General features: G+C 39.8%; 2 protein-coding genes and 1 non-coding gene across 3 annotated transcripts; 1 reads left to right on the forward strand and 2 right to left on the reverse strand.

Moving 5' to 3' along the window:
- Positions 1 to 5,361: 5,361 nt before the first annotated feature.
- LOC131247563 (small nucleolar RNA R71) lies at positions 5,362 to 5,468 on the forward strand. The gene has a single exon (XR_009171843.1). It is a non-coding gene; the product is annotated as a small nucleolar RNA R71 (small nucleolar RNA).
- A 19,992-nt stretch (positions 5,469 to 25,460) lies between these two features.
- On the reverse strand, positions 25,461 to 28,640 carry LOC131245892 (cocosin 1-like). The gene is made up of 4 exons (XM_058245642.1): positions 28,257 to 28,640; positions 27,149 to 27,414; positions 26,584 to 27,021; positions 25,461 to 26,050 (listed from the first exon to the last, which is right to left on the reverse strand). Exons 1-4 carry the CDS (start codon positions 28,597 to 28,599, stop codon positions 25,652 to 25,654), a joined length of 1,446 nt encoding a protein of 481 aa, XP_058101625.1. The 5' UTR covers positions 28,600 to 28,640; the 3' UTR covers positions 25,461 to 25,651.
- An 8,536-nt stretch (positions 28,641 to 37,176) lies between these two features.
- Positions 37,177 to 40,505, reverse strand: LOC131245893 (cocosin 1-like). The gene is made up of 4 exons (XM_058245643.1): positions 40,160 to 40,505; positions 39,093 to 39,358; positions 38,531 to 38,968; positions 37,177 to 37,702 (listed from the first exon to the last, which is right to left on the reverse strand). Exons 1-4 carry the CDS (start codon positions 40,497 to 40,499, stop codon positions 37,310 to 37,312), a joined length of 1,437 nt encoding a protein of 478 aa, XP_058101626.1. The 5' UTR covers positions 40,500 to 40,505; the 3' UTR covers positions 37,177 to 37,309.
- Between the last annotated feature and the right edge of the window lie 30,020 nt (positions 40,506 to 70,525).

Below are 70,525 nucleotides of genomic sequence, written 5' to 3' on the forward strand. Positions count from 1 at the left end.
TTTTTCATTGAACGTGATGGACAAATTTCCCAGGTTGGTTCCCTCCATGCTTAATAATCATCAAGTTATCAATTCAATATCAAACTAAAACCTTAATGTGTAAGCTAGATGTGACATGTGAAATTATGACTCAATCAATATTTAAAACTTCTAATCATGGATTAATAATTTGAACTTAACTGTGAAATCTAACAAGAAATTGAATCCAAGAGTCATAAATCATCAACATTAAGTATCTTTATACTTCTAAATCATGGAGGACTTTCAAAATCACTCAAATTCACAAGAATTTCCAGAAAAAATTTAAAAATTTTCACACTTTTTGCTTAAGACTAAGAAAATACTGATTAGGTAACCTAATCTCCCATCCCCAACCTAAAATCTACATTATCCTCAATGTAAAAGATATAAGCATGCAATGCATATGAGACAACAAAATTGAAGTGATGGAAAGATAGTACCTGAGGAAGGAGTTGTATGACTTTTCTAAAGAGATCTCAACGTGAAAGTGGGTCAGCGCAAGAGTTAAACCAACAAAAGCAAACTATCCTAACAGCATAAAGCCGACCATCCTAGAACAACAAAAAGTAAACTACCCTAGTCTTATGAAAGCAGTAAACCTACTTATACCTTTGTCAGACTAGGAGAACAATCCTTGTACACAAGATCCGTCGGAGGTATGGACATGTCCTCTTAATTAAATTTCTTGACAAATGGTTTTAATCGATGTCCATTCACTTTAAACTCATTGCCATTGTATGGATTTCAAATCTTGACAACCTCATGAGAATAAACAATGATAATAGTGAAAGGGCTGGTCCAACGAGATCAGAGCTTACCCGGGAATAAATGTAATCGAGAATTATACAAAAAGAGTTTCTGACCTGGCGTGAATGATTTTCGAAGAATGTGTTGGTCATGGAATGCCTTCATCCCATCCTTGTAAATTCTCGAGTTCTCGTACACATCATTTTGGATTTCTTCAAGTTCATTTAACTAAAGTTTGTGTAGCGAGCCAACGTTGTCCAGATTGAAGTTCAAATTTTTGATTGCACAGTAGGCTCTATGTTCCAATTTGACAGGCAAGTGGCAAGCCTACCCATAGACAAGTCTAAAGGGAGACATTCCAATAGGAGTTTTAAATGCAGTATGGTAAGCCCATAAAGCATCGGTCAATCGGATTGACCAATCCTTATAGTCAAGGTTAACCGTCTTTTTCAAGATGTGTTTGATCTCCCTATCAGAAATCTCAGCTTGCCCACTTGTTTGTGGGTGGTATGGAGTGCTCACCTTATGAGAGATATCACATTTCTTCATTAAATTCTCGAATGGTCTATTACAAAAATGTGAGCACCTATCACTAATGATGACTCGAGGCGTTTCGAACCAGGAAAGGATGTTCTCTTTTAAGAATTTAATGACCATTCAATGGTTATTGTTTCGGCATGAAATCGCTTCAACCCATTTAGTAACATAGTCTACGGCGAGCAAAATATACAGATTTTCAAAGGATTGGGGGAATCGTCTCATGAAATCGATGCCCGAGCAATCAAATGTTTATATGATAAGAATGGGGTTTAAGGGCATCATATTTCGACGGGACAATGCTCCCAACTTCTGACAATGCTCACAAGCCTTACAAAACTCATGAGTATCCTTGAACATAGTGGGGCAATAAAAGCTACACTGCAGAATCTTGGTCGTGGTCTTTTTAGCAGAAAAGTGACCACCATAGGCCTGTAAGTGACAGAAGGAGATGACACTTTGATGCTCATCGTCTAGCACACATCTTCTTAAGATTTGGTTTGGGTAATATTTAAATAAATGTGAATCATCCTAGAAGAATTTGCGCACCTCGGTGAAAATTTTATTCTTATCTTGCACAGTCCAATATGTCGATGTGAAACCCATGGCAAGATAATTAGCAATATCAGCGAACCAAGGTGAATGGGAGACTTTGAATAATTGTTCTCAGGAAACATGTCATTTTTATGTGTCGTCTCAAGGGAATCAAAGAGATTAAGGCGAGAAAGATGGTCAGCCATTACGTTCTCTACTCTCTTTTTATCTTTTATTTCTAAATCAAATTCTTGGAGTAGGAGGATCCATCTTACCAGGCAAGGCTTAGCATCATTCTTAAAAAGAAGATACTTGAGCACTGCATGATCTTTGTAAACAATGATCTTGGATCCAATCAAGTAAGACCTAAATTTGTCCAAAGTGAACATTATGGCTAAGAGTTCCTTTTCCATAGTCAAGTAATTCACTTGGGTAGGATTTAGAGTTCTACTTGCGTAATGAATAACGTAGGGCTTCTTTTCTTTTCTCTAGCCTAAAACCACCCCAAGTGCATAATCAGATACGTCGCACATAAGTTCAAAAGGAAGGCTCCAGTCAGTTGGCTGTATGATAGGTGTAGTGGTTAACATGCCCTTAAGCTTAGTGAAAGCTTTTTAGCATTGCTTAGTCCACTCGTATGGTGCATCCTTTTGAAGTAGATTACATAAAAGACGAGAGAGACGACTAAAGTCGTTTATGAATCTTCTGTAAAATCGGTGTGTCCTAAGAAGGATCGCACGTCTTGTCTATTCTTGGGTGGAGGTAGGTTAAAGATAAGATCAATTTTTTCTTTATCTACCTCGATTCCTTTGGACGAGATGATATGTCCAAGGACAATTCTCTTACGAACCATGAAATGACACTTCTCCCAATTAATTTTCAAATTCTTTTCTTCACATCTTTTCAGCACACATTTAAGATACTTTAAGCAAACGCTGAAAGATAGACCGAAGACAGAGAAATCATCCATGATGACTTCTAGATATTGCCCCACCATGTCAAAAAAAATGCTCATCATACATCGCTAAAAGGTGGCGGGGGCATTACATAATCCGAATGGCATCCTTTGGTAAGCGAAGGTGCCATAGGGACATGTAAATGTGGTCTTTTCCTGATCTCCAAGGGCTATCTCTATCTAGTTGTGGCCTGAATACTCGTCAAGGAAATAGTAATATGAGTTACCAGCTAGCCTTTCCAAAATTTGATCGATGAATGGCAGAGGAAAGTGATCCTTCCTCGTGACGGTATTCAACTTCTTGTAGTCAATGCACATTCTTCAACTAGTAGTAACTGTAGTTGGAACGAGTTCATTATTGGCATTGGCTACAATGGTGATTCTGGACTTCTTAGGAACCACCTGAGTTGGACTCACCCATTGACTATCAGATATAGGGTATATGATACCCACATCCAATAGTTTAAGAACCTTGGCTTTAACCACTTCCTTCATGTTTAGATTTAGTCTACATTGTGATTGCCAAGAAGTCTTCACATTATCCTCAAGATAAATACGGTGAGTAAAAATCGAAGGTTCAATTCCCTTGAGGTCTGTAATTATCCATCCAAGGGCTCCCTTATGCTCAATGAGAGTCGATATGAGCATACTCTCCTGTTCTTGTTTAAGGTGGGAAGAAATAACCACCAGGTATGTCTCATCTTGACCTAAGTAGACATATTTCAAGTCACAGTGCAAAGGTTTTAGGTCAAGCTTCGGTGCCTTGAGGCTAGACGGTAGAGGCACTACATCGGTTTAGGACAACTCTTCAAATTGTGGCCTCCACCAGTTAACTTCAAGTACCGGCACAGTATCAAGCATGACACCCATCTCCCTAATCATGTCATTATCAAAATCATGGGATTGGGCCAGACACGTCTCTAGAGGATCAGAGGATAAGGTCAAAGGTGTTCTATCTTCCACGAAAGAGTCATTCATGTTAATGTTGTGGAATTCGTCATCATCCTCTAACCGTCTGCCTATATTAAAAAGATGTTTAACTCCAATGTCATATTTTTGAAAAACATACTCATGACTTCATTCCTACAATTAATGATTGCATTTAACGTGGCAAGGAATGGGCGATAGGATGACAGGAATCTGAGTGCTCATGTTACTGATAGGTTCAGTATCTAGGACAATAAAATCTATATGGTATTAGAATCTATCAGCCTGGACCAACACATCCTCAATTATCCCTCTCGGTACACGAATTGAGCGATCAACAAGTTGTAATGTGGCTAAGGTGGGTTTTAATTCACCCAAACCTAACTGTTTGTACACCGAATAGGGAATCAGCTTTACCCTCGCTCCTAAGTTAAGAAGTGCGTGTTCAATTCGGTAGCTCCCGATTACACACAGTATAGTTGAGCTACCAGGATCTTTGAATTTCTATGGCATATCTTATTTTAGGATGGTACTCACTTTCTCAGTTAAGAAGATTTTCTTTTAAATATTTTGTCATCTTTTGGTCGTGCACAAGTCTTTCAAGAATTTAGCATATGAAGGCATTTGTTTTACTGCATCCAGTAGAGGAATATTGACCTTCACTTATTTCAACACCTCTAAAATATCCTGAGAGTTAGAGAGAGATTTTGGTCCAACCAACCATTAGAAAATTGGAGCAACTGGCTTCCCTTGAGGTTCTGATTCTAATTCCTGTGGGGCATGGCTAGAACTATCATTGTTGTCCTCTTCCGGTTCCTTAAGCTTTTCAGCCCTAACCGGAATAGTTTTGTCGATGGTTTTTCCACTCCTAAGAGTGGTGATAGATTTAACTTGCTCCATCTGATTTAAAGAGGATCACTTATCTCATATTACAGTTTAGGATTGGAGAGAGGTTGAGCAGGAAGCATCCCCTTTTCTATAACTGTAACAGGTGAATACATCTTTTGCATAAATTTTGTAAGTTCTCGTATTGCTTGAGTAAGCTCTTGAATTTATATGGAATTTTGAACCGGTTCTTCTTGAGGTTTCCCTTGATTTAGAATTTGATTGAAGAAACCTTAAGGGGTAGCCATTTGTCCATTCTTCCAACTGAAATTTGGATGATTTCTCCAATTGAGATTGTATGTATTAGAGGTGGGCCCACTGAAAGGTCTTTGGTAATTACTTACAGCATTAGATTGCTCATTCAGTACCTCTTGAAAGGCGAATATATAGTTGGGCAATTTTTAGTAGTGTGAATTTACAACCACAAATACCGCAAACAATTTCCTTACCCTTATCCTTCTTTAATTCCATGGCCTCGAGTTTTCTGGTGAGATAAGCCATTTTAGCATTGATATCATCGTCCTCTTTCAGGAGGTACATTCCACCCCTTTCCTTGGATTGAGTTGGCTTAGACATGGTGCTTGATTTTGGGTATGTGTCCCATGATTATGCATTTTCAGTAAGTTTATCCAAGTAGTCCTACACATTATTAACATTTTTATTCATGAATTCCCCATTGCATATTGTCTTAACTAATTGGCGCATGGAAGATGTCAGACCATCATAAATAAAAGTGTGTAATGCGCCACGTTTCAAAACCGTGTTGTGGGCATGAATTGACAAGATCCTTGAACTGCTCCCAACATTAGAAGAATGTTTCATCCTTCTTTTGGGCGAAGTTCATGATTGACTTTCTAAGGGTGTTCGTTTTATGATGTGGAAAAATTTTCTTTATGAACTCCCTTATCATGTCATTCCATGTGCCAATAGATTGAGGACGTAGTGAATGCAACCACGTCTTAGCTTTTTCTTTCAAAGAAAATGGATAGAGTTTCAGCCTGACCGTGTCATCAGACACGTTAGGAAAATATAGAGTGACTATGATATCATCAAACTTTTTCAAGTGTAAATATGGATTTTCTTACTCATGCCTATGAAATTTAAGAAGGAGTTGGATCACCTCTGGATTGATATCCATGTGTCCCATATTCTCTAGAAAAACTATGTATGAGGGCGTGCTCACCCCCACCGGTTGTAAATAATCTTGTAAGGTACGAGGCAGGGGTGTTTGATGCACCTCATTCTCATCCTGGACTTCCCCAACTCTAGGTTGAGGTTGTCTGTCTGGTTGATTGGCTAGTTGATTTGCAGTCATATCCTCAATTAACTTTGGGGATCTCGAGTGGTGTCTAATCCTGTGATGGATAGTTAACCCCTCAACCAATCCTCCTTCAGTCAAGAGACATCGAGTGTTGTCATGGACCCACTTGAGCATGAAACACTTGCAGCCCTCAATCTCAAATTCTAACCTAAACCTAAAAGGGGAAGAAAGGAAATAGAAATCTAGAAATAGAAAGAAAAAGAGTTGGAGAGAGGTTACCAAGTTAGAATTTCCTAAATTAAAAACCTGCAAAACAAAACAAAACAAGTTAGTTTCTAAAAATAGAAAGTTCCTAAAAATAAAAATAGAAAGTAAACTAGTTCTTAAAAAGGAAAATTTCTAAAAATAGAAAATAGAAAGTTTCTAAAGGAAGGTTCTAAACCTAGAATTAGAAAGTAAGTTAGAATTTAAAAATAAAAGAAATCCTAGAATTAGAAAGTTTCTAAAAATAAAAAATAAAACCCTAATCCTAAAAATAGAAAAAAAAAAGTAGAAAAATTAGAAAGAGATTACTAATTTAGAAAATCTAGATCTGGGTCCTACAAAACAAGAAAGTTAGGTTAGTTTCTAAAAATCAAACAAAAACCCTAGACCTAAAATTAGAAAACCCTAATCTTAACCTAATTCTAAAACTAGCTAATCTCAGAAAAATGCAACCGTCAATCCCTGGTAACGGCGCTAAAAACTTGTTCACAACCCCAAGTGTAAGGTTACGATGTAGTAATAATCTCGGTAAGACCGAGGTCAAATTCATAGGGACTGAACCTTGTACGTATTCTGAAAGTAACAAGAACTAGAACTAGAAGAAGATGTAATCTAAATCACGTGAATTTAAGAGAATAATGATGAATTATTAAACTAAAGCTTGTAAAATTCAAAGGTAGGAAATTAGGGTTTCTAAGGATGCACTTGTAGAGATCAGGGAGATCTATGCTTGATTCATAAACATAGATGGAATCATAGTCCCATCTTCATCCAGTTGGAAGATAATTCATTAAAAATCAAATATGAACTTCCTTTGATCTAGTTTTCAATAGATGAGAGGTATGAGAACTAGCATTGATTCCATCACATAACCATGCCCATGAGACAAAGTAAACAACAAATTTTAACCAATCCGTAACCAATCTAAGAGAGTTATGAACGTTAGGAAGGGTTCCATCATCTAACCATACCCATGGGATGATGGTGAACAACAGGGTTCCCAAGTTCACAATCCCTATAATGAACAAAACATACTCAAAGCTATCGCAGATCTATTGTAATTTAAGTCACAACAAACCATTAAAAACTATGAATATTCCTTTTAATCAACAAAAATCAAAGAGAGTTCAACTTAACATAAATCCAAGCATAGAAAATACCCCATCATGCTACAAGCTTCACCTCTTAGCCCTAGCTAAGAGGTTTAGCCTATCATAATCATGATGACTAAAATCTCTTAAAGGAAAGACATAAACAAAACAATGAAAGGAAAAGGAGAGAAGAAAATATTAGCCAAAGGCCGTCCGTCCCACGCTTCTCTCTCTCTCTCTCTCTCTCTCTCTCTCTCTCTCTCTCTCTCTCTCTCTCTCTCTCTCTCTCTCTCTCTCTCTCACTCCTTGCTTCTTCACATCTAAGGATGATCTCTCTTACTCGTTCTCCTCTCTTTTTATAGCTTACATGAGGCGGAGGTGTGGTGCGTAGAGAACTTTCGCAGCAAAAAGGACTGCGCAGCGAAACCGCACTCGACCCGCGTTCGGCATAAATAGCCAATTTGTTTTCAAGATCTGATCCGTTCAGCGTCCTTGGTGATGGTCGGTTGCCCCCTGGAAGTGATTTGGACGGTCCGGATCACAGATCCGGTCGTGTTCATGATCGTAGAATGGCCCACTGAGGCCGAATGTCGCACGTGCTTAACTAACGCAAGGGACCTGCGTTAGGATGCTCGGTGGGTCCCACAGTGATGTTTTTAGAGGAATCCACCCCGTTCATTGAATTCTTCTCGAAAAACCAGTCGAGAATGGGTACTTTTTCTCGAGTTTGGTGTGGCCCATTGTATCAAAGCATGCTGTCGTTCATCCTGCATTTGAATGCGATCTATCTGTGTGTGCGTGCATGGTAGCCTTTGGGCTCCATGGGTATGGTTGGCGCCCCCTAGATCGAATGGATGGTTCAGATCATCCATTGGGATGATAGTGGTGGCCCACTACAAATCATAGCGAACGGATGTCCGTTTCTTACGTAAAAGGAACGCTGGGAGTCGGGTCAGCACACGCTGACCAACTCCCATGATCCGGTGCACCTCCAATGCACATGTGTTGTGCACACGCACACCATGCAAAGTGGGTCCCACCTTGATGTTTCGAGAAATCCGTTCTATCCATCTGTTTTGCCATCTAATTTGAGGGGTTGAGACCAAAATTAAAGCATATCTAGATATCAGGTGGGCCCCAAATCAGTGATTTATGGTTGATCTTGTCTATTGGACTACTTTCAACGGTTGAAATTTTATATGTATGGTTACTTTATGATCCTCAGGCCTAATATAAAGTTTCGAGCCAAACGGATGGTGGGAACCCTATGATTTTGCATTCAAGACGCTTTTCAGGCTTCTTTATCTTCAATCACTTGATTTTCTCAGATCTTTGCCATGTGAATTCTTCAATCTCGGTCTCCTAAGATCCGTCCCTTGCCTTGGTGATTTTTAAGTATTAAATTTATGCTTTTAGCACTCTTTTTAGTCCAAGCTTCTAAATTCACCTTGCAACACAAACATGAATAAAATAGCACGTTAAACATTATCATGTGTTTAAAACCAACTAATAATTGGGGTCTAGTATGCAATATTTGACCGTCAACATTATTCTTGCATTTACACTTCATTATACTTGGGCCATCATTTTTCGTATAAGTCAACATGTGTGTATGCGTAAACAATTACAGGTTCTAATGTTTTTGTATCATATTTGAAGATCTAGGCCATTCATTATTTGTGTCCCACTTAGATGAGGGGTCAAACCAAGTTTCAACCGCATCTAAAACTCATGGGGCCCCACCAAGTGCTTTTATATATTTTAGGGATGTCTTCACATAGTTTTAGATGCTATGGCCCACCTGAGCTTCGTATACAGGTGATTTTTTGGATATCCCATGACCTAAAGGGGAGACATTAAATGCAATGTGTTGATGTTCTACACACATCAAGGTGGGGCCCACACAGCTCGACCTTACGGGAAGTTCCCATGAGGGCAACCTTATAGTACCATTTCCCTATTTAGGTAACTCCTTCATGGGTGTTACCCTAACCGTGTAGGGCCCACCTTGATATATTTTCTATATATTGACACCATCCATATGTTTTTCAATGATATTTTAGGATGTGATTCCGAATCATAAGAAGATCCAAATCTCAGGTGGGCCATACCAATCAAAACAGTGATGAATAACCATTAAAAACCTTTTGAAGGCCACAAATTTTTAGATCAATTTGATCTTTGTAATTTCCCTTCATCCAGATCTTCTTTACATTATCAACAAGTTGGATTGCAAATAAACACTACTAAAACCTTACGATGGGCTCTTTATAATTTTTAATGGCGAGGCACTATATTACCACTCTTTCGAGTGGTGTGGTCCACCTAAGATTTAAATCTGCACAATTTTGATGCGGGCAGTCCCAGTCAAGGTTGAGATCCAATCAAAAGGAATTCAGATGGCCCCCAGATGCGTGTGTTGTAACGGCAATTCGACATCAGACAGGCCGGACAGACACAGAGAATCCATCGCCCACTTGTTCCTGGACAGTGAGTTGGCAAGCACGGCATGGAATTGCATCGGGTCTTCCTCGGTATCTCCATCTAGGTAGCCTCATCAGTTGAGCAACGTCTGGCCCAATGGTGGGCAGTCTTGGCATCTGCCAGGACCTCCTCGGTCGCTCACATGCTGGCATTGTGCGTACTTCTCTGGGAGGTTTGCAAAATAAGGAATGTCGCAATGTTCGCTGACACGAAGACCTCCAACCGCAGTCTGATGGCTCGCATTAACTGGTGGATTAGTTTTATAGGCGATAAGTCCACGGTGCAATCAGGTCGTCCCCTTCATCAGCGGTTTGCGCGTCAGCCAGAGCAAAATCCGCTACTGTTCTCGACCCCTTCCAGTCCCAGAAGCGTGGTTGTAAAATGGAATCGTCCTCCTACAGGTTCGGTGAAGATCAACGTTGATGGATCATCTCTCTTGGGAACCCATGCAGGGCACGTGGTGGGGGTATCTGCAGAGGTAGCGCTGGAGAATTTCTTTTTGCTTTTGCAGAGGGATGCAGGATTGGTTCTAATACCCATGCAGAGCTCATGGCCATCAATGATGGTTTGCATTTAGGCCTTAGCAGGGGGTTTAAACAGATCGTTATCGAATCTGACTCGGAATTGGTCATGAGCCTCCTCACGGGCTCTGCACCTCCAGGTTGGAAATGGTTTTCTTGGTTCGCCAGAATTCTTGGGATGGTTTCCTCTGCCTAAGTGGAATTTTCCCACACCTTGAGGGAAGGCAACGCCCCGGCAGATGCCTTCGCTAGGATGAGCAGCGTTTCCCAATCCCCTTTCTTCTTGTGCAGAGTAGTGAACATCTCTCCACGCATCAGAGGTCTTATCTTTTTGGACAAAGTGGGCCTGGGGTCTATCAGAAGCATGTAGATTTTGTTTAGTGTTTTGGTTTTGTTCAATTTTCTTGTCCCTTACGATAGGCTGACCAGTTTTTTTCATTCTGGTCTTCTCGAAGCATTGTAAAGCTGATCTTTTGATCATTTGAAATGGAAAAAAGAAAAAGTTTCCTTCAAAAAAAAAATCTGCATAATTTTTGATACCCCACCCAAAAATGGGCTAGAGAAACAGATAGACCGCGTGGATATACAACACATCATCAAGGTGGGTGCCACGGTCAGGACCACACTTTGTTGGGTGAGGTCGAGGTCGCACCTAATCCACCCTCCCTCAGTAGGTGTTACGTAACAATGTAGGGCCCACCTTGATGTATTTTTTTGTAAATCCACATCGTCCATATGTTTTTATCATCTTATTTTAGGAAGTGATCCCAAAATTTGCGAAGCTCCAAATCACAAGAGGGCTATACTAATAGAAATAACGATAAATAACCATGTGAGCCAAATTGATGTATTTTACGTATATCAATCCCATTCATTTGTTCCTAAAATCTGTTTATATCTAGACAAACTAATCAAACCCATTTAAAAAGTGTTTTGGATGGATCATATTGGTTTCATGTTAGATTGGGCTCATTTTTGTTCTCTATCGTAATTAGCACATTCCAAACATATATGGCCGTTCAAATCAACTTTAGGATGTCCTAATCATAAAATTTTATCAATCTCATCATTATAATTTATTCTTGTAATTACACTTCTATTATAATTGGGCTATAATATCTGTTTTTCAACATCTTAGTTTTTTTTATAATCTCAATTCTTTTCAAAATCTCAATTTTCTCAAACATCGTTAATTTTTTTTTCAAACTTTATAACTTTGATTTTCAAAATCACATTTTAAAAAAAGAATTTCAATTTCTTTTCAGAATCTCATTTTTTTATCCCGAAATTTTTTAAAATCTATAAATTTCTCAAACAGTCATTTTTTTCCAAACTTTTGAACCTTTTTTTTTTTTTTCAAAATCACATTTTTTTAAAAAAAAAAAAAAAACATAAAATCTCATTTTCAAAATGTTAATTTTTTTTTTTTCAAAATCTTAGTTTTTTAAAATCTCTTTTTTAATCATTATCAATTTTTTTTTACTTAATTTTCTTTTTCAAATTGTCCATTTTATGTCAAAATGTCCATTTTTTTAATCTTCAATTTTTTTTTTCAAAAATTTTAACAAAATCTCATTTTTGTTATCAAACTTTTCATTTTTTTTTTCGAAATACAAATTCTGATTTTTTTTTTTTTTCAAAATCTCTTCTTTTTTTTTTTCCCAAAATCGTTTTTTTTTCCCTTCAAACTTAACAATTTATTCAAACTTCTCAAAAATTTCAAGATGCAAATTTATTTATTTTTCAAATGAACCATTTTTTTTCTACTTGTCAAAATCTGGGTGTTTTTTAAAAAAAAAAAAAAAAATTTAATTTTAATTTTTTTATTCTCAATTTTTCTCAAACATTTTTTTTTCAAAATCACAATTTTGTTTTAACTTCTCAATTTTCCTTTTCAAAATGTTAGTTTTTTGTCAAAATCTCGACTTTTTGTCTCTTTTTTTCTTTTTTCAAAATTTCTTCTTTCGGACTTCTCCATTTGCTTTTTCAAAATGTTTTTTTTTTTCAAACTTGTCAATTATTTATTCAAATTCTTTTGTCTTTTTTTTTTTTTTTTTTCAAAATCTCACTTTTGTTATCGTACTTTTCAATTTTTATTTTTTTTAAATACCAATTCTCAATTTCTTTTTCAAAATTTTTTTTTTCAAAGTTGTAAAATTTTTCACAATTTTTTTAATCTTTTCAATTTTGTTTTTCAAATTATAATTTTTTTCCAAAATATAATTTTATTCAAAGTTCTTAATTTATTTTTTCAAAATCTATATTTTTATTAAATCACAGTTTATTTTTTAAATATCAATTTTTCCCAAACATTGTTAATTGTTTTTCTATACTTATCAATTATTTTTTTCAAAATCATAATTTTATTTTTAATTCTCAATTTTCTTTTTCAAAACATCAATTATATATCAAAATCTCAATTTTTTTCAAACTTCATTTCCAAAAATCTTGATTTTTAATAAAATACGAAGGATGTACTGGGATTTTTAATGTGATATTGCTAACATTAAAATATCAGTTTTAAAGCAAAATAAAAAATAAAAAATTTCCACTTAATTGATATAAAAACAAAATAATAAAATAATAATAATAAATCGATGCATTCAATCAATTGATGCAAAAATAGTATTAGATACAAATAAATACTATTAAACCACTGAAATTATACTAAAAAACACTTCTTAGACTACAATAAAACACAAAATTCCACCATATTTTACAAAAAAAAAAAAAACAACCGTGCAGTGATGGCAAAAGTCAATTTATGACGGACCAAGCCAATAAAATCCGTCTCTAAATGTTCTGAGTTGGGTTTTTTGGCAGTACTTAGCAACGGACCAAAATCTGTCATAAATCTCATTTTAGCAATGGATTTTGGTCCATCGCTAAATCCCCCCACTTTAACTGCCATGATTTCGATAAAAGCTACGCCCGATGGACAATTTCCACTAGCGACGAAGTAAGACGGTAGTTAAACCAAGCCTTAGCGTGGTGACTGAATTTCCCCTTGCTTTTAAAGCTAAAGCGCAAGTGGTACAGCACGAGGTTGGGGGGGAACTATGTTCGACCCATTTAAGATTATTGACCTAGACCCAACTCTATTTAGGTCAGGTTCTGGTCGAATACAAATAATAATAATAATAACTGACACATCAATTTAATGGGTTAAGTATAGGTAAAGAGGTTCCAAACCCAATCCATTTATATCATGGCCTGCATTTATATCAAGGCCTGGGTATGGGGTTATGGGTCGGGCGTAAAAGTTATAGCTGGGTTTTCAAAAAAATATATTACAAATATGTTAGTTGTATCAAGATTTAAAAGATAATGAGAGTCGAGGGAGAATGGTTAATTCTAAATCCCATGGATATGAGATAAAATTGAGAGAATTTAACAATAAACCCATGTATAAAATAATTATCTCCGATAAACTAGTCTTATTGTCACGCCCCGAAATTCGAGACTCGAGTTGGCCAGACCCAAGTCCGAATCCCAGGTCATGATTTAATATTAAACATTCACAACTACACTTAATTAATCTCATTACAATAACAATGTTCATCAAATACAACCTTTAACTATTACAGCCTAAACTCACTTCTAAATTCTTATTATACATCTTTTTTTTTCCATCGGTACAAATAAAAGATAAGTAAATTGATGATTGAATCTTCACTCCACTTTGCCCTTGACTAAACTCTGATGCCCTGAAACACTGTTATTTTGGGTATGAGCACAACCGCTCGTGGGATCTTATCCAACCAAATCTGAAATTTCTCGATTTATATTAAACAAATAAATAATAAAATTATTTTCTTGAAATTCAAAACATAAATCAAAATATTAAATATTAAATATGACATGAATGCGATGTTGGAATCATAAAGATGTACTGAATGCTACACTATCATGAATTCAATAATAAAATTAAATAATCATCACATCTTACAACACCGTACTTAGGTGTATGGTTACATTACATTAACGCCCACACACTGGTACCTCGTGGTGAGGAACCCAATTATATGTTAGCTGGTCAGACTACTGCTCCAATTGTACCTCTGACGTATGTCCACGCACACAATTATACTCATACGCCGTACACAAAGGAGACTCCGAAGGATCCAACGGGTTCTAGGGTCTTTCACCCAAGGGACATGATTGCCCTACTTGCTAGCTTTAGGGTCTCTCACCCAAGGGACACGATTGCCCTACTTGCTGGCTTTAGGGTCTTTTACTCAAGGGACACGATTGCCCTACTTGCTAATACTACAATCATTTCCTCATTTTTTTTTCCATAATTCCGTAATCAGTATAGATGAATGCATGTCATGAATTATTCCAAAATCAGTAGCGAAATAATTTAATTATTTAAATCCCGATACAACAATGCAAGTTCTATACAAATGTGCAGAAATTCGATGCCGTAAAAATTCAATTCCTGAAATTTACTGAAACATCAAGCTATTTTCTTTGCCCTTTTTTTTAAAAAAAGAAAACCAAAATTTAGAATCAAATTAATTAATATTATTTTAAACCAATTAATTTAAATCAATTACTTTAACACAGATTTAAGGTCTAAATCTTAACACCAAATTTCAGAAATAAAAGTTAGATTAAAATCTAACTCTACAAGTTAATCAGATTCAGTAAATGCTAAAATTTAGAAAAGTGGATATTAGGTATAAAGGAATTTGACAATATTAATTTAAAGTCATTATGTCAAATAAATAAATTTTCTAAAATACATAAAATCAGAAAGTTCATAAATGGAGGAGAATCACCCACCTGATATTTGGACCGTCGATTTCTGGACTAAACCATACGCCCACGACCTACTTAGCGTCGCATGCTAGACCTGACCCACGCTTACGCTCTTAACGAGTGTCTCCCACTGACGCAACATATAGCATTAACTTGCTGTTTACACTCGCTGGATGCATGAGAAGTTGAGTTTCAGGACACCATCTACCAAAAGAAAATAACACCTAAGTGGTCTATTTAATGAATGGTTTGAATTTCAGGTTAGTCTATTTAACCATGGCTGTTTCCAATCAAGATTTTCTACTGTATGGTATGTAAAATGAATCACTGTTTTAAAATCAAAAATATCAATAATATAAATTTTTATTTCAAATTAATAATTCTAGATATCATTTTGTTAAAATTTTAATAATTCAAATACTTAAATAAAATATTATTTTTACTATTATTTAATTTAGGAATTACAATGAAATAATGTACAAGAAATTTTATTTAAATTCTAACTTTAATTAAATTAATTTTTTTCACTTAAATAATGTTAAATATTAGCATAAAAATATTTATTATTTTTATTCACTAAATTCTCAAAGTAAAATTTTTATTTTATTTATCACATCAACTTAAAATACACACACACACACACACACACACACACACACACACACACACACACACACACACATTGAAATAACTTGATTATTTTATAACAAATTTTAATTTCTTTTTGATAATTCATTGAGAATGTATATTTAGGTTTAATCGATAAATTATTTAAATTTTAATTTAAACAAAAATTTTGAACTATAAGGAAAACAATTTTTTTTTGAAGTTTAAAAATCTAATATTATATTTTATTAAAATTTTAATTTAATAAAGTTTTAAATACACATTAATCACTAGAATTCCGAAATATAGAAATCTAATCAATTTAGTTTCAATTCCAAAATTTTAAAAAATTTCTTAAACTTAAGTTCATTTAAATTTAATTTAATTAACTCTTCAAATTTTAGAATTAAAATTTGGATTTTAATCTTTACAAAACAAAAATTATCACACTGATTTATATAATATAATATTAATAATGTAATTAAATTATTATTAATAATTTAAATTTTATTGTTATTATTATTATTTTTATCTAACTATTTAAATCTAAATTCAGAATTTTATTATTATTTATTTTTAAATCTAAATTGAATAAGGTTAAGAAAGATATTAATTTGGACTTTGAATACTATTATTATTATATAAATTATTTATTACAATATTATGTCAGTATGATTAACCTTGTTTTATAATTGACTATCTAAATTAATAAATTTACTTTTGTTTGATACATTTAATATAATTATTATATTACTTTTATGTTAAATTGTTAATGTCATCATTTATATAATTTTTTTTGAAATAATAAATTATATTTATTATAACTTTTATATATTATCAGATAAAACTTTTTTTACTTATAACATAATCATATAAATAATATTAAATACTTATGTATTAATTATGTAATATAATATTATCTTACACATGTTTATTTTAATTATGTTATATATTTTGTCATTTTTTTTTTATAACCTACAATTATATTGTATTACTACTATATTATTATGAAACATAATATTTATATTTTACTATACCTTAATGATTTTATAAACCTTTTTATTTTATTTTATTTTATTATATTTCTTATTATATATCATATTAATACTGATTACATATTACAATTATATAATTTATAATTTGTTATTATTATTATATATTTTTATTTTATTTTTATAATCATATTTGCTTATATATACTTATCAATCTTACATCACTTATATTCACAATTCTACATAATGAATCATTAATACTTTAAATAATTAATTATATATTCTATTTGTACTGTAAAATATTGTAGGATATTATAATTTATTTGAAAATTAATTTAATTTTTTTAACAAAACATTTAAGAATTAATAAATTAATCTTAAATAAACTATTTATTTTATTCTGTAAATTTATTTTATTTTATTTATTTATAAATTATTTCAGTATTAAATATTTAAAAAAAGAATAAAATAGAAATTCCTAAATGAGTAGATTCCCTACATAAAAAAAAATAACTAACAATAATAATTCTACGAAAATTTGGATTAAATAAATATAATAATAACTGAAAATGATAAATTTCATGTTAATATCACCTACTTAAAGTCTGATAATCCGGCCCCGCTTTAATCTCTCTCTCTTGATTTACAGAGCTCTTTCTCTCCTTCACTCAATTTTTTTTTAATTTGATTGATTCATTCGATTCTTTCTCTCTTTTTTTTTTTATAAATGGATGCGTAATGGAATGGAGGAATGTGAATTATGGGACGGTTTTATTTAGTGAGAGGTTCGGCCATTACCGTACAAAAAGGAAAGAAAGTGGAGAAAGTGGTTTAGTCGTGCGGAAGATATAACTTTTATTTTATTTTATTTTATTTTTAAGATATGATGGGTCCCACTAACAACAATTTAAATCTACTCCGTCCATCATCTCAGCCTGGACAAGAGAACATATAAGGCAAAAAAATGAGGCTGATCCGAAACTCATGTGGGCCACACACAAGCGGACGGTGGAGTTGGTTCCCACAAAAAAATGGGTTGTTTTTTTAAATTTAAATTTTATTTTTTAACAACAATCTAATGGTTAAGATCAGATTAATCTCAGTGCACAATCAATAGTTGATGTTGTCTAGATTTGGATTAGTTAATAATTAAACACGTGATCTTAAGTATATGAGTTGAGAGAGTGCATTATAAATAAACTTATATATATTCTACCAAAATCATGTAATCATTAATGACATTAATTAATAGTTTGCACTAAGCAAAACGATCACGCATATCAACGGTCACAATTTACATGAGCCGATAGATGCATGTGTGCATGGGTACGTGGATGTATGCATGGGTCTCTGTGTGTATACTCCAATGAAGGCAATTGTACATATATGTATGTGTACGCACGTGTACCAAAATTCTGGGTTATTACACTTATACTACAGGTTGGGTTCATTTTGGTAATGCTGATATTAGACCCCCTTAAAAAACCAGGTCCAGATCCCGACCCATTGATAATTTCAGCCAAATCCACTTATTGGACTAGAAACATAAGTGGACCGAAAAGATGTATAGGTGTACCATACCACCCAAGTTTTCAGTTTATATAACTCGCGGGCTCAGTGGTCAATGATCTAAACGGTTGATATGATGGGAATAGCCATGGATGGCCCATGGAGAAAAGTTTCCCTAGATTGATTGATTCTAGCAGTTTAATGTCTTTCATTTTTCTTAGTTAGATGGAAACTGTATAGGGAAACCTGTTCAGGATTCTCATATGGTGGGCCAGAATCAAAGACCGTGGGATCTGTAGGGTGGTCAACCCTCCGTGCCCACCCGAGCTGGACGATAGTCTCTCCAACCCGGCCCAAAAAGTAAATCCTAAGCCTGAGCCCAGTGAGCCAGTAACTGGCAAAAACAAACATGTCCCAGCCCATCAAAGATGATACAAGCCTGAACACTGACGCAGGGATGAACGTGATGAGGATAACTACTCCGAATCCACGGAGCTTCTCTGGACTCCTCACAGAGACTTCTCGAATCCACGAGGAAAGAAAGCAGAAAATAGAAATAAATTCTAATAAATTCAAAATTGATTAATTGATGAATAAAAACGAGTTCACAACCCTTTAAATAGGGCTACCAAGCAATGGGAAAGAAATTAGAAGCAAACTACAACTCAAACTCTTAGAATCCGCGACTTACTATAAATAGTAAACTTACTATTTATAGACGGTCGTGATGTCTACTAGTGCGCAAGGTTTTCGGCCAAAAATAGTAAGTGTCCTATTTGGCTTCACCAAACCGTTCTCCTAATTATTCTAAGCTCTTTTCACGTTGGGCGCAACTCCTAAAGCCCGACGGATGAAGAGTTATAATCGAACTAAAACTTACTATTTATAGTAAAAACGAAATTAAAACAGGGAAACGACCGTCAATCCAGGGGTTTTTCGCAATTCCGGGCTGCGCAACCCGGCGTAGCGGGTTGGTTGGCTAAAGTAGCTCGTTCTACCCCAAAATCATATATTTTACGTCAGCTAACTCATTCCGGATTGCGAGATACGCCTGATTTAAGGTCCGATGGTCCGGATCACTTCTGTCGTCGACCGGGCCTTTTCTGATCCATCTTGGCCATGTAATTTTCTGCGACCCACTCTACATCAGTCTCCTCCACTTCAAAAGAACTCGTCCTCGAGTTCTCGTCATGCTCTGGCTCATGATACTCGGTCAGGTCCGCGACATTGAAAGTCTGTGAGATTGCCATGTCATCTGGAAGATCAACAATATAAGCGTTATCATTAATCTTTCGGATGATTGGGACAGGTCCAATTTTCTTATTTTTCAACTTGTTGTACGTCCCGGTCGGAAATCTCTCTTTGCGCAGATGGACCATAACGCGGTCGCCCACCTCGAACACTTTTTGTCGCCGATGCTTGTCCGCTTGTTCCTTGTACTTCTCATTCGAGGCATGTAGCTTGGTCTGCACTTCTGCATGGATGCCCATGATTTTGTCTGCCATATGTTCTGCTGCAATGCTCGTGCCTGGATGCTTGGGCAGAGGGACCAAGTCAAGTGTTTGGCGAGGCACTCGTCCGTATATAATCTGGAATGGTGATCTCCCTGTTGAGCGGTTCACCATGTTGTTGAATGCAAACTCTGCTTGAGACAAGGCCAAATCCCACTGCTTCGGTTTTTCTCCTGAAATACAGCGAAGGATGTTTCCCAATGTGCGATTCACAACTTCGGTCTGCATCAGTCTGTGGGTGGTAAGCACTGCTGAATTGAAGTCGTGTATCGAATCGATTCCATAAAGTCCGCCAAAAGTGGCTAATGAACTTCGTGTCACGATCGGAAGTAATGGTCTTGGGGACCCCGTGTAGCCGTACGACCTCCCTGAAAAATAAATTCGCCACGTGTGTTGCATCGAGGGTCTTCTTGCATGGGATAAAGTGCGCCATCTTAGAGAAACGATCTACCACCACGAACACCGAATCCATGCCACGTTGTGTTCGTGGGAGACCAAGTACGAAGTCCATTGATAAATCCTCCCAAGGGCCGTTAGGCACTGGTAGCGGGGTGTAGAGGCCCGTATTCTGAGATTGCCCCTTGGAGGTCTGACAAACATGACAACGTTGTACGGCTTTTCCCACATCGCGTACTAACTGCGGCCAGTAATACCGCTCTTCCACAAGAGCTCGCGTCTTGTCTCGCCCCAGGTGTCCACCGAGGCCACCTCCATGTAGCTCCTGAATAATCTGCTCCCTCAGAGAACTTTGGGGGATGCACAATCGATTCCCTTTGAAGAGAAAATCGTCCTGTATATGAAGGTCACTGGAGTGACCTTCTTGACACTTCATCCAAGAATCTTTGAAGTCCTCATCCTCGGCATACAGCTCCTTGAGACAGTCGAAGCCGACTACCTCGTTGCTCATTGTTACTAGTAGTGATGCACGACGGCTAAGTGCATCAGCCACCTTGTTCTGCTGCCCTGACTTGTGCTTCAGAACGAACGTGAATTCCTGTAAAAACGCAACCCATCTAGCATGCACACGATTCACGTTAGTCTGACTATTAATAAACTTTAATGCTTGATGGTCAGTGTACAAAACAAACTCTCTTTGAATCAGATAATGCCGCCAATGTCGCAGCGCCTGAACAACTGCGTACAACTCAAGCTCATAAGTCGACCACTTCTTTCGGGCTTCGCTGAGCTTCTCGCTGTAGAAGGCTACCGGCCTGCCTTCCTGTGATAATACTCCTCCAATTCCGACGTATGAAGCGTCACACTCAACCGCAAACAATTTGTCGAAATTAGGAAGCACCAAGACCGGTGTTGTAGACAAACGATGCTTGATCTCATGAAAACTCTTATCAGCTTTATCGGTCCACTGGAACGGTCCTTTTTTCATGCAATCTGTTATAGGCGCGACTATGGTGCTAAAATCTCGCACAAATCGACGATAGAAAGTCGCCAACCCGTGAAAACTCCTCACCTCATGAATGTTTGTCGGGATCGGCCATTCCCTAATAGCTCGCACCTTTTCATCGTCCACACGAATGCCTATGGACGTTACAACAAATCCTAGAAACAATAGGTTGTCAGTTAAAAAACTACACTTCTTCAAGTTGAGGTACAGCTTGTTAAGTTGTAGGACCTGTAGCACCTGCCTGAGATGTTTCTTGTGCTCCGCCTCATCCTGGCTATATATCAATATGTCATCAAAATATACTACCACAAATCGGCCAGTGAACGGTTTTAGAACTTGATTCATCAAACGCATAAAAGTACTTGGTATGTTCGAAAGACCGAAGGGCATGAGCAACCACTCATATAACCATTCCTTGGTCTTAAACGTCGTTTTCCACTCATCACCGGGTCGAATACGAATCTGATGGTACCCGCTCCTTAGATCTAGTTTAGAGAATACTTTGACACCTTCTAACATATCGAGCATGTCGTCCAACCGTGGTATTGGAAACCGATATTTGATGGTAATTTTGTTGATTGCTCGGCTGTCGACACACATGCGCCAGCTTCCATCTTTTTTTGATGTTAATAATGCTGGTACGACACATGGGCTCATGCTCTCTCTCAAGAGACCCTTACAAATCAATTCCTTCACTTGCCCTTGAAGTATCTCACACTCCTTCGGACTCATCCGATAATGAGGGCGATTGGGCAGGCTAGCCCAAGGGACGAAGTCTATGTGATGTTGGATGTCCCTTATGGGGGACAATCCATCAGGTAAATCTTCAGGCTAGACTTCTTTGAATTCGTTTAGCAACAGTGTTAAACTTGGAGGGATGTTTGAGGGTTCCTCTTTCTCGCCCTTCACCACTACGGCGTATCGCTCGCTGGTTTCCTTAGATTCCTCCATGAAATCCCGAATGGTTAAGAGGGAACTCCCCTCCACTTTAGAGGCTTCAGGGTGGTTCGCTGGTGCCATAGGGACAAGGATTATTTTTCGACTATCCTTGATGAATACGTAGACATTATCTTGTCCCCGATGGGTCGCATCACGATCCGACTGACAGGGTCAACTGAGTAACATATGACAAGCTTCCATATCGACCACGTCACAAAGTATTTGATCCTTATAATTTTTGCCAATTGAAAACGAGATAGTGCATTGTTCAGTTACCTTGGTCTCATTCACCTTTTTTATCCAGCCAATTGAGTACAGGAAAGGATGTTTCGTCATTGGTAGCTGTAACTTGTCAATCATCACTCTTGAGACGATGTTCTTGCTACTACCACTGTCTATGATCACATCACAGACCTTTCCGTTGACGGTGCACCGAGTACGAAATATATTGTGTCGTTGTGGATGTAATTCCTTTCGTGGGGCATACAGTAATCGCCTCACAACTAGAAATTCGCCACGATCCTCACCCGTCACTTCATCACCACCTGCTATTTCTTCAGTGGTTTGTTCATGTTCATCAAAGCTATGGTCTTCTTCTACAGCCTCATCTTCAGTGCCCCTTTCGTTTATAGTCAAATGTGCTGCGGGATGTTGAGGACAAGTATTTGATAAGTGGCTTGACTGGCCACAGTGGTAACAATTATTCGACCTTAGCCGAACATAATGATTTGGAATCCTACTCGGGCCCGCTGTTGTGGGTGCTGCACGTTGAGGCCTGGATGAGCCGCTCCCCGTATCACGGTTTGCGGTTGTAGGAAGTTGAGGTACTGGGTCTTTTCCTCGTGGCAGCACTGGATCCTGCGTGGGACCCGTCATGGGGGGTCGAGTTGAAGGATATGGACGAGCAGGAGCTCTTGCAAGTTGTGTTTCTGCCCTACCCGCCAATTGAACTGTTTCATCTACGGTCCCGACTGGGTACATCTGAATTGGTCTTGAATTGTTGGCCGCAACCCACCTATAAATCGCGCCACCTTCTCGTGACTCGATTCGAGATCGTTTCGTGTAGCCACGTTGAAATTCTTGATATAATCGTGGATTCGATTTCCTTCTGCAATTTTGATATTCTTGGAATAATATCTGCTCATAATCACTGGGGAGAAATCGAGATCGAAGAAGACGTCTCATCCGTGGCCATGATGAGATAGGCGCCTTGTTCTGGCGAGCTCGTGAGAGTTGTAATTGTTCCCACCATGCAGAAGCACCAGATTTTAATTTAAACGCTACCAATTTTACCCTTTTATGATCTAACACGTCCATGTAATCAAAATATCTCTCTACTTCAGCTAGCTAATCAAGAAAATCTTTCATACGTAATAAACTGTTAAAACTAGAAAGTTCAGCCTTACCTCGATAGTCTCTTTCAGCACGATCTAGATGATCACCTTCATGGATTGGTCGTCGGGCAAAACCCTCATTAAGGTCCTCGTTGCTAGAACTTGAATAATCTGGTGTAGCCCTACAGTTTGCCACTGGTAGTGATTTACGAAAATCGGGGTTGTGTCATACAGCAACCATGGATGGGAAAGCAACCAAAGGTGCTAGAGCACCGCCTAGGGCTCGAGGCGGAAATATCACATCCACAAGACGGTCGAGAGTTTCCTGCAGCCCTTGCATGGTCAACTGACTCTCCCGGTGGAAAGCTTCCATTCTTTCCGAAAGATAACGAATCCCTGGATCACCGTCCACAGGATTTTGATTCATACCTTCGTTGTTTGCCATCGGCCCGAGGGGAATCCTCGCTTTGATACCAATTGACGCAGGAATGAACGTGATGAGGATAACTACTCCGAATCCACGGAGCTTCTCTGGACTCCTCACAGAGACTTCTCGAATCCACGAGGAAAGAAAGCAGAAAATAGAAATAAATTCTAATAAATTCAAAATTGATTAATTGATGAATAAAAATGAGTTCACAACCCTTTAAATAGGGCTACCAAGCAATGGGAAAGAAATTAGAAGCAAACTACAACTCAAACTCTTAGAATCCGCGACTTACTATAAATAGTAAACTTACTATTTATAGACGGTCGTGATGTCTACTAGTGCGCAAGGTTTTCGGCCAAAAATAGTAAGTGTCCTATTTGGCTTCACCAAACCGTTCTCCTAATTATTCTAAGCTCTTTTCACGTTGGGCGCAACTCCTAAAGCCCGACGGATGAAGAGTTATAATCGAACTAAAACTTACTATTTATAGTAAAAACGAAATTAAAACAGGGAAACGACCGTCAATCCAGGGGTTTTTCGCAATTCCGGGCTGCGCAACCCGGCGTAGCGGGGTTGGTTGGCTTCAGTAGCTCGTTCTATCTAAGAATGCTCTTTACTGCTATCAAGTGGTCTTCAATTGGTTGATACATCAATTGATCTTGGTTGACGTACACCTCATAATAATCATCCAGTCATCAAAGATATTAGTATTCCCGACCGTTCATGACGCCGGGATGAACGTGATGAGGATAACTACTCCGAATCCACGGAGCTTCTCTGGACTCCTCACGAGGAAAGAAAGCACGAGGAAAGAAAGCAGAAAATAGAAATAAATTCTAATAAATTCAAAATTGATTAATTGATGAATAAAAATGAGTTCACAACCCTTTAAATAGGGCTACCAAGCAATGGGAAAGAAATTAGAAGCAAACTACAACTCAAACTCTTAGAATCCGCGACTTACTATAAATAGTAAACTTACTATTTATAGACGGTCGTGATGTCTACTAGTGCGCAAGGTTTTCGGCCAAAAATAGTAAGTGTCCTATTTGGCTTCACCAAACCGTTCTCCTAATTATTCTAAGCTCTTTTCACGTTGGGCGCAACTCCTAAAGCCCGACGGATGAAGACTTGTAATCGAACTAAAACTTACTATTTATAGTAAAAACGAAATTAAAACAGGGAAACGACCGTCAATCCAGGGGTTTTTCGCAATTCCGGGCTGCGCAACCCGGCGTAGCGGGGTTGGTTGGCTTCAGTAGCTCGTTCTACCCCAAAATCATATATTTTACGTCAGATAACTCATTCCGGATTGCAAGATACGCCCGATTTAAGGTTCGATGGTCTGGATTACTTCTGTCGTCGACCGGGCCTTTTCTGATCCATCTTGGCCATGTAATTTTCTGCGACCCACTCTACATCAAACACTGCCACCTATTTTTCTGCAACATCCGAGCTTCCCATTAGGTGGAGCCCATCATTCATGATATATGACAAAAATGCCCCTAAAACCCTAAAAGGGCTTGGCAGGGCTGACAGGCCTAAACGGGCTAAAATTTTAAGCAGTCTCTGACAGAACCCACCATGGCCCATTGACATCCCTAAATTGATGGTCAGAATGTCCAATCACTTGAATGTTTTGGCCCATCACCCATTCATGTTGTGGCCCACCGGACATATTTGCTACTTTATACTGGGCCACGTGACAACACAATATCTCAATTTTGAAACAGAGAAATATTCCACTTGTATAAGGAGAGACATTTTATATATGTAAGTGTTAACAGATCATCCCATACATGTTTTATTATATATCCTACTATATATTTTATTTATATTTATATATATAAGCTAGTTAGCCAACTTCCAAGCTCATAAGGCTTTTTTTATTCCTAATCTACCCTCACTAACAAAAACCTGCTTCTGGTTTTTATCTACTAAAATAACGCAGCCGCCCTTTCTTGGGACTGAAACCTTGGAGCGAAGACGGCAATCTCCTCCCTGTTGTACTTCAGTCTCCTTGCTTCCTCCCTGGAGATTCTATATGAATTCATGAGGACATCTTCGGGCATGGCACGAATCACTGACGTCTTCCCGACGAGCGGGCTGTTCATTGCATTGTCGTTGGTCTTGAAGGCAACGTACTCGAACCCCTCGTTCCCAGCCTTCTTCACTACCGCGAAGCTCTGTGGGACAACCACAAGCTGACCCTCCCGAAGCTCACCGTCAAAGACAGGCCGCCCTTGCTCACCAACAATCTGGACCCGTCCATTGCCGCGGGTTGCATACACCACGCTGTGGGCGTTCACGTTCCAGTGAGGTGCTAGGAGTGCATTCTGCATGCAATGAGGGTATTTTCGTCATTAAAAAATTGGTAATTACCATATGTTCCAGCTGGGTGTGGCCTACCTTGATGTATGGGTGTCATCTAACCCGTCCATTAGATGCACCAAACCTCATGATGGGGCCAGGGCACAAAATCCAACCTCATCTGTAACTCATGTCGTCCACACCAAAGGGAATGGTGAGGAACGCCAGGGGAGGGTGACACCCACCTAGGAAATTTTAAGATGTAATGTGGGGTCCACCGAGTTGTCTATATATACCATTCAACTCATTCATCATGTGCGCCCCACTTGGATGAAGGGATATACCGAAAATTATGTAGGCCACCAGTCTGAGGCATGATTGTATATTTCTTTATGTGGTATGTTCATCTTAGTATTTTACGGTGGTAATTAGAAATTCCCATTTATGGATTTTATGGACCATACATGGGCCTCTTTCTAGCCTCCTAGCGCCTGGATGTTGGGCTGAATAAAAGAATAGGCCATCATAGACGGTCCAAAAGTGGTTAAGAGAATCTTACCCTATAGAGGATCCCTCTTTCAGCACTCAGTTGGAGGACATTGAGGATGGGGAATTTCTGGCTGTTGAGGCTAGTGATGCGGCCAGCTTGAGGATTGTACACGTCAGCACGGGTGGGGTCCGCAATGTTATATGTGAGTTTTGCTGAGCATTGGGTCTCTTCCAATCCATTAAGGCGAAACTGTTCTTGCTCCTCATCCTCCTCTCTCCTTGGGGGCCTTACCACCTGAAGACCATTTTCGACTCGGACAATACTGCCCCTGTTGTCGTCTTGACTCTGCAGCTTCCTCGCCGTCTCCCTGCTCACACCAAAAGCCTCTGCGAGGGTCTCTACATTGAAGCCATTGAAAATGTTGTCGCTTGGGCCTTGTTCGCGGGCCTGCTGCTGTTGGTAGGACCGACTGGATTGTTGTTGTTGGCCCCCAGCAAGGCGGAATCTCTACATTAACCAGGGTCAATATTAGAAACGTGTGTAAAAAATTAAATAAATAAATAAATAAAACCGTCATGAACATCATCTACAGACGATCGTGGCTGTTCATTAGGTCCGCAATGATTGAGCTTACCCTGTGGTTTTGATCGAGCTGGTTAGCATAGTTACTAGTATCTAGGACACTGACCAAGACGACCGGGGTCTCCCCATCGTTGTAGGTCCAGTGGGCCACACCAGCTGGGATAGCAATGACGTCGCCCTGTCGGAAGTGCTGGATCTTCTGATGCTGATCTCTCTGTCTCTGGCGCTGGCCCTGCCCTCCTTCACGTTGCTCTGATTGTTGGAAGGATTGGAAGGACTCAGGGCAGCCAGGGATGATTGCTCCAGTGATGCCCCTACCTGCATGGCCCACCACATCATACGTACTCTTGAATTTTCTAAAATATGAGATTTATCACTTATGATCTCGTGCATGTGGCAAAGGCGTATGAGACTTGCACTGAACATCAGTATGCCTTACGCTGGATGGGCCACATTTTGAATTTCAAACTGATTTAAGTATCATGACCCTTGGATTGGATACTTTTTCAAGGGAAAATACTGGAGAATCGAGGAACTTTGGTGGGCTTCTTTCTATAACTGTCCATTTTCTTTTCTTTGCAACTCCTCCGATAGAATGGTTAGGATTGCCAGAAAAGTGAGATATTCCATTGATGGACCATCAAATTTATATATAATCCACAAGATGAACGGGTCGGATCACGTACGTGTGACGTTGGCTTGAACATTTATGGAGATCACTATCAATGAGAGGCCGGATACACTGCAAAGCTTTGCAAGTCAAGCTTAACCTACAACGGGTGTGGGGCCCACCTCATTTTATCTATTTCATCCAACTCATTCAGAAGATGCACCCAAATAAGATGGACATCCCAAAATAAGGCCACACCAAAACTCAGGTGGACCACACCACGTAATCTTAGAGGCTTTATGAATGATTTTACATGGTGTGGCCCACCCAAAATTTGGACCGGCATGATTTCCAGGCCCGTAGGAGTACATCAGGGCACGCACCGGATGAACGGATTGTGTGTAATGTAAAATCATAGAGGGCCCCACACATGGCGTGGCAGTTGCCCTTGACTTGGCCCCACTTTGGCTCAAGACTAAACGAGTCGTTCTGATTCGCCGAGTCTTCAATCCATGAGTGGATCCGGCCAAGGTCAGGGTCAGGGTCGAACCTTGGACGACGTAGATAAGCCGTGGCGCATTATCAAAGGAAGGCAAGAGAAGGCCCCTAGGTGCAATCGTGTGGCGAGTGGCGGCCACACCGGCACACTCCAACTGCTCATTGTTCTGGTCCCACTGCTCCGTTACCCCAGCTTCAGACTCGTACCGCCTGTTGGGCTCGAGCGCGCTCAGGCTCTCGACCCGGCATTCGCTCTGCCTGCGGAATCGCTGTTGTTGCTGTTGCTGCTGCTGCTGCTGCGGCTGCAGTGGGCCACGGTCGAATTGGGCTACAGACCCATCACACAAGACCAGGAAGAAAAGTGCAAGAGAGATCAAAGCAGCCATTGGGTGCATCAAATATAGGGTTTGACTACGAGTGGTTGTGGTCTGGGTTTGAGGGTTGGGAGCGTTTGGCTATTTATAAGATGAAAAGCTGAGCCTCGGTTCGCCACGTAAGGGTGTTTGGTGGGAGATTCTCTAGCCATTTTGCGCATCGCATGGCCCTTTGCACTAACGTGCACACGGCTGTTATACTGTGATGATGTCTTCCAGGATAACTCCAAACCAAGCTGCCGACGGCATCAGCAAAACCATTTCCTGAATGAGAAAGCATATGGTAGAACTGGGAGTACTGGAATATGGTAGAGCGGCCTCTCAATTATGCATTTGGCAGGTTGAGGAATGTGAATCCGTACGGTCCATTTTGTAGGACGTGTTTTGGATTGCCTGTAATTGGAAAACAATTCAATTTGGCCAGTGCTACCCTTCTGATCAGTGTGGCCTTCCAACCAACGGTAAAGAAAGAAGATATAGATTTGTTGCTATTTGGAGAGGATCCTGTTCAATGTGGCAGGGGCCATTGATCCCTGTACGAATTCACACATCCCACTGCCACGTGTAAACATGTAGGACAGCAATCCCAGGTGGATGTGCCATTTTTTTTTTTACCCGTGAGATTTTCATATACGAGACGGGCTATACACCAGGACTGTCTTCGGGCCTCCTCTCAGAAAAAAGGACCAACAGGCGGCTTATCATATGGAAAGACACCAAAAAAAAAAAAAAAAAGCACGGAAAACACAACAGGATCCCTTACTCGAAGCCTGCAATGTAACGCCTAGGCGGCCCCTACAGGCCCACATAATGCTGCCTAAGAGACCCCAGCCCGACTCCGTCTACCAGGGCTAGGCCCCTAATATAAGGGGAAAGATCTGCTGCATGCGAAAACTTGGAATGCGATTGCCGGTCGCCCCCAATTGATCTTAGCCAGACTCTCCTCTGATCAACACCCTCTGCTGGTTGAATCCATGTCTTGCATTGCTTCCAGGGGCTATGGTGTTGTTCATCCAATTTCTATTTGTTGATGGTCTCGGTCTAGAGCTGTACACAAGTTGAGCTAGCAGCTCCTTCAATTCAACTCGGTTTAGCTCAGATCGCCTCCGTTTGAAAGGGGGATTTGGGAAGAGCTGAGTCCTGTTTAACTAAGCTCATTAAAAAAGAAGCCGAGGTCACGCAACAGGTAGCTTGGTTTGACTCAGTTCACACCTTGACTTGGCTCGCTCTACACTACAAGAAAAGGAGGCTTTAGTCTCGGTTAAACCGTGGCTAAAAAGGTTAAAAACTTAGGTTAAAGCCATTAGCCTCAGTTTAGCCTCAGTTATCCAAACCAAGGTTGAAAATCCCAGGAATAAAGGCTTTAGCCTCAGTTTCAGCAACCGAGGCTAAAATAACTTTTATAACCTCAGTTCTTCAAGTGAAGCTAAAAAAACCTTTTTAACTTCAGTTTTCTTGAAATGAGGCTAAACCAAAATTTTAGCCTCCATTGTTTCCAACTGAGACTAAATCCAAATTTTAGTCTCAATTGCCTCCAATTAAAGCTAAATTTATTTTTAACCTCGGTTCTCAACAACCGAGGCTCAAGCCTTTAATCATGGGAATTATAGTCTCGGTTTAGGTAATTGAGGCAACACTGAGACTAAAGATGAGTTTAGCTTTTGTTGGTATCAACTGAAGCTAAATTCACTTTTAACCTCATTTCTCTATCAACAAATGATTGAACCTATGCATATTTCACCCATTTAACATTCATCAAGATAATAATCAGCACAATATCAACAAAACAATTAATTTACCAAAACCCATAAAGAGTCTTCAATTCTCAATCAAATAGACTTGGAATCACAATCCATAAAACATGAAAAAACAGAAAGAAAAGAAAAGGAAAGAAGAGAATATAGATTGGTTTTCTCCCTCAGTCCAAAAGACTTGAAATCTCAATACAAACAGAGAAACCATGGAAATAAGATGGAAATCTCTATCTTTGAGTTTGGCAAATAACTCAAAAAAGTCATGTATTAAGTTTAAACTGCAAAATAAAATCACACCGTAATCCATTCTTCCAATGATGGATTCCCAGCAATAAGCCCGCCTGCATATTCTGCCATTTCAGATGCCTCCATTGTATAAACATGTCTCTGAGCAGTTTATAGGTCTTAGAGAAGGTGACATGCAGCTATTTGGATTGAGTTCTCCGATTAGGCGCATTGGTTTTTAGCTTGAGCGACCACTCATCAAATCCATGCCATGGGTTGTTCTTAAGATTGTTATCTGCAATGTACTACAAATAGAAAGATTTAAGATTTTGAATTAACAGACTACATGCTATGATATATTACAGTAAAGCAGTATCTACAGAGACCTACATCACAGAAATTAGAGGTATGGGAGGATGGTCAATTTAGGCATTAGGATAGATCTAATGGAGAAATCTCCCAAATGATCTACACCATATATATATATATATATATATATATATATATATATAGAGAGAGAGAGAGAGAGAGAGAGAGAGAGAGAGAGAGGCATGCTCACCTACGCACGTGCGCACCTTTGCACACGTGTCATGGGTGTTGAATCCGAACGGTCCATAAGATGCGGAATCCCATGAAACCTTAGGGGGTGAATTTTCACCCTGCTCTAAGATTCTGGTGGGCCATAGCAAAGAGAAATTCAAATCAAGGGAAGAAACTGTTTGCATTTTTCACGGCCCACCAAAGTTTCGGATCAAAGTAAAATTTGTACTAGGAGGTTTCATGAGGTTCTACTTCATGTGGACCGTTCAGATTTGTGAGACTCATCAGATATGATGAGTTCTCAAAAAAGTTTATATGTAGTATGTAGGAACTGGTTCGCAGGTGAAGGTTTCCGTGTGTGTGTATATATATATGGTGAAAATTTTGATAGATCATTTGGTGCAATCATTTTATATATATATATATATATATATATATATATATATATATATATAATAAAAGGAGAAGCAATAAGCATATTCAATGGTATCTAATGATTGCATAGGCCTTACTTTTTGGGCATTACATCATCATAGTAGAGTTCGTTAGATTGGGATTTGGATGGCATATATACAATATGGTGGACCCACATACTAAGTTGAATAAAGTTTATACCTTGGTGAATAAGCTCTAGGCATGTTAATAATTTTTTACTAACTTTAATAACCTTAACACGCATGTGAACAGAGAGAGAGAGAGAGTAGTAGAGAGAGCTCTGTCGACAACGTTATTTTGCACGAGGATCTGACCTGTTTATCACCATCTCAGTTGAAATGTTTACAATTCAAAATTTCTTTGTGGCTAGTATTTATGCCCTCCTGGTTGATAGCTACACCCCTTTCTCAGCTTTTAGTAATACAATAGTACACATTGGTGCTGCTTTGCTACCAAAAAGAAGGATGCACTGCAAAAAATAAAGAAAAAGAAAGGGTGTAGCTGAAAACTGCAATTTCATCCTCTTGAATGAGCTCGACAGTGAAAGAAGACAGACAAATCTGAAAATTTAACTAAAATATTCCATAATTCACCAGATTCAGCAATCATATATGGCAACGGAAGCTAAGAAAACAACAAATTGAAATAGGTAGATCTAGAGAGAAACAGTTACTAGCATCCGATCCAAATCCCAAATGTGAATGTGAATACCTTAAAAGAAGAGGAGAAATGAAGATCGGAAATGATCTGAAAATTTTGAATTTTGTAAGCCACAGGTCTCCCTTCAAATTGAAAAATAGTAAAAATCATGAATTTTGAACTATCTTAGAATTGAAAATTAGTAAAAATCATGAATTCATGACTCCATGCCCATCCCTACACGGAGAGAGAGAGAGAGAGAGAGAGAGAGAGAGAGAGAGAGAGAGAGAGATCATCCAAATCTGAAGCTTGCCAAATCCATGGCCATCCCTCCAAAGTGGATGGGTCTCTCAAGTGGCCCTCAAGATTTGATCCTTTGAACCTGATTGGAATGTGAAATTGACCGGTGATGTAATAACGAGAGCACGATAGGTTCATGACTGGAACTAGATTCCAAACCACTGGCAGTTATTAAATATGGGCTAATTTTTAGAGAATCCATGCCTTTATATGACATGTAAGAGAGAGAGGTCTCTCATATTGCATTCACTTGTCACTCACATTTCTCATTTCTTCCGGCAGAAAGAGATGCTTCGAGTTTTTTTTTTGTTTGGAGGCAAAAAGAGATATTTCGAGACTTTTGGGATGAAAATTTTTAACTTAAATTTTGAATTGGGTTTAAAGATTTTCAGATGAAAAATTTTTAATATAAAATTTGAATTTCTTTTAAAACATTGAGCCAAGCCGGGCTCCTGAGATTTTGGACTGATAAGTCCAAGCCGGCCCTGATTAAGAAATAGGATTGAGTCTTAAGCTCGAGCCTGGCCCATGGTGGCCTCGCTCGGAAGCCCATCAGGCCAGCCTAGCCCATTGACAGCCCTAGTGGACAGGTAGATTTCATAGCAATATCACCATGTTCTCCAAGCATCTATACGGTGGCAGTTCGTGGTCCACTATTTCCTACCGTGTGCCCTGCATGAGTTTTGGATCCTCATTTATTTACACTCAAACCTTAAAATGATCTGGCAAACATAATGGACATGGTGGATTTTCTTACAAACATAACAGTGGGCCCTTGATAGTTTCAACCGTAAGCATTCAATACCCACTATTTCCCGGCGTGTTTCCCACTTGAGTTTCGCATCTACCTAATTTTGAGGCTTATCCCCTAAAATAAGTTCATGAAACTAGTGGAGGAGGTGGATTTGTCACAAACGGCGCAGTGTACCCCACCTATGCAATCTATGTCCATCTTTGATGGGTTCCACCTGCCAAGCGAGAGGTCATTAAGCCATCTCTCCCACCATCAGTATCCTCTCTGCTCTCTCCTTCTATACTCCTCCCCGACTTTCTCTTCTTCACCTTATCATCTCTCCCTTCTCACGCTCTCGCAAGTAGATCGTGGTGCGGTAGAGAGATCTAAGTTCATCAGCTTGCTCTCCCTCTCTACACCATAAAAATCAGGTTGTCCACCCATTTAGTGGGCCACACCAATACACTTGGTCATTCCATCAGTCTCTATGGGTGTTTGCTTTTTGGCCCATCTGATGGTTGGACCAACCTAATTTTCACACCAGGTGATCACCATGCTTTGTCCCCCTTCTACACCAGTTCGATGGAGCTATTTGTCGTGAGAAGCGGGGCCCATCCCCTAAGCATTCCAAAATGTTGGTATGAAGGGGCACACTAGATGACCTATGTACTTTGGATGCCCTGTGTTAAAAGATCCTTGCCATTGAAGGGTTTGAAATTAATCCACCTGTGACAATTTCTTTTAGATTGAGCATTCGATCGGGTTGGTTTGGCTTGTAGAATGATGGCCCACTTGTATAAACAAGATTCCTATTTTGAAAGTCCCTGTGGAAGAAGGTGTTATACAAGTGTTGTGGGTCGGACCCACTAGGTGTATAGTGCATTCATGTTAGTTTGGGTCACTAACCCACTTGCATAAGCATGATGCCCTATTTTAGAATTCCCTACTCATGCCCTGGTGGTAGACTCACAAGAGTTTCAACACAAGGTCGGGGGTTCGAGTATCTACTGTGGTTAAATTCCACTGTGTGGTGTGAGTGCATGAGAAGAGGTGGGCATCAAGTCGAGTCGAGTCAGACTGGATTGGCTCCAACTTGACTCGGTTCAAAATTTTTAATGCATGACTTGAACTCGATTCCATCCGAGGCCGAGTCCGAGTCCTCTAACTCAATCTGATCCATTACATTGCTGGCTTAACTCGAACTGATTCTGACTCAGTTAGAAAACCGAGTCAGACCAAGTTAGTTAGAGTTCGGATCTAATCTTTTATTTTATTTTTTATTTTATTTTTGGAAATTTTAAAAAAATAAAATATATATATATATATATATGATATTCATCATAAAAAAAAAAATCATAAGGCCCACCATAACGTTTATTTTCCATCAAATCTGTTAATAAGGTCACAACTACATGGATAAAGAGGAAAAACAAAATTCATATTTATCCGAAACTTTTGTAACCCTAAAAGAGTTTTAATGATATACGTTCAACCCTCTACTACTTTTTGCAGTGTGGTCCACTTGATCTTAAATATGTCTTATTTTTTAGCTCAAGCCTTAAGAGGAGCCTTGCAAATGGATGGACGGTTTGGATATAACACATACCTTATGATGGGACCCACAGAACTTGTTGACGCCGGTACACTAAGCACCAGCTCTCCTAATGTATGGTACATCTGACCTGCCCATCCCTTTACGTCAATACACCAGTGTGGTGTCAGGGATGCCGATTGCGTGCGAAAGCCCGCAGGAAGTTCCTACGCAAGTGCTAGGTGTGGCCTACCGAGATGTTTTTGAGAAATCCACACCGTCCATACGTTTTTGAGACCTCATTTTAAGATGTGTGACCAAAAATTAAGTATATCAAAAAGTAAAATGGGCCAATCGATAGAAAACCGTGGAAATTTAGTGAGCACCGTTGAAGCATTCTTATGGCCTTAAAAGTTTTGTATCATGAAATATTTTTGGTTTTTTCACTTAATCCCATTGGGAATGACCTTATAAACGGTTTGGATAGCATATAAACATCAAGTTGGAGCCCAGGAAGGTTTCAACGGTAGATATCTCTTTCCTCAGTTTTCCCTCTAGTGTGACCTACTTAAATTTTTTATTCAACTTATTTTTTTTATGGAATGATAAAATGATCTCCCAAAATGGATGGACAGAATGGATTTCTAATGTACATTTCAGTGGGCCCCATCCAGCATCATTGCGCAGGAACTTCATGCGAAAGGCTTATGCAGGAAATCCCCGTTCGGGTGTCAGAGTCCGGTGCTCCATGCGCCAGCTGAGAGGAGACTTATTGGCTACTCCCCCTAGTACGAGCCAATTGCTGGTGGTCGGTGCTCTGTGGACCCCACCATGATGTATTTATTTCATCTATGATGTTCATCTATTTTTCTAGATCATTTTATGGCATTAAACAAAAAATGAGGTATATCCCAATCTCAACTGGACAACATTACAGGAAACAGTGTTGAATGAACATTATGCGGATCTGATCGGATCCAATCGGATTGGTTCGGATTGGCCACTGATCCGAACTTGACTCGATGTATGGTCGGATTTAACTGGGCCTACTCGATCCAATCCGATCCTAACCTTCGGTTCGGATTGAATCAGGTCCGATTCTGCCAAGCTCTATGCACGGGTGTGTGTGGGTATGAGTGAGTGTGTAAAAGCTAAAAGTAAATAAAATAAAACCTATTTCAGAATTCCCTGTGGATTGAGGTGGTTATACAGATGTTATGGGTGGAACCACACCACCGAAAATAACAGAGATGATGACGCCCACCCTTGAATTCTTCCAAGGGCCAACCAAGATGTTTGTTTGCCATTTAACCTGTTCATAAGGCCACACAAACCTAGATAAACGGAAGACATAAATATCAGTTTCATAGAAACATTTTTGCCCCCCAAAAAGCTTCCGACGATAGGCATTCAATCCCCACTATTTCACATGGGGTGGTCCACTAATAATGCTTTTTTTTTCAAAATCTACTCCATCCATCGGATTCACAAGGTAGCAAATTAAGGAGCAAGAGCCAAATAAATTTAGGAAAATCTTAGACCCGAGTGGGCCACCATGGGCGCAACAGTGGGCAATGGTATTTAATTTCAATGTTTTGTATTCAATCCTACTATTTCCTACGGTATAATCCACCTAAGCTTTGGATCTAGCTAAGTTTTTGTCCTCACATCCTTTCATGAGCTCGCAAAAACTCGCCGTATGAAAGTTTTTTATTATCTTACAAGTATAATCAATGTCATCACTCATTAATATACTTTACAAGAAGGGTCCCACTGGTCCTGTGGGATAAAAGGGTGAAAATACTAGTTTGTTAGGATCTTTTTCCCGTATAATTTCATCTGTTACCAATGGTCCGTGGGTCAAAGTCAGTACAAGTGTTGAAAGTTCCAGTTATATAAAAATATCACAAATTTCTTTGTATGTGTTTTTATCTCTCCAATTATCAGCATGGTATTAACACCCGAGAACACTCTAAAATAACAGGGCCCATATAAACAATTGAATCCAAAAATAATACTCCTTTTGAATTAATTCATCCAAATGTTTGGGAGACTACTTTAATATATTGCTATTTTATTTCTGTTATAGATGATTGTTATCATTTCAATTTGGTGTTTTCTAGGAAGAGTATGTGTGATGTTCTTGCAAGTATTGTTCTTGCAAGTATTCCCATATTTATTTAAGTAGAAAATCATTTCAATGCTAGGATAAATAAAAGCCTTGATCAGATAATGCTTGGGAGTGCATGGGTCTTGACTTAAGCAGTTATCCGAGGAAAATTCATTGCTTGTTGAAGGTAACTCGGTCTTTCATTCCAAAGGGATAACTTTCCAAATATTATACCTATATAAGCCAAAACAAAATGAGGTTAACAAAAGGAAAATTCATTGCTTGATGAAAGTAACTCGTCTTTCATTCCTCACATGTTTTATTATATATCATATTATATATTATATTTGTATTTATATTTATATATAAAAGCTAGCTAGCCAACCCATAAGGCTTTTTTATTCCTAATCTAACCTCACAGACAAAAACGTGCCTCTGTTTGTAGACCTCACGATCCACTAAAATTAAGCAGCTGCCCTTTGTTGGGATGGAAACCTTGGAGAAAAGACGGCAATCTCCTCCCTGTTGTACTTCAGTCTCCTTGCTTCCTCCCTGGAGATTCTGTATGAATTCATGAGGACATCTTCGGGCATGGCACGAATCACTGACGTCTTACCGACGAGCGGGCTGTTCATTGCATTGTCGTTTGTCTTGAACGCGACGTACTCGAACCCCTCGTTCCCAGCCTTCTTCACTACCGCGAAGCTCTGTGGGACAACCACAAGCTGACCCTCCCGAAGCTCACCGTCAAAGACAGGCCGCCCTTGCTCACCAACAATCTGGACCCGTCCATTGCCACGGGTTGCATACACCACGCTGTGGGCGTTCACGTTCCAATGAGGTGCCAGGAGTGCATTCTGCATGCAATGAGGGTATTTTCGTCATTAAAAAAATTAGTAATTACCATATGCTCCAGCCCGATGTGGCCTACCTTGATGTATGAGTGCCATCTAACCCGTCCATCAGATGCACCAAACCTCATGATGGGAACAGGAACAAAATCCAAATCATCCATAACTCATGTGGTCCACACCAAAGGGAATGGTGAGGAACGCCAGGGGAGGGTGACACGCACTTTTGAAATCATCTTAGATGTAAGCGGATTGCGTACTGATTAACTCAGTACGCTACGGGAACTGAGTAAACTCTGTGGGGTCCACAGTGATTTATGTACTATATCTACTCTGTCCATCCATTTTATAAGATAATTTGAAGCTTTATCCCTGAAATTAAGCATATAAAAATCTTAAGTGGGCCACACAACAGAAAACTTTGTGAATTGAACGTCTACCGTTGAAAACTTCTTGGAGGCCACATAAATTCACAGTGGGCCATCAGAGTTTACTCAGTACGATACAAGCCCACTGAGTTACTTTATCGTACTGAGTTACTCAGTACGCAATTCGATTTCGTGTGTATATGCCACTCAACTCATTCATCATGCGCGCCTCACTTGGATGAAGGGATATACCGAAACTCAGGTAGGCCACCGGTCTTAGGCATGATTGTCTATTTCTTTGTGTGGTATGTCCATCTCGTTATTTTACCGTGGTAATTAGCAATTCTCACTTATGGATTTTATGGGCCATACAGGGGCCTCTTTCTAGGCTCCGAGCGCCTGGATGTGAGGCCGAATAAATGAATGGGCCATCATGGACGGCTCAAAAGTGCCTAGAGAATCTTACCCTATAGAGGACCCCTCTTTCAGCACTCAGTTGGAGGACGTTGAGAATGGGGAACTTCTGGCTGTTGAGGCTAGTGATGCGGCCAGCTTGAGGATTGTACACATCAGCACGGGTGGGTTCCGCAATGTTATGCCTGAGTCTTGCGGAGCATTGGATCTCTTCCAATCCATTAAGGCGAAACTGTTCCTGCTCCTCATCCTCCTCTCTTCTTGGGGGCCTTACCACCTGAAGACCATTTTCGACTTGGACGATACTACCTCTGTTGTCGTCCTGGCTCTGCAGCTTCCTCGCCGTCTCCCTGCTAACACCAAAAGCCTCTGCGAGGGTCTCTACATTGAAGCCATTGAAAATGTTGTCGCTCGGGCCCTGTTCGCGGGTCTGCTCTCGTTGGTAGGACTGCGTGGATGGCTGTTGTTCGCTCCCAGCAAGGCGGAATCTCTACAATGAACCAGGATCAAAATTGGAAACGTGTGTTAATCGCAAATATTAATAATAATACTGTCATGAACATCATCTACAGACGCTTGTGGCCGTTCATTAGGTCCGCAATGATTGAGCTTACCCTGTGGTTTTGATCAAGCTGGTTAGCATAGTTACTGGTGTCCAGGACACTGACCAAGACGACCGGGGTCTCCCCATCGTTGTAGGTCCAGTGGGCCACACCAGCCGGGATTGCAATGATGTCGCCCTGTCGGAAATGCTGGATCTTCTGATGCTGATCTCTTTGTCTCTGGCGCTGGCCCTGTCCTCCTTCACGTTGCTCCGATTGTTGGAAGGATTGGAAGGACTCAGGGCAGCCAGGGATGATTGCTCCAGTGATGCCCCTACCTGCATGGCCCACCACATCACACGCACTCTTGAATTTTCTAAGATAAAAGATTTACCACTTATGATCTTGTGCTTGTGGCAAACGCGTACTGGATCTGCAGTGAACATCAGTAGGCCCTACACTGGATGGACAACATTTTGAATTTCAAACCGATTTAAGAATCCTGACCCTTGGATTGGATATTTTTATAAGAGGAAAAAAATAGACAGTCAAAACACTTTGGCGGACTTCTCCATTTTCTTTCCTTTGGACTCCAATGTAATGGTTAGGATTACCAGAAAGGTGTGATTTTCCTTCGATGGCCCATCAAAGTTATTTATAACCCACACGATAAACGGACCGGATCTCGTACATGTGACGTTCGCTTGAACATTTAGGGCGATGACTGTCAATGAGAGGCTGGGTACTCTGCAAAGCTTTGCAAGTCAAGTTTAAACTACAACGGATGCGGGGCCCACCTCATTTTAAGTCATTCGATCCATTAAGAAGATGAACTCAAAAACGATGGACCCCCCAAAATTTAAGGCCATACCAAAACTCAGGTGGACCACATCACGTAGTCTTAGAGGCTTTAGGCATGATTTTACATGGTGTGGCCCACCCGAATTTTGGACCGGCGTGATTTCTTGGCCCCCAGGAGACCGGATGAACAAATTGTGTGTAATGTAAAATCATAGAGGGCCCCACACATGGCTTGGCAGGTGCCCCGACTTGACCCCACTCGGCTCAAGACTCGTCGAGTCATCGAGTCTTCCATCCATGAGTGGTGGATCCAGCCACGGTCTTGGTCAGAGTCGAACCTTGGACGACATAGATAAGCCGTGGCGCATTATCAAAGGAAGGCAAGAGAAGGCCCCTGGGTGCAATCGTGTGGCGAGTCGCGGCCACACCGGCACACTCCAACTGCTCGTTGTTCTGGTCCCAGTGCTCCGTTACCCCAGCTTCAGACTCGTACCGCCTGTTGGGCTCGAGCGCGCTCAGGCTCTGGACCCGGCATTCGCTCTGACTGCGGAATCGCTGTTGCTGCTGTTGTTGCTGCTGCTGCGGCTGCAGTGGGCCAGGGCCGAATTGGGCTACAGACCCATGAAACAAGACCAGGAAGCAAAGTGCAAGAGAGATCAAAGCAGCCATTGGGTGCATCAAAGATAAGGTTTGGCTACGAATGGTTGTGGTCTGGGCTTGAGGGTTGAGAGCGTTTGGCTATTTATAGGATGAAAAGCTGGGCTTCGGTTCGCCACATTAGGGCGTTTGGTGGGAGATTCTCTAGCCATTTTGCGCATTGCATGTCCCCCTTTGCGCTAACGTGCACACGGCTGTTATATTGTGATGATTTCCTCTAAGAAAACTCCAAACCAAGCTGCCGACGGCATTAGCAAAACCATTTCCTGAATGAGAAATGATATGGTAGAACTGGGAGTACTGGAATATGGTAGAGCTGCCTCTCAAGTTTGCATTTGGCAGGTTGAGGAATATGAATCCGTACGGTCCATTTTGTAGGACGTGTTTTGGATTGCCTGTGAGTTGAAAACAATTCCGTTTGGACAGTGTTAACCTTCTGATCTGTTTGGCCTTCCAACCAACGGTAAAGAAAGAAGATGTAGAATGGTTGGTATTCGGAGAGTACCCTGATCAATGTGGCAGGGTCCATTGATCCCTGTACGAGTTCACACATCCCACTGCCATGTGTACATCCACATGCGGGACAGAGAGCAGTCCCAGGTGGAAACGGATTGGCTACTCCCCCTGCCACCAGCCCCGGGGCTGGTGGTCGGTGCTCTGTGGGCCCCACAAATGAGAGGGACATAAATCTCAGGTGGACCACATCAAAGGAAAACAATAGTGTTTGGATATCCACCATTAAAATCTTCCTAAGGCCCACTGTACTGTTTATCTGACATCCAATATGTTGATTAGGTCATAAAGTCCGAGATGTAGGGAAAAAATAAATTTCAGCATGATCCAAAACTTTTATGGCCCCCAAAAGGTTTTTAATGGTTGACACTCATTAAACACTATTTCCTGTAATGTGGTATACGTGAGATTGGGATATGCCTCATTTTTTGTATCAGATCATAAAATGATCTGGAAAAATAGGTGGACGGAATGGATGAAACAGATACATCATGGTGGGGCCCACAGAGCACCGACCATCAGCCATTGGCTGGTGGCAGGGGGAGTAGCCAATCCGTTTCCGTCCCGGGGTGGATGTGGCCTATCTCTTGCTCTCCTCCGATCAGCACTCTCTACCGGTTGAATCCATATCTTGCATTGCTTCTAGTGGGCCATGGTGCTGTTCATATGCAATTTCCATTTCTTGTCGAGTCAGGACTGTGCTGCTGGGTCAACTCAGGGTTCACCCAGACTTTGTTCTTACTATATTTCGAAAACTCGACTTAACTCGATATCCAGACGAGTTGGTTGACTCAAAGACTAGAGCGTACATTTACCTGACTATAGTTAGTATTTAATAATTAAAATGATTATAGTTATAAATGTTTAATACACTATTTATAGGTGATTCATAAGGTTCAAGTCACACAAATTGAATCGAGCCAACAGAGTCATCTGGTCGACTCATGAGTTACACTGAGTCTTGATTTAGACCATGCCAAGCTCAGAACTGAATGTTCCAATGACTCGTTTTGGAGTCTCATCAAGTGAGTTGACTCGGTGGAGTTTTCAGTTCAGACACCGAGTTTAGCAATTATGGTCCTTCTACTTTCATGTGTTTTCACATCTCAACAGGTAGGACGCACCTGGGTTAGATTCTGGCCCAGATTTTTAACCCATTAAGTAGGCCTATTAAAAACATTTATTTTGCTCGAACTGACCCACTTTAGCATGTGGCGTCACTTAGCAATTTTTATATGAAAAGTCAAACACATGTGGGGGCATGTGGCCCACATGTCATGTCGTTGTTTTTGTTTTTTTTTTTCTCCAGCACAAGGGTGAGTGTTGAACCATGGTTTTATTTATGGCATGGACCTCATTGTTAAGCGGTTATAATTTCCTTTACAAGCTTGCTTTAATTGCAGTTTCTTTGTTTTTTTAATTTTCTATAAGAGGTGTTTCGAGAAATATCTCTACACATTTTTTCCCCCTTATCAATTATATTATCGGACTAAAAATAGAAACTTATAAGTACTTAAAATTCTGAAAATCACAATTATTTGCTCCCAAATACTATCTATAATTACATTAGGATAGTAATTCCTAGCTATTACAACGCTCTAGTGTTGTATCATCTAGTAATTAAAATACCTTGATCATCTAAATAGCCTTGTGATGTTGACCAAATGGAATTTAACCCTTTATAATAAGAAACACAGCTGACTTTAAATTCACAAAATTTATATAAAGAGTAGGAAATTTACTCCACAACAACCAATAAACCTTAGCTCTATAATTCTTACAAGTGAGGCCATTGGTTCAATGAGCAATATGAAGAAAAAATTCCCAAATATTTGGCCTCTTTTTAGTTGTATGGAAATCATTGTTATAATTTTTTTACTTAACTTTTAAAGGTTGCAAAATTGTCCACATTTAGGGGGCATTTGGATCATAAGTTACTTTAGATAAGCTACTTATGCCACGGGTAATTTATGTTAGTTTTTATTTATTCAGTAAATAAATATGTTTAGTAAACAACATACTTATCAAGCAACAAGTAGAAAAGCATATTTAGTTTCCAACACATTAATATTTATCTCTTGAGTCTGTTTGATCTCCCTCGCATCCACCATCCATCATGTGGGTCCAAACTTTGATGTGAATTGTTTATTGTGTGGGCCTTACCTTTGACGTGGATTATCCAACATGTGAGGCCCACCTTGGATGTGGGTCATTCATCATTAAGAGTCGACCTTTAATGTGCACCATTCATTATATAGGGCCCACCTTTAATGTTGGTCATCTATCATATGGGCCCCACCTTCAATATCCACCACCTATCATGTGGAGACCACCTTTAATGTGGATTGTCCATCATGTGGCCCCACCTTCAATGTGGGTTATTCAACATGCAGGGCTTACCTTGAATGTGAGTCATTTATCGTTATGGGTTGACCTTTTATGTAAATCATCCATGGTATGAGCCTATGTTAATATGGCTTCATTCATCATGTAGGGCCCACCTTTGATGTGGACTATCCATCTACAAGCCCCACCTTCAATGTGAGCAGCCCATAATGTATGGGCCTCCTTTAACCTGGATCATGAAAGAGAAGTAGAAAGTAATAAGTTCAAAAACTAAAAAATAAAACTTAATAAGTACCTTTTAGCACATAAGTCACTTTTACAATGATGTCATTGTACTTTATTTTTGGAAATTCTAAGAAAGCCAATAGAGGATTGACATGTGGAATTGCATGAGGAATAGGATTGTTTTTTGCGGGTTTATAACTAGCGTAAGTCTAATTCTACATGTCAGTGGATGGTCGATAAAATGTTACAGTCGATATACAAGAAGTGTAGTTGATTTATTTGAGATGTAAAAAACAGCCGAGAAGCGAGCGGAAGAGGAATAGTCGTAAAGAGCAACGTACTAAAAGAATGATTTAGAAAAGAGAATGATCTAAAAAGGGACTTTTCAACTACTGTAACCGTTGCAAATGGAATAATGATCTGGATGAACAAGCTATAACAGAAATCTATATATAACAGAGGAATTCAACAGAGAAAACCCCAATCAATCAACAAAACCAATCCAATACAATTACAATCAGTTAAATTTATCAATTTATCTTTCATCTCAGATTATCTTAAGAGTAGCAATAATTCTTAGCTATAATCTTTAGTTGTAATCCAAGTCTATGCTCATACGCTAGATTTGTTTTTTATCTAATATCAAACATTCTTTCAAGAGATGCATTCTTACAGTTGCTCTTAGTGACCAATCGTGAGTTTTTTTATTTTGTTTGATTTACACTAGTATTCTGAAAAGTCCTTTCTCGTGAAAGGCACAAAGTAACCCATCTTTGAAGGAAGAATCCCACCATCCGATTATCGTTTGATCATTATCAAAATATGCAAGTGGGTAATTAAGTAACCAATCTTTTCAGAATCTGGTCATATACATTCATATTGGACGTTTCTTCTTATTTTGGTGCTTAAGGTTAAAGTTGATCGGTTTCGATCGAGACATTGTATTCATTCTGGGATGCCCCACATAATTAAAAATAAATTGAGCAACCAACATTTTTGGCACACTCAGTGTAACTAAAAACTACTTGGTTGCCATAAATTCAAGTATATTAGCCAGTGTAGTAATCATTTGGAATCATGAGCTGAATGGGTGATCTTAATAGTTCAATAGCCATTATTATAGCTAATGAGTCTCTTACTCATAAGGAAGATGTGCAAGTCCAATAAGTGCCTAAGTAAGGAAATCCACCACCTAATCTGGTACTTATTTCTCCAAATCTAGACAGACTATCGAAATCTCGAATTGAACCTCTTAAGATTATGTCAGGCAAGATGGTTGATATGCAAAGGGAGATTCAGCACATTACAAGACTATCACGAGTTCAGGTAGAACATTCACGAGTTTAGGCCGAGACTTTCAATAGGTGGATGGCCGGCCACACTAAGAGTGTTTCGACAAGAAACGAATATATTTCAATAGGGGAATTATCATTCAATAATTAATTTTTAAAAAAAAAATTCATCATTATAGATTTTATTAATTCTGAGTTTCAATTACATCGTCTTGTTTCCCTTGATTCAGAAACAAAGTACAATGAAAGAAATGAAAAGTGGTTTAATAGTAATTTTGGTAGCATTTTAGTTCGAAAAGTATATGTTGCAATGATATGCATAGGCTTGAGATCATTGGTTCTTCAGTCATATGTGTATAACATGTACGTAAGAGGATAAATTGTGAATATGTCAAGCCAAACAGACCACTGGAGGTCTTATTAGTGCGAGAATGGAGGGCTACCCATTGCACAAGGAACCTGTTGCGCTGGTACACTTGTTCTCCGCTTTCCACTTACTTCAGGAGCTAATTGAGCTTCTCTAACTTTTGTTCTATCTAAATGAGGAGGGGATGGAGATATTTATAGGTTTTCACATATGTGAAGGCTATTTCCACGCAACAAACTTCACAGACCCGTGCAACAAGTCTATTCGCGCAACAGACCCACGCAACAGGTTTGTCCATGCAACAATTCTGCGTAACAAGTCTGTTCGTGCAACGGCTCTATTCATGCATCAATTCCGCTGTAAAGTCTATTTCCATGCAACTGCACTCTGGACATCTATTTTCGCATGATAGGAGTCTGGATTCTGTTGCTGTACCACAGGGACTAGGAAGTCTATTTCTGTATTAATAGGGCCTAGAAAGTCTGAAAATGCTATAGCAGGGACTGGAAAGTCTGAAAATGTTGCAACGGATACTAGAAGGTCTAAAAATGCTGCAGTAGGGACTGGGAGGTCTGAAAATGCATTTTTTTGTGCACTAACATGTGCCCCCTCAATCCTTCTTTGATTGTCTATAAAATCAAATGGAGGATCGATCTTCTTCTACATAAAAATCCTTTCAGGATAGAGAAAGACTCTTCATGAACGTATAACTGATTCCATACCGGAGAAGGATCGCTCGAACGAAGAACTCAAGAGTCGAGCTCGAATAAAAGACTGAAAAATTGTGTTTGAAGGTATCAAGCTCGAAGGAATAGTAGTCGAAAGAATCGCGCTTAAACGATGATTAGGTGATCATTTTCGAACAGAGAATCATGCTCGATGGATGACTAAATGATCACGTCCGAACAGATAATCATGTTCGAAGGAATTATGCTTGGCTTAAAGGGATGACTGAATGCCCCCAAGTAGTCAAGCAATTATTTTCGATGGTGCAGACAACGGTAGTGATAATACTTTCTTTGAGTAATTCTCTTTCTTCATAGTGGTCAATCAGATTCTGTTAGTCCTTCTGACAGCTTCTGGAAAAATATTGATGTAAAACGCCTTTTTACGAATAGGGTTGCAATTACATCTTCGCCATTATTTGTACAATTCACTTTTCATCGAAAGTTGCCATTGTAACAGCTCTGGTGACTCCAGCATTGAGCATCTTAATCAAAGAATTGTCTTTTGATGTTGCTCCTGCTGCAGTCCTTTCGATCAGCTCCAGTAGCCCTTTTTCTTAAGCACCATGGCCAAGGAGTTGTCCTTTAATGCAACTCTTGCCATAGTTCTAATGGCAGCTCCAACTATTGGATGTCTTTTAATCAGGATATTTCAGAGTCTTGAGTGGTGATTTCTCCTGCCAATTAGTCATGATCAATATTTCAGAGTTTTTTAATTCTTTGATCCAATTTCATCACATACTGATAATTTCAACATGCATTAATAATTGTAAACATATTGATGATTCTAAAATGACAATTCTGAAATGATTGCAATCGATATATACATTTTGATAGAGTGTCTCCCTTTTCAACTCGAATTATATATCATATCAATGATTTAGTCATGCAAATTTTCGTGTTTGTCAGTGTTGTATCCTTTATTTTAAAGTTCAGTAAGTAAGATTAATATGTCAATTTTGAGTCAGGCTCATAAAAGCAAACACAGTTTAAGCTTATAAGGTGTTGGAGTATACGCAACTTTGACTGAACGTAACTTGGCTGGACATACTTCGACTAAATATAACTTGACTTAACCAGGCTCAAGAGAGAAAATATAGTTTATTGCCAATTTTGAGCTAAGCGCATAGTTTAAGCTCGTAAGTTATTGGAGCATTCACAGTTCAGGCTCGTACGTTAATGTTGCATTCACAATTTAGGCTCGTAAGTTATTAGAGCATTCACAATTTAGGCTTGTAAGTTATTGGAACATAAGATGTAGGTTTCATGTGTAGTTGGCCTGCTCGGGCACTCACTGCTGCCGTGTATAAATGAATTATCATCGCTGATAATATAAGGCTTATGTGTAATTAGCCTTCTTGGGCACTCACCACTGTCGTATATAAATGAATCGACATCACTGATAATATATGGCTTGTGCATAATTTTCCTTCTTGGGCACTCACCGCTGCCTTATATAAATGAATCTTCATAGCTGATAATATATGGCTTATGCGTAATTAGCCTTCTTGGACACTCACCATGTCGTATATAAATGAATTAGTAATAGTCAGCGATGATCAATAGTGGTAATATCATTAACGGGTCTACAATTTTCGTTATGTTGATAATAAGCGATAACGTCTGACAGTGCTCGATGATAATAATAGCTCATTGATAAATGATAACATCATTTTGTCGATGTGATAATATCAGCTTGACAGCAATAGTGGCAATATCAATGTTGATCTGTAATAATATTCTGCAATATACGATGTCTTAGCGATCGTTGATGCTTTGTAATAATAGTCAGTAATCATTGGTGATATCAATGATGACCATTGATATCTTGATAATCAGCAATGCTTTGTAATGTATATAAGGCGATAGTTCTTTAGCAATTTGTAATAATGATTCTATCGATTGACTAAAATAATATTCTGTCATAATAATGATATAAGGTGGCTATCGTCTTGTTGTCAATTGTTGTCCTAGAAGAATCATGCTTATATATGTATTCCTTTATACTCATCGCTTGTTGAAGATAGCATATAAACTTGTGATTTAATAGGGTTCTAGGTGATAGTATGCTTATTGCAATTATTGTCTAATCTGCCCCCTTTTGATTGGATGAGATTTTGTCTGAGAATATTTGCAATCAAAATTTATTTACTTTTTGAGAATAATAATTTTGATATGATGAATATCCTCAGGCATTCTGATGCCCTATTCATTCTAATCTATGGCTTGATAAGTCATTTTGATATAATCTTCAATGATAATATACTGATTGTCCCATTTATGATCTAAATTTGGCCCTGGTCTTGTAAGTGATCTTTAATTAATCACAGTATATCATCTTTCTTAAAGAATATATATATATATTAAATCTCTTCATGTCTTGAATGGCATTATAAGTCTGATAATTGCTGATAATTTAAATATAATTGTCGCTCAATAAATCTTGACGATAACCGGCTAGGGATCAGAGATAGTTTTGTGATGGACCCTTTTTTTGGAATATATATAATTTTGGAGCCACTTTTATCGGCTGTAACAATAATTCAATCACAATAATAATCCTGGGCTTAAGCGTTATATATAATAATTCAACCATTGTAATGATTTTGGCCCCAATGTTGACCTGCAAAACTTGATTTCAACAATTATCATCTCAAGAAATCAATAATTACCTTTTTCGAGATAAATGATCAAGATTCTCGCATAGTTGTTCGAAAGGAAATATTAAAAAAATATATTTAGAAATTGTATCTTTCTCTGATTTCTCTATTCATTGATCATTCTTCATTCTTACTTCACCAGAGAATGAAGGTTCATGAAGACATGACCGGAATACTGCTTTTCTTACTACGGTATTGTATAACCATTCTGCTTTCCTTCTTGTTCATAAGCATGATGAACCGTGTCACTATTAGAATTATATCTTATTTCTTAAAGGGTTGCTAATGCAATGTTTCAAATAAAAATTATATTGACTCGTCATTCTTCTCTCTCTATCATATTATTCCATAACAACTTCACCATTGTCAATCATCATTGAAGCATATCTTTAATAACAGAGCAATTTTCAGTTTGATGCTCGAACGTACGATGATAATGACAATATCATTTTCCTCTCATTTTCTCTGTTTCTTTACGACATTTTGACTGAGGTAGCTTAATTTCCCCTCTAGCCAACGGTTAATTCATCATAGGAAGTATATTTTCTTTTACAAATGTCCATTTCTTATAGGTTTTACATTGTCTGCATTTTTCATATATCATTCCAATCGTATGACCTTCTCAATTTTCTTAACCGTTATTTATTTCTTCATTTTGATAATTTTCTTTCTTTTCTTCTTTGCTAACAACATTGGCTAATGTTTCATGAAGATTCCGATATAATGACTTTATGTAAAAAAGCGAACACTTTTTCAACTATCTTTTCAAGAGTATAAGCCTTGGTAGCAAGATCACAAAGGACTGTAAATCTGCATTAATTGGGTTACATGCCACTTCTGGTCTTATACCTTCCAAATATAACTTAACCTGATCCGGTTCTCCTAGAAGATATCGACATGATGCCCTCAAGTTTTTCCATCAACTGATGAATTCGTCAACTGATTCGTCTTCTCATTGGTGAGCAAAAGCTAATTCAATCAAACAAACTTCTCTGTCAGAAGAGAAAAGTTTGCTATAAAAGTAACTTGAATCTGTTCCCAAGTATAAATAGACTCTGGATTAAAGGTTGAATAACATCTGAAGGCTTTCCCTATTAGAGATGACTTGAATAATCGTAAATAATATTGAGGAACTTTAGAGAGATTTTTCATAATTATTATGAAATGCATCATATGTTCTTTTGGTGATCCGTCTCCATTAAACTTCTTAAAGTCTGGGTGTTTGAAATTAGTGGGAAATGTCATTTCTTCTATTTCAGAGGGAAATGGTGTTTGATATCGGAACATCTTATTCTGATTTTGTTCCTTTTCTAAATGAATGGTTTCGATGACCATCCGTTGGATTTCTTCATGCGTTATTATTTGAGAAATATTAGGCGTAGGCCCCTAAAATCTAACCGCTTGTGGTTGTGGCCTTTCTACTCGTGGTTCAATGTAGTTCACGGCAGTCGCTGCTGGAAGATTATGAATTTTTTCAGCAACGCGCTCATCTAGTGAAGGCTGATTAGGCTGATTAATATCTGTCGACAAGACTTCTATTCTTTTATTCTTTGATTGTCTTGATATTGAAGGAGGAAACGAGCGCTGCATTGCTAGTGCTGTTGAGGAAGATGAACTGCTGTTTGATTCGAAACAATCATATTGTCGCTTCGAAGCACTAGCTAACTCAGATTGCGATATTCTTAATACATAAGTTTGCTTTTAATCCTTTGTAAGGGATGTTGTAAGCGAACATTCACTTGTCATAATGACTTTCCCTTTATTCTTCTGAATTCGTAATGATTCTGCAAAGGATGTCTTTATAGTTGTAATTGGCAGTACTGGAAGACCTTTTGGAGTGATAGGCTTTTCAGTCCTTCTTGATTGAAATAATTGCGTGATTGTCATGCCCCAGACTCGGTAATCAAACTCACAAGGAACCTGATGGTCGGTTCTGGCCGTAACAGCCTCCGTAGTACCCCATTTTCGGCTCCTAAGGCAGGTTCCAATCCTGGGATCCTACAAGAAGAATTTTCATAATAGTATAATCATTTTCCAATATGAGCATACCCAAGATCACAGCAAGTACATCTGAGAATAACAAAGGCACACATTGCAAAATCCACTATGAATTTGAAATTTTACAAGTTTACATCAGGTTCAAAAGAACAAACATAATGTAATAAGAAGAGAGAGAGAAATCAGCAACATTAAAGTCCTCACTGCTCAACTCTACTCCACGCTCTACTGCTACGACGCCTACCTAGAGTCTCCTACACGCATCAATTGTGCATAAGCTTATAGAAGCTTAGAGGGTGGTGAAAGTGTGTGATAATAGTGCACAAAAGAATAGTAGGAGATACGAGGAAAGAACATGCTCAATGAGAATATCACTATCCTTGTCAAGGCTTATCATGAATACCATGCAATGAGTACTGGGAGCCATACCAAGGCAATGCATGAAAGGGCTTGCACAGCCAATGCTAATGCGATGCAAGTAATGCCAGTGCTCATAGCCAAACATATGTCAAGTATATTTCCAATCATAAGGAAATCACCGGGGTCCATTACACTACTGAATGACTGCCGTTCTACAGACCCTGCACAGTCAAATGAGCATAAGTGCCACGTCCCAAACTCGGAAACCGGGCTCACGAAATTTTCGATTGTCGAATTCGGTGCTGACAGCCTCCGTAGTACCCCATTATCGGATTCCGGCACTCATATGCCAAATTTCAATCCTGAGATCCTATAAGGAGGATTTTCCAACGTACATTTGTCTCATAAGAAGCATAACCACAAGTATACCCAAATCATAAAGGCAACATCATCACCACATATCCACTAATATAATCATTTGAATACAATGCTAAAAAGGAAATACATATGTCAAAATCGAAGCTCTAGAGGACAGCTGCACGCTCCAAGCTCAGGGTTGCTACAACCTAACGCCAGCTACACGCATCTATCGTGTATAAGCTTACAAAAGCTTAGAGGGTGGTGAAAGTGTGTGCACCAGATAAGTGCCAAGTATACTATAAAGTCCATAAATCATACATCATCGGAATAAGCAGAAATACTGACAAGATCATGAATCATACGATATCAGAGTAAGCGGAAATATACTGGTAAGTCCATGAGTGTTATCAGCCGTACAATGGTTATGCGATGCAAGACATGAAAGAGACAATAACAAATGCTGAGGATGCAATGCAATATGCAAATCCTGACGAGCCACGAATACCATCAACCTCATCTAAGCCATATAAGTGCAAAAAAACATAGTAACCTAAAATGCTAAGTACTATAGATACAATGTAATATGCGGTGCGAATGAAATGACCATGCTGGGATGTGAAGTCGGGATGATAGTACGTAGTATCGCAGGCTACGGGGTCCACCACAAGGGACTTCTATCCAAACCAGTCCCATACCTAAATTTGGATAGTCCGACTCAATGTGGTAAACTCCTGATCTCAGGTTAGTCGCGCGCCCAACCGAAATTCTGGCCATGTGATGGTTCACGTAATAAATAGTTACATACCACCAACCCAAGTGGATAGTGAATGAATGGATATGCAATTCCTGCTCAATAAGTCCACAGATCAGTACGGTTGCTCTCTGGGGAAATCACCGGGGTCTATTACACTCGACATCGACTGCCTCCTCCCTAGCTGCACAGCCCAGCGAGCGGAATAGACCTCACTATCCGCCGGACCAGTAGTCTGCCAATACCTACCCGGCTCATCAATAGTATACCCATTTACGAGCTGATCATACTCAGCCTAGCTTATAGCTCCCTCACTCGGGCGGATAAGGCCACACCCCCTTCCAACCGACCACGACACAGTGGAAGACACGGCCTCATGGTATAGGCACCGGCGCTCATATTCCACTCGGTCTAGACGTTGGAGCATCTCCTGACCTCGAAGGATTTTGAGACTTTCACCCAAAGACATCCTAAGTGTCCACAGTGCTAGAACTAAGTATTTCTGGTGTCTTATTTAGCCATCCACGATGTGTCTGTGGAGGCCATGGCCCTGATATCGCTAGGGTATACAATGATCAAGTACATGTATGCGAGATGCATGAGTCACACTATCTAGTCATGCAGCAATCCTGCGCGTACAGCGCGATAATGTGGGCACTCCGCCTCATAAGGAGTCTCGTAAATAGTTTGCCCAATGGCATTTGCTATGATCAAACATTTCTCATATCAGGCATACATATGATGCGCATGGGCATGAATCATGGAGTTATACTAAGCATTTTATATGGTGATGAACTATCCTCACAATGAAGATAGGCCTAGACGGCCTACACACAATAAGTATAGGCCTATTAATGGGCCCTAGGGAGAGTCATAATGCGGACATTTAACCAACATTATTCTTACCATGTGGATGTCAAACCAACATTGCTCCCAAGGCACGACCCGTCATAAACATCATTACCTGAATTATAGTGAAATCACATATTACATCGAGTGCACGTTCCTCGCATTGAGCCATATGTACACCACATCGGACCTAGCTATGCGGGCCACAAATACATCAAGATGGGCCTCATCACATGGGCTGAAAATATGTCACAATGGGCCACAACATATGAGCCAGAAATACATCACAATGGTGCCAAATGGGTCGGAAATACATCACAATGGGCCTCAACCCACGGGCCCTAATACATCACAATGGGCCTCAACCCATGGGCTCCAAATACATCACAATGGGCCTTAACCCATGGGCCCTAATACATCATAATGGGCCTTAACCAATGGGCTCCAAATACATCACAATGGGCCTCAACCCATGGGCCATAATACATCATAATGGGCCTCAACCCATGGGCCCTAATACATCACAATGGGCCTCAACCCATGGGCCCCAAATACACTACAATGGGCCTCATCAAATGGGCTACACCAATGGGCCCCATGTATATCAAATGGGCCATACCCAAATATAAGTAGTGAAAATGATTTCTACCATTAAAATTCTCAAGGCCCATTGAAACATTTATTTTCTATCCAATCTGGCCATAAGGTCATACAGACCTAGATTAAGAGGAAACAAATTTCCTAATGATCTAAAACTTCTGTGAAACAAAAGGTTTCAATGGCAGACACTCGATCCCCACTACTTTTTGCTATGTGGTCCACTTAATCCTAGATCTGCCTCATTTTTAGTCTTACGCCTAAGATGGGCTTACCAGTTGAATGGACAGTTTGGATACAATACATACATCAAGGAGGGTCCCACACATGTCGCCAAGGTGGGCTCCACATAACCTGCCACATCACAGCCATATGCCTGGTGTGTGGTACATGTGCCAATCCAAACCATTACAGGTGGGTCCCACGTGGGGCCCACCATAATGTTTATCTAACATCCAACCCATTAATGAGGTCATACAAACCTGCATAAAGAGGAAAAACAAATTACATAATGACGCAAAACTTCTAACAAACCCACAAGGTTTCAATGGCTGACGTTCAATCCACACTGCTTTGGCGGGGTGGTCCACTTGATACAGAATTTGTCTCATTTTTAAACTCAAGCTTTAAAATGAGCTTTCAAGTGGTTGGATGGCTTGGATGCAACACATGCATCATGGTGGGTCCCACCGTCCAGTGATCTGGACGGTGTGGTATACATCATACGTAGGTCCCACAAACCTTGTTGAAGTCAACAGCAGTGGGACCCACCGTCTCTACAGAAAATGGGTGGATGGCATGTATACAACACATATAACGTGGTGGCTTCCACCGTCTGCCTGGTTGTGAATAAAACACATACATCCTTGTGGGTCCCACGTGGGGCCCACCATAACGTTTGTTTTCCATCCAATCTGTTGATAAGGTCGCACGGACCTAGATGAATAGGAAAAACAAATTTCAAATTGATCCAAAGCTTCTGTGACACCCAAAGGGGTTCCAACGGTGGACGTTTAATCAACACTTTTCCCTACTGTGTGGGCCACCTGAGCTGTATACGGCTGATTTCTTAGGGGGCCCACTGTCCCAAAGGGGACCCAGCAAATGCACAGCTTTGATGAGCAACAAACATCATGGTGGGGCCCACAGATGGGACCCATGGTCCATGCCCACCGTCCATGCGCAGCAGGATGATGTTGGCGCTGCTGCTGCTTGTTTTATTTTTTTTTGAAAAATAATTTTTTTTGAGGTTTTTCTATGGTAGGGCCTGCATCAGGTGGATCCACTCCACCCATTAGATTCTATGTCTCAAGACCGTCCAAATGAGCCCAATATGCACCATGTTTTGGCTCAAAGTGGGTCCTAGTCAATTTTCAACGAAAAAATTGATATTTTCTATGCTATGGCCCGCAAGAACATCGGATTGACTCCATTTTTCGGCTCAACGCCTAAAATGAGGTAGGAAAGGGGATGGACGGCTTGGATCAAAAATATATATCAAGGTGGGGCCTGCATGAGCAGCCCACCCAAAACCCCTTTTTTTAAAACCTTAGTACACCCACTACCAGCTCACACTTCACTTTGACGTCCAGCATCAAGGACGCTGGACGGTTTTGGATACAACACATATTAAGGTGGGCCCTACCTTCATACGTGTTATCCAAGTGGGCCACCATATGCACGTATGGTGTGGATAAGACATAAACCAAGGTGGGGTCCATCCGAGTGGGCCACACTGCCACATCCTCACATGAAAAAAAATGAAAAGGAGAGGGAGAGAGAGAGAAAAAGAGACATACGTGCGATGGAGGGACCTCAGCACTATGGGCCCTCCCTTTTAAGCATTTAATCATACATCGAGTGGGTCCCAATACTGGTGCGCCCATCAAGTCAAAAATCAACGGTGGAGATTACTTCTCCACTAAGATGGAAGGTCTAGATGACCTCGTTTCAAGCTAGAAGGTAAACATTATGGTGGGGTCCATGGAGAATGGCCCCATCATGGAATGATCATGATAATCAAGGTGGGCCATCGGCTACATCTTAGGGTCCAAAGTGAGATCCACCATCGATTGGTAGGCCTTACTTGGCCCATCATAAAAACATAAAAACTAGCCTATAGAAGCACCCACCGGTCGATCTTCTTGGTCCGATGGAAAGCCAACCTCCTTGTGCTTCACTTTGACGAAAGATGATGAGGTTTGAATGGCTAGGATGAATGATTTTTGAAATAGGGAGTGGGCCACATACATCACACTTTTCTCACACTTGAGAAAGTCATGGACGTCAACTCTTTTACTTTCTTTGTTGCTTAGAAATTGTGTTGGAGAAATGAGAGAGAGAAAGGGTTGCTGTAAGAGAAGTGATGGTTGATGGATGTGAGGGATGGTGTACTTGACTAGCATAGGTGTATAAGAGAGAGGGTGAGAAAGTTGACTTTGGGGTTACTTGACTTGAGGAGAAAGAAAGCATTGATTGATTGATTGATTTTAGTGATTGATTGATGGGACATGTCGTAGAGATTCTCTTGGGATTGCAAACACGTGGCATTTTCTTCGAAATAAACACCAGCCATATCTCCCTACCAGGGTATCGAATCGGTGCGCGAGACGCTGCATTGGAACCGCGGCGACAGTGTAGTCGCAATGGTACAAGTCTCGGATAAAGCCGACTCAAATCTATAGGATTCGACTTACGGTCGCGCACAAACGTCGATTATACTTCTCAGGTTGCCGAAATTCGATAGGAAGGATTGCGGGAGTCGACGGAACAGTACGGACTAGGATACGAATCTTACAGTAAGAACCTCACTACCCGCCTGTGGACAGCCAATCACCAGCAAGGCCTGACGGTAGCGGATCCATTTACGAGCTAGTCAGACTCAGCCTAGCAATGCCTCCTCACACTAGGCAGGTAAGGCCACACCCCTATCGAACCGACTACACGACAATAGGAGTCACGGCCTAACGGTATAAGGCCCTCGTGCACTCATATATTTCACCCGGTCACGGTGTTGGAGCAGATCTTTGGTACCATTGAAGTTTTGAGAGTTTCACCCATGGGCATCCTATGCACTCGATATGCTCAAGTAATATTTTCGGTGTTCACACATGCGGTCATCCATAAATGTCCCTGTGGAGGCAAGGCCCTAATGAAACAAGAGCAGTATTATCATGAAATGCGATGCCAATGCATGAGTCACACACATAGATCATGCACAAGTTTCTGGCACTCAATGTGCAAAAGGAGAGAAACTTCATCCCTCAATGACCACCATACAATGCAATCAATTTATATAGATGATGCATATGGGTCACAACGATGTAAGTGTGCTACCTCTAGAATGTATTCCTCTATCCTAAGGAGGGTTAATGTTTAAGAACATATACAGGTGTTCTAAGGAGAAGAAAAATCCTCTAGTGGAAGCCCAGTACTTTGGGATGGCCCACAAACTAAGAGAGTCAAAATCCTAAGGAAGATCGATCCTAGCCAGGCCCAAGGTGGGCCTTCAACCACCTATAAGGGCTTCTATGGGCCTACCTTAGGACCACCAAGGAGGACATCTAACCTCAACTGGGTCCCAAAAGGTAGCCTGCTACGTATGCGAAGAAAGTTCCAAGGCACAATCAATCCATGGCCTAGTGGGCCATACACTAAGCCCAAAACATAGGCAACCTGGTGGGCCCTTAAATAAGGTTAGGGCCCAACCATAAGAGTCATGGGTTCACTCATTGTGGTGGGCCTAATGAGCAGCCCATTATCCCAACATGTGGAGAATCCTTATATTTTTAACACATAAGTTGGGCCTCACATCTCGGCCCAAGTATGGATTTATTATAGTGGGCAAACAAGGGCCCAACTACTTGAGCATTTGGCACATAAGACCCATCACAATGACATGGTAAATATAGGACCCAAGGGTTCAATGGGCCTATCAAAAGTTCCAGCCCAACCAAGGCTATAAGGCCCATACTTAACTAAGAGACTAGCCCAAGAAGAATCCCATTTGGGATGGGCCTTTAATCATGCACTAATTAAGCCAAAAAATATATAAAATTAAGATGGTAAGATACTGACTTATATCCTCCTCAAATCTAGTGGGCCATATTTCCCCAAAAGAACATCTATAGGCAACAATTATTGGGCTCAATGCCAAATTCCAGCCCACCCAAATTTCTGGGTTAGTTAAAGTCCAACATTAGAAGTATTTCTTAGTATAATTAATCCTTGATGGTTCACACACATCATTGTGGACCCCACCAGATGAGAGAGGATATGCAACACACATATCAAATGGGTCAGGCCGTTGGAATACAAGCCTAGCAGTAACCTAAGGCAAGGATGTCCCATGTGTAGGCAGCCCTATGGGCTCAGGGTTTCTGGCCCAAAAATGGCCCAAATTTGCAGGCTGCACCACGGTCAGCTCGAATGTCCATTAATTCTGAAATTTTTTAGGGTAACACTTCCATAGGTGGGTCACACTCTCACAAAATTTCAGAATTTTTGGATATTTTTAATTATTTTAATTAATTTAAACAAAACAGTCTATCCAGATAATCGGACTGACCTGGACATCCCAACGTGGTGGGCCAGTTCGGCCCTTGCCACAATGTGCAAAGGGGTCCATTGGCCCTGAAATTTGGTAGGTGGGTCCCACCATGGATGGAACACCTCTTTGTAAATTTTTATGATTTTAGGATACCAATAAGTATTTTAATTAATTTGAAGAATACAATCTGTACCGGGTGGAATATTGCTAGAACATAACTGTGCTGAATTTGGGCCATCCAATGGGTGAGTTCTGGGCCTCCAAAATTTTTGAAATTTGGACCCAAGGTCCCTCATTGAGTCTACAACAAGGTGGGACCCAGAAATATGGCTCACCTTCTTAGAAAGTATTTTTAAAATTTTATTTTTACGGGACTATGTTGCTGGACTACACAGCAGAAATTTCTGACAGTCCAGTATGTTGGCCCACCCTTTTGGATGCCCAAATGGGGTCTATTGGTTCTAAATTTTTGTAGGTAGGTCCTACCATGGGTGGGACACTCCCTTACAAAATTTTAAAATTTTTGGGAGAGTAAAAATATTTTATTTAACACCTGCAATTTATGGACAGCAAAGTATCCCTAAAAAAAATCTGTCGCTAAAAGAAAAGTTGCTGATCCCATCTTGTACACCCAATGGGGTGGGCCCTGGATGTCCAAAAATTAGGAAAATTGAATTTAAACCTCCCCACATATATGTAGTAAAAGGTAGGGTCCACCAAAGTGGCCCACCTGATCAAAAACTATTTTATAATCTTACATTTCCAAATTGCAATCTTGCTGGAATTACGACAGAAATTTCAGCAAATACCCATATTAGCCCACCCTTTTGGGGACCCAAATGAGGTCAACTGGGGCTGGAATTTGGCATGTTTATAGGTAGGATATACATCTTCAAAAATCATATTTTACTTGATATAAAATTTCCCACCAAAATCCTTAAATCATAGCCTCAAGTTGGCCCAAAATCTGTCCAGATAGATTTGGACAGCAACATGTTGCTGTCCAAACCACCCCAAAAGATAATTAAAAAGGAAATAAATCACCATTTCCTCAGGGTGGGGTCCACCTAGATGGGTCACACAACTCTCAGACCTAAGCTCCTTCCAAGATCATCCATAGAATCAAGCCCAAAGGCTGTCCAAAGCATGCCAACAATATGGGGCAACAAGGTGGGCCTGGACGTCTAACCACTTGGGCCTAGTTGCATGGCACATCAAATGGGCCACACATACATCAGATTTACTATAAAGACAGGAAAGAAAAGATGGAGAAGAAACACAATCCGGCCATGGGGTAGGGCCCCGCCACTAATGGGCCCTCCCAAGAATGAATCATACACATACAACTACATTGATTGTACATGCATGATCTATAATTGCTATGGATGGTTGGGATGTCATCCCAACATGATCCTTAGGGTCTAAATGACCTTGAGATGGAGTGGATCATTAAATACATCATGATAGGGTCCATGGAGAATGACCCCATCATGGATCATGACATGCATGTAGGATAGGCCAAAGGGCCACATCCGTGGGATTAAATGGGATCCTCACCATGGATTGGTGGGTCCCATGTGATCCATCCATGAAGAAATAATGAAATTAAAGAAAAGAAAGAAATTCGGTAAAAGAATAGTCAATCATCTCAAAAGATGATCACCAAACTTTCACACTAAGATCCTCCAACACTAAGGAAAATAGATTAATAGTGGAGATGGAGTTTCAAAGGTGGGAGATTAAGGAAGAAGGGGGCTGAAAAATGGAGAGAAGATGAAGAGAAAGTTGCTGAAATTTTGTAAATAGAAGAGAAAATGAGAAGAAAGAGAGAGAGAGAGAGGATTTGTAGGGGAGTAATGATTATGTTGTAAGAAAGCAAATGATGACCTATGGTGACAATAACAAAGTTGCTGTCATTAGGCTAGGTTTGGGTGGTGTCTAGAATGGGTGATAAAAATTCTATGTAATTGTGTAGTGTGTGTGGGTGGTGTGCATATGAAGTTTTGTCATGGAAGTGGTCCACATATTTTTTTGTACAAAAGTGGGCCACAAGATGAAATGCCCAAAACTTTTGATCTATAAGTCGAATGAACGCACAAGATGCATCGATGGAACCGCGGCGATAATGCGGTCGCTATGGCACTAAATTTGAGTCGATCGGGGTCGGGTCTATGTGACCGGACTCAAGAATGACCGCAAATACTACCTGAAGATCGCGGGTCACCGAAATTTGACCGGTAGAATTGCGGGACCAAAATGAATGAAATGCATACTCATACACACACATGCACACATGCGAACTCGGGTTGGGTCTCATAGTGACTGAGGCAAGATTACATCTCGTGACATTTCACATAATCGACCCTCTAACCGTACTTGGCGGGACAATACTTTTTGTGGGAGAAGATCAAACCCTTCGTCTTTTAGATGTCACTGCTATCCATCCTTCATCATCCTGTTGTGTTGTCAGTGAAGCAGAGACCATTCCAGACATCACTTGACATTGCCTATCCTTGATCGTAACTAATTTAACCTTCTCTAATACTTTCTGTAGTAATGATTGCGTATTATCGATGTAATCCACAGCAAATCCATTGGGTGTGAAGTAAACAACAACGTCAGTCGGGAAAAAAGCTGTTGCGGTTATGTAAGGAGGAAATATATGTTATTTGGAACATAACATTAATTACTTTGATTAAATCAAATTATACTTTATTTTTGAGATAAATGAGAGGATGTTCCCATTGAGAGTCGCCATTTTGGCTCTATTACGACGCCAATTAATGATAATCGTTCTCCAAATAATTTTTAAGTTAATATTGAATGAGTTATTATCACTAGCAGAGTCGCGATTTTATTTCGATAAAAAATTAATGTATTTCGATATGGGAATTATCATTCAATAATTAACAAATAAAATAGAAGAACATTCATCATCATATATTTTATTAATTCTGAGTTTCAATTACATCATCTTGTTTCCCTTAATTCAGAAACAGAGTACAATGAAAGAAAATAAAAGCGATTTAATAGTAATTTCAGCAACATTTTAGTTCGAAAAGTGTTTGTTGCAATGATATGCATAGGCTTGAGATCCTTGGTTCTTAGTCATATGTATATACCATGCACGTAAGAGGATAAGTTGCGAATATGTCGAACCAATAGACCACTGGAGGTCTTATTAGTCCGAGCATGGAGGGCCACCCATTGCGCAGGGAACCTGTTGCGCGAGTGCACTTGTTCTTCGCTTTCCGCTTGCTCCGGGAGCTCCTTACGATTCTCTAACTTCTGTTCTGTCTAAATGAGGAGGAGATGGGGGTATTTATAAGTTTTCATATGTGTGAAGGTCATTTTCGCGCAACAAACCTCATAGACCCGCGTAACAGGTCTATTTGCACAACAGACTCGCTCAACAGTTCCGCGCAACAAGTCTGTTCGCATGATAGTTCCATGCAACAACTCTATTCGTGCAACAACTCCACTATGAAGTCAGTTTCTGCGCAACTGCACTCTGGATGTCTGTTTCCGCGCGACAGGAATCTGGATGTCTGTTTCTGCACCACAAGGACTGGGAAGTCTATTTCTGCAGTAACAAGGATTGTGAAGTCTGAAAATACTGCAGTAGAGACTGGGAGGTCTGCAAATGCTGCAACAATTGTGCACGAACAAAGAGCATGAATCAGTTTGTGGCTTTGTTTGTTAATAGAGCATTTGTTGTACCTCAACAACAGGTTAATGCAAGTTCAGTTGAAAATTGGACACCTACACCACCAGTTCAACCGATGCCACAGACACTTTCATTACAGTGAAATATACTACATGTTTCTATTCTTGGTCCGATACAGGATGTGCGAAATTCACAAATACTGGTAGATTTCAGACATCTTGAACATGTTTCTGTACAGGACATACGAAATTCATCGATATCGGTAGATTTCAAACGTCCTAAACGTGAAAATAGGAATGTGATTTATGAATCTAAGAATCAATGGAAGCCTAGGGGCACCTCTTGCCTAAAAATCAATAGTATAATGAAGAACAGTATCAGGATGGCCTTAAAGTACCTCGAGTTACTACACAACAATATAGGAAGCATAACCAAATTATTCAATTGGTTCAGGAAGTAGCAGACCAAGTTCTTGGCTGAACTACTACTCCAATTTATCATAAGCCATATCTTGATTGGATCGATTGGCAATATTCATTGCCGAGGAACTATCGACCTAACTTTACATTGTTTACAAGTGATACAAGTCAATTACGGTTAAATACATAAGTCGATTTATCATACAATGTGGAGAATTGGACAATAATGAGTATTACAAATTACAGTTATTCAATCATTCACTCACTGGTGTAACAATCATAAATTTTGATGTATTAAAAGCTAAAATAAATACTTAAATATTTTATTTTAAATTAAGAAACAAAAATAAGTTAATAGCTGAGTCGGTAAAGATACTCTTGGTTGACAGAGAGTTCAAGGGATCGACTCTTACCCCTGTGACTCTTGATTTCGGGTGATGTCGGGTGACTCTTGACTCCCACGATCCTTCCCGGCAAATTTCGGCAACCTGCGAAGTATAATGAAAGTTTGCGATCGACCCTAAGTCGTATCCCATAGATTTGAGTAGGCTTAATCCAAGAATTATACTATTGTGACTGCACTGTCGCCACGGTTCCAACGCCACATCTCGCATACCGATCCGATACCCTGGCAGGGAGAGGTAGGCCGACATTTATTTCGAAGAAAACGCCGTGCGTTTGCAATCCCAAGAGAATCTCTACAACATGTCCCATCAATCAATCAATCCATCACCTCATGTCAAGTACACACACCCATGCTTCTTTCTCCACAAGTTAAGCAACCACCAAGTTAACCCATCTCTCACCTCACCCATCACTCACCTCACATCCATCACTCCATCACCCATCACTCTCTCTTCTTACAACCCTCTCTCTCTCTCTCTCTCTCTCTCTCTCTCTCTCTCTCTCTCTTTCTCTTCACAATTTTCAAGCACCAAAAGAGGTGGACGTCCATACATTCTAAGAGAGAAAGGTGCATGTGTGTGGCCCCACCTTTCCATCCCAAAACCTTCATCCTAGCCATTCAAACCTCATCACCCTCCATCAAAGTGAAGCACAAGGAGATCAGCTCTCCAACGGACCAAGAAGATCGAACGGTGGGTGCTTCTATATATATATATATTAGATATAATATTGTATTATATTATACATAATATTGTATATATTATATATATTATATGTAGATTATATATTATGTTATATATAATATATACTTGATGATGGGCCTTCATGTGGACCCCCACCATGATGCATGTGATGCATCCAAGCCATCCAGCCCCTTTGAAAGCTCATTCGATGGCATGAGCTAAAGACTGAGTTAGATCCATAGTTCATGTGGACCCCACCCTTGATGCATGTGTTGCATCCAAACCGTCCAACCACTTAGCGAGCTTCTCTTAACAGGCTTGAGACTAATAATGAGTCAGATCTAAGGCTCAAGTGGACCCCATCATTGAAAATAGTGGGGACAATGACATCCACCATTCAAACTTCTTAGGAGCCACATTAGCTTCCAATTAAGCTTATATTTTGCTTCCACTTCATCTAGCTCTATGTTAACTTATGAATTGGTTGGATCTCAAACACATCACGGCCCACTTTGATGTGTTTTGTGGCCATCTGTGAGGCCCACGTTGATGTACTTTGTGGCCCATCCATCAGGCCCACTTTGATGTATTTTTGTGGCCCAATCGAGGGGCCCACTTTGATATACATGTGACTCATCAGGATGTATCTTTGACCTATGAGCGGGGCCCACCTATTGCGCATTTTGAGGCCCAGGTGTAGGGCCCACCTATCAGGTATTTGGGGCCCATGGGTTAAGGCCCATTATGACGTATTTAGGGCCCGTGGGTTGAGGCCCATTGTGATGTATTCAAGGCCCGTTATTGAGGCCCACCTTGATATGTATGAGGCCCGTTATTGAGGCCCACCTTGACATATATGAGAACTATATGATGAGGCCCATTTGATGTATTTGAGGCCCATGGGTTGAGGCCCAATGGGATGTATACAAGGTCTATTGCATTGTGTGATTCCACCATGGGTTATGTAATAATATTTATGGCGGGCCATGCCTTGGGAGCAATGTTGGTTTGGCGTCCACATTGTAAGAATAATGTTGGTTAAACGTCCACATTATTACTCTCCCTAGGGCCCATTGATAGGCCCATACTTGTTACGTGTAGGCCGTCTAGGCCCATCTTCGTTGTGAGGATAATTCATCACTTTATAACATGCTTAGTATAATTTTATGCCTTATACCATACACATCATATGTATACTTGATATGAGGAATGTTTGATCATAGCATAAGCCATTGGGCTGAGACATTTACAGGACTCCTTATGAGATAGAGTGCCCCATATGAGTGCAGGTACGCTTGAGATTGTTGCATGATTGTATGGTGTGACTCATGCATCTCGCATATGTGTGACTTGATCATTATACGTCCTAGTAACATCAGGGTCGTGACCTCCACAGGCACATCGTGGATGACTAAATGGGACACTGGAAATACTTAGTTCTAGCATTGTGGGTACTTAGGATGTCCTTAGGTGAAAATTTCATAATCTCCGAGGCCAAGAGGTGCCCCACGTCTAGACCGAGTAGAATATGAGTGCCCGAGTGCCGAATACCAGTAGGTCGCGTCTCTCACTGTATCGTGGTCGGTTGGGAGGTGTGACCTTATCCACCCAAGTGAGGGGGCTATAAGCTAGGCTGAGTATGACTAGCTCCTAAGTGGGTCCACTATCGACGAGCCAGGTAGGTATTGGCAGACTATTGGTCAGCGGATAGTAAGGTCTATTCCGCTCGCTGGGCTGTGCAGCTAAGGAGGAGGCAGTCAGTGTCGAGTGTAATAGACCCCGGTGATTTCCCCATAGAGCAACTGTACTAATATGTGGATTTATTGAGCAGAAATTGCATATCCATTTATTCATTCATTCACTATCCACTCGGGCTGGTGGTGCGTAACTATTTGTTATGTGTACTATCGCATGGTCAGGATTTTGATTGGGCGCTCGACTAACCTGAGATCAGGAGTTTACTTCATTGAGTCTGACTATCCAAATTTAGGTATGGGACTGGTTTGGATAAAAGTCCCCTGTGGTAGACCCCGCAGCCTGCGATACTTCGTATTATCATCCTGACTTCACATTTCAGCATGGTCATTACATTCGCACTGTATATTGCATTGCATCATCAACATCTGACATTTGGCTTTTACATTTGCATAGTCGATCCACATTGCGTATTTTGTTATTGTATGATTCATGGACCTGCCAGTATATTTTCGCTTACTCTGATATCATATGATTCCTGATTTTGTCAGTATTTCTGCTTATCCCGATGATGTATGACTTATGGGTTTTATTGTATACTTAGCATTTACCTTACACACATGTTCACCACCCTCTAAGCTATCTATAAGCTTATGCACGATAGATGCGTGCAGGTGGTGTTAGGTTGCAACAGCGTTGAGCTTGGAGCGTGTAGCGGTCTTCTGGAGTTTTGATTTTTGACATATGTATTTCCCTTTTAAGCATTGTACTCAAATATTTATATTAGTGGATATGTGATGATGATGTTGCCTTTGCGATTTGGGTAAACTTGTAGTTATGCTCCATATAAAAAAAATACTAAAAATCCTCATTGTAGGATCCCATGATCGGAATCTGGTGCATGTATGCTAGGAACCGAGAATGGGGTACTACGGAGGCTATCAGCACCGGATTCGACGATCGGGAATTTTATGAGCCCGTTTTCTGAGTTTGGGGCGTGACAAAATATCCCTTCGGCTCGGGTGATATCAAAGGTATACACCTTTTGAGCCTTTTATGTGGTCGGGGCGATCGACTCCGCTTTAATTAATGCTAAACATACCAGTGGCTTCTTAGCCACCACTTCAACAATTGCAATTTTGTAATTAGGGTCATTGTAATACATCCCTAACAACGAATTCATTCGTCTAGCCCATTCCTGTAGGAGTTCCTCATAGCGAGAAACATTTTTATTTAGGTCATATAAATCAAGAAACTCCGTGCCTATGAACTTTTTGCATAGCTTATATTCTATCCCGTCTTGTGCATGCTCTACAAATTTAGCTTTGGTCATGACTACTTTACATCAGCTCTTCTCCCACTTAAATCACAAAAAATAATTTTTGCATGACTCCCTAGGCAACTGTCGAAATCACGCGAGATTAGCTCTGATTATCTCCCTATTTCTGGAGAAGTATTGAGCATTGAATTTCTCTTCCAACTCCTACCAAATGCATACTAAATCTAGTAGCAAGTTTGAATACCAAGTGAAGGTCGTAGCGGTCAATGAGTGACCAAACAATTATAGCTTATGATAATCATTGTTAACAAGTTCACTCCATTGCATCATAAAATGGCCGATGTACTTGATAGTCGACTGACCAAACTTTCCTGAGAACAGTGCGAAATCCGGTCGATAAGTTCTCGGTAGTGGGTGTTATCGATCTACCCATTCGGGGTATGGTTTGTGATACACAGGGATGGTGTTATGGCTGAGCACTTGGTGAGCAACTTCTTAAACAAGTTGCATTTTTTGGTCACGGCCAACGCGATGCTGTTTTACAAATGGTGGATGATCTGGACCAAATTGGTTAAGATTATCGTAAAATCTGAGGCTCTATTGCAAATTGAATCTGGCTAGCGATCCATGGTTCTTATTATCGGGCGCAAAATTCTTAACATCCCCGCTTAAGTTGCCTGACTTCGATAGGAGGTGGCACATTCCTGACATCCAGAGGAATTAGTGGTGGGTTACGTTGTAAATGTGGCATAAGTGGCAATAGAACTACATTGCCGACCAAGCTTCCATTAAATTTGTGTTGTGGTGTTAATGGTGTCTGTTCTGTTATCACAACTATCAATCGTTGCATAGCTTCAGTCTGACTAGCCATGTAGCGATTGACACTCTCGGCTAGGGTAGGGAATTGCTCGTCATAGGCTCTTTCGTATTCATGTACCATCTGGATGCTCATCTGAACATCTCGAAGCACAACAAATACCTTATCCAGGAGTATGACTTGAGATATGGATGGTCTAGCCTGATTTTCAGTTGGGTTAATATACAGATGTGACGCCTCAGGGGGTGCATGAACTGGTACATCCTCACTTGGAGGTGGTGCGGTTGGTGTTGAGGGCTCGACTCTGCAATTATGGGCACTTCTACTCCGCATTTTTTGACAAAAGTTAGACCAGTAGTTAATAAACAGGGTCTCACCGGGCGTGCCAGAAAATAGTTCGTTGCTTTTTCAGCACTTGGTGGATGCGGGCATTTCTAGGATTGGATTTGTGGCTCCAATTCGAACCAAACAACAATGACCCTGAGCACCGAGGTAAGCAGACACAGTGTATGACCAAGATTTGAGGAGATTGATCGCCTATTTAGCCACTCGCTCAAAGTGTAAATTGGATTAGGCAATTTTTAGAGGGTGGAGTTCATCCCCTGATGATGGGTTTCACCTTTACCTTACGTACGAAAGAACTTTAAAATTCAGATAATGAATATGAGAATAAGGATTCTTACAGTTGGTCATGAAAAATAGGTGCAAAACACCTTTCCAATTGATGAATTAAGACCAACATGTGGACGTGAACTCTAATCATGGCTAAAGGTTACCAGCTACTTGATTAACATTAAAAATTATACTACGGAACGTAAACATCAGGCCGAAAAGTAAATGATTACACTAAAAAATGTAATTTGCTCGACAGAAAGGTAAATGATTACATTATAGAATGTAAATTGACTGGTAATTAAAAGAAAATGTTGGGTTTATTTGGATTGGTATGAGATGAATTTCCTTCTTGATTTGCTCTGTTATTTATAGCTTTGATCCAGGCATTCTAGATCCTGCCCACATATTGACGGTTGTCATAACCACTTTTCACTACTTGAACTAGATGCTTCCCACGTTCTGCTTCATTTACTTCTCTTTTTTGCCACATATCTTCCAACCGTGCGAGCTCGATCGCTTCTTTGATCATTCGGACTCGTTCATTATTCCTCTCAATCGCTCTATCGATAACAATTGATACGCTGTGGCTGGCTCCACTTTCTAAGGCAGCTCCGTACATATCTTCAAGAAAATCCTTGGGTGTGGCATGCGTGCCCATACAGATCACAAGAGACCTACTCTAATTGGTCACGGCAAGACTCAGCCAAAACAAGTATGAACAGATCCGACTCGACTTGATTTTGAAATAGACCTAACTCAAACTTGACTCAATTCGGTACCAAGTCCAGCATGCCTGACCCAGTCCGAGTCCACGTGTGGTCTAGACTAACTTAGATCGAGTCCAACCCGGTCATAGGTAATGAGTCGGGTCGAGTATACACCGAGTCGAGTCAGATGCAGTGGGTATCCGTGGGCTAAAATGACAGCTCAGAACCTAAATGCACCTGCTGGAATTGTAACTTCTCCATCGACTACACGGCATCTCAGATCTAAAATGTCAAATCTGAGTTTTTTTTTATATATATACAAGTTGATCAATTTTGGATTGAGTCGAGTTAATACCAAGTTGGATTTCAGGTAGAATTAAGTTGAGTTATTGAGTAACTCGACCCGAACTTGACTATTTTTAAGTTTGGATTGGATGAAGTCTACTCAGTTCAGATTGACTCACTCATTCAGTTGGGGTTGAATCAGGTCTGAAAGAGTCGGGCAAGTGGATTCTGCTAGTCGAGCCATCCCCATGCCAACAATACATGTTGAGATAAACTGAAATAGTCTGGTCGAAAACTTCCGTCTCCTATGAATGGTTCAATGGTGCACATTCAATCCTCATTGTTTTCAGTTGTGCAACCCACTTTGAGTTTTGGATCTACCTTATTTTTGGGTCCACGTTGCAATATAATCTGGTAAAACGGATGGACAAGATGGATTTCTTACAAACATCATGGTGGGCCCCACTTTGCTTCTTTCACATGCAATCCCGTCTCTCTTTTTGGAACCCTCTCTAAGAAAGAAAGTTATAGGCTTCATATGTAAGAAACCTTAGCGTCTTCCTCTTCCCACAAGAGCCCTAGCTTCTTCTTTTGAAATAGTCGGATTCTCATTTTCCAAATCCTCGTACGTCTCTCTATGCACCGTATATCTGTTGGGCTGTACCCTTAATCCATCATAGTTCAAGAGAGCACAAAGATGCTTTTCCCCCTCTTCCCTTTAAAAAAAATAAAATAAAAAATAAAATAAAATGTTGGTTGTAATTCACTTATAAGGGAGTGATCCTCACCCCAACCCCATGAAGTTTCCAGAAGTTATGCCTGTAATTGACTTATAAGTTGCAAGTGACCTACAAGTGAATTTCTTCCCCCAAGCACCACCTGTAAGGTTGCATTTGGATGCCTGTAAGTTTTTTAAGTTGTAAGTTAGTTACAGGTAACCTACTTACAAGTGAAAGAAAGTTACAAGTAATCCTATTTTGGTGTAAGTTGTAACTTACTAACATGTAACTTAATTTCTGTGTTTGGATAACTTGTAAGTTAGTTGCAGGTAAGATGTTGTATATTCACACCAATTTGACTTTGGAGTATGGAATTGTTAAAAAAATCAAATTGACATATAAAAAAGTTATGATAAAGGTATGTAATTTTATTGAGATCACTTAGATGAATAGTCAAGTTGATTCTTAAGCTAAATTAATCGTTGAGTGGATTCTAAAAGTAGGCCCGTGTATTACAAAACATGTAAAAGTGGGCCTACTTATAACTTAAAAACTTCTCGAGAGCCAAGTTTAAAATCAAACTAATATTTGCTTTTCCCTTCATCAATGTCCTTAGGACCTAATTATTAGATAAGACATCAAATGAACATTATAATGGCCCTAGAAGGTTTTAAATCATGAACATTCAATCACTACCATTTTCCTATTGTGTGGTCCACCTAAGATTGAGATACGCCCAAGTTTCCTCATTTTGAGATCAAGTCCTAAAATGATATGAAAAAATGGATAGACAACATAGATAAAACACATGTAATATGCACGGGCCCACAAAGAACCAACCAATAGTGATCCACTAGCCAAACTGGATTGGATCCATTGTGATGTATTTTTCTCACGCTCGGCCTAATAGAGTTGCACTTTTTGAGCACATTGCTTTTCATTACCAAACATCTTAATGTTCATCCACGTTGAAAGCTTATTTAAACACATGATCCAGAAATTAAGATCTCAATCTCAAGTGTATCATATAATAAAAAACAATAGTAATTTACCATTAAAAACTACGGGTGGGCCACAAAAGTTTTGGAACAAGAAGATATTTGTGTGGTCACTTCGTTCAAGTCTTTGTTACCTCGTTGACAGTTGGATGGCGGATAAATATTC

This window comes from Magnolia sinica, chromosome 5 (assembly GCF_029962835.1).
Source record: "Magnolia sinica isolate HGM2019 chromosome 5, MsV1, whole genome shotgun sequence".
Taxonomy (NCBI): domain Eukaryota; kingdom Viridiplantae; phylum Streptophyta; class Magnoliopsida; order Magnoliales; family Magnoliaceae; genus Magnolia; species Magnolia sinica.

Coding starts and splice junctions, on each gene's coding strand:
- LOC131245893 (XM_058245643.1), bottom strand. CDS start 40,499: ATGCACCCAATGGCTGCTTTGATCTCTCTTGCACTTTGCTTCCTGGTC. Junction 39,359..40,159: donor GCTTATCTATGTCGTCCAAG/GTTCGACTCTGA, acceptor TGGGCCATGCAG/GTAGGGGCATCACTGGAGCA. Junction 37,703..38,530: donor AAAGAGGGGTCCTCTATAGG/GTAAGATTCTCT, acceptor CATTGCATGCAG/AATGCACTCCTGGCACCTCA.
- LOC131245892 (XM_058245642.1), bottom strand. CDS start 28,599: ATGCACCCAATGGCTGCTTTGATCTCTCTTGCACTTTTCTTCCTGGTC. Junction 27,415..28,256: donor GCTTATCTACGTCGTCCAAG/GTTCGACCCTGA, acceptor TGGGCCATGCAG/GTAGGGGCATCACTGGAGCA. Junction 26,051..26,583: donor AAAGAGGGATCCTCTATAGG/GTAAGATTCTCT, acceptor CATTGCATGCAG/AATGCACTCCTAGCACCTCA.